Genomic DNA, 61,250 nt, shown 5'->3' on the forward strand with positions numbered 1-61,250 from the left:
ATTGCTAGGGGTGTATGAGTGCCTATCGCTAGGGGTGTATAATTGCCTATCGCTAGGGGTGTATAAGTGCCTATTGCTAGGGGTGTATGAGTGCCTATTGCTAGGGGTGTATAAGTGCCTATTGCTAGGGGTGTATGAGTGCCTATCGCTAGGGGTGTATAAGTGCCTATCGCTAGGGGTGTATGAGTGCCTATTGCTAGGGGTGTATGAGTGCCTATTGCTAGGGGTGTATGAGTGCTGCTTGGGGTGTATGAGTGCCTATTGCTAGGGGTGTATGAGTGCTGCTTGGGGTGTATGAGTGCTGCTAGGAGCGTATGAGTGCCTGCGGCTAGGGGTGTATGAGTGCTGCTAGGGGCGTATGAGTGCCTATTGCTAGGGGCGTATGAGTGCAGCTAGGGGTGTATAAGTGCCAATTGCTAGAGGTGAATGAGTGCCTATCGCTAGGGGTGAATGAGTGCCTATTGCTAGAGGTGAATGAGTGCCTATTGCTAGGGGTGAATGAGTGCCTATCGCTAGGGGTGAATGAGTGCCAATTGCTAGAGGTGAATGAGTGCCAATTGCTAGAGGTGAATGAGTGCCAATTGCTAGAGGTGAATGAGTGCCAATTGCTAGAGGTGAATGAGTGCCAATTGCTAGAGGTGAATGAGTGCCAATTGCTAGAGGTGAATGAGTGCCAATTGCTAGAGGTGAATGAGTGTCAATTGCTAGAGGTGAATGAGTGCTTATGGTCTCAGCAATCACCACCACAGCGGGAGAAAGAGATTGACTTGCTTTGCCCCTCATCTGGAGAGAGGGAGTTGTTTAACAACCCAGCAGGAATACTGTAATTGGGTGTTAGTAGTTCTTTACAGCGGCAACAGCATGGACAACTCAGTCTCACAGTATGTTCACATATACAACCAAATATAAGTATGTATATCATGTCAATTTCCTTTCCTGCATCACCTGTTCAAACATAGAGGTCTCCTGAGACTGACACCCCCCACTGGGCACAGACATCAACATCTAGTTTTGATTTACATTTGGTTGAGTTGTCAACTAACATGAATTCAATGTGAAATCAACAACAAAAATGGCACCATGTCATTTGATTTAGGTTAAAAGTTGGGTGAAAGACATTTGAAATTCCCTTACGTTGATTACTTTATGCAAATCCAATCAGTTTTCCTCGTTGATTTAAAGTCATCACATTAAATTATTTTGTTGAAATGATGTGGAAACAATGTTGATATAACTAGTTTTTGCCCAGTGGGCTACGAAATTAAGAAATATGACTGATTTCTGTCAAACTAGTCTCTGGAGCTCTGTCTAAAGGAAGTGTTTAGGGATGGGGGAAAAGAGTGACACCAATCAGGCCCCCGAGGACTGGAATTGCCCAGGCTTGGTCTAAAGGAAGTGTTTAGTTCCCACCCCTTCTGCTTAAAGCCATTTGTCAGGGACGAAGACAATATACTGGCTGCGACTGTGAGGCTGATTTAGCTGTATTATGAATGACGTACCTTCAGAAACGATTCAGACCCTTGACTTTTTCAACATTCTGTTAGGTTATAACCTTATTCTAAACGTGATTAAACTGTTTTTTCCCCTCATCAATCTACACACAATAGCCCATAATGACAAACATTTTTTACTGAAATATCACATTTACATACACTACTGTTCAAAAGTTTGGGGTCACTTAGAAATGTCCTTGTTTTTGAAAGAAAAGCACAAAATAACATCAAATTGATCATAAATACAGTGTAGACGTTGGTAATGTTGTAAATGACTATTGTAGATGGAAACGGCTGATTGTTAATGGAATACCTACATAGGTGTACAGAGGCCCATTATCAGCAACCATCACTCCTGTGTTCCAATAGCACGTTGTGTTAGCTAATTCAACTTGATCATTTTAAAAAGTCTAATTAATCATTAGAAAACCCTTTAGCAATTATGTTAGCATAGCTGGAAACTGTTGTTCTGATTAAAGAAGCAATAAAATGGGTCTTCTTTAGACTAGTTCAGTGTCTGCAGCATCAGCATTTGTGGCTTCGATTACAGGCTCAAAATGGCCAGAAACAAAGTACTTTCTTCTGAAAACTGTCAGTCTACTCTTGTTCTGAGAAATGAAGGCTATTCCATGCAAGAAATTGCCAAGAAACTGAAGATCTTGTACACCGCTGTGTACTACTCCCTTCACAGAACAGCGCAAACTGGCTCTAACCAGAATAGAAAGAGGAGTGGGAGACCCCGGTGAAAAGTAAGAGGACAAATACATTAGAGTGTCTAGTTTGAGAAACAGACGCCTCACAAGTCCTTAACTGGCAGCTTCCTTAAAAAGTACCCACAAAACACCAGTCTCAACGTCAACAGTAAAGAGGCGACTCCGGGATGCTGGCCTTCATGGCAGAGTTGCAAAGAAAAAGCCATATCTCAGACTGGCCAATAAAAAGAAAAGATTAATATGGGCAAAAGAACACAGACAGCGGACAGAGGAACTCTGCCTAGAAGGCCAGCATCCCAGAGTCGCCTCTTCACTGTTGTCGTTGATTGTATTTCTGATTAATTTGACATTATTTTAATGCTTTTCTTTCAAAAACAAGGACATTTCTAAGTGACCCCAAACCTTTGAATGGTAGTGTAAGTATTCAGACCCTTTACTCAGTACTTTGTTGAAGCACCTTTGGCAGCGATTACAGCCACGAGACGTCTTGGGTATGACGTTACAAGCTTGGCACACCTGTATTTGGGGAGTTTCTCCCATTCCTCTCTGCAGATCCTCTCAAGCTCTGTCAGGTTGCATGGGTAGCGTTGCTGCACAGCTATTTTCAGGTCTCTCCAGAGATGTTCAATCAGGTTCAAGTCCGGGCTCTGGCTGTGCCACTCAAGGACATTCAGAGACTTGTCCCGAAGCCACTCCTGCGTTGGCTTGGCTGCGTGCTTAGGGTTGTTGTCCTGTTGGAAGGTGAACCTTCGCCGCAGTCTGAGGTCCTGAGCGCTCTGGAGCAGGTTTTCATTAAGGATTTCTGTACTTTGCTCCATTCATCTTTCCCTCCATCCTGACTAGTCTCCCAGTCCCTGCCGCTGAAAAACATCCCCACAGCATGATGCTGCCAACACCATGCTTCACCATAGGGATGGTGCCAGGTTTCCTCCAGACGTGACACTTGGCATTCAGGCCAACGAGTTCAGTCTTGGTTTCATCAGACCAGAGAATCTTGCTTCTCATGGTCTGAGAGTCTTTAGGTGCCTTTTGCGAAACTCCAAGTGGGCTGTCATGTGCCTTTTACTGAGGAGTGGCTTCCGTCTGGCCACTCTACCATAAAGGCCTGATTGGTGGAGTGCTGCAGAGATGGTTGTCCTTCTAGAAGGTTCTCCCATCTCCACAGAGGAACTCTGGAGCCCTGTCAGAGTGACCATTGGGTTCTTGGTCACCTCCCTGACCAAGGCCCTTCTCCCGATTGCTCAGTTTGGCATGGCGGCTAGCTCTAGGAAGAATTTTGGTGGTTCCAAACTTCTTTCATTTAAGAATGACTGTGTTCTTGGAGACCTTCAATGCTGCAGAAATGTTTTGGTACCCTTCCCCAGATCACAATCTTGTCTCGGCGCTCTACGGACAATTCCTTCAATCTCATGGCTTGGTTTTTGCTCTGACATGCACTGTCAACTGTGGGACCTTATATAGACAGGTGTGTACCTTTCCAAATCATGTCCAATCAATTGAATTTACCACAAGTGGACTCCAATCAAGTTGTAGAAACATCAATGGAAACAGGATGCACCTGAGCATACTTTTAAGTCTCATAGCAAAGAGTCTGAATACTGTTTTACATTTTTTATAAATTATAAAAACGTTCTAAAAACCTGTTTTCACTTTGTCATTATGGGGTATTGTGTGAAGATTGCTCAGGATTTTTTGAGAATAAGGCTGTAACATAACAAAATGTGGGAAAATTAAAAGGCTCTGAATACTTTCAGAAGGCACTGTATGACCTACTGGACCTTCCGCTACAAGTAACGGTGCAAACAAAACGGTTGATGAACAAATTTAACAAAGACAACTGTTGAACAAAAAAAAAGATTAGCCTTTTCTCAGGAGCTAACGGGGAAATTTTACAACAGCTGATCATGTACTGTAGGTGGTGGTAAACTAGACTTTTAAAAGAAAAGGAATGTAAACAGACTCCTCCACACACACCCCATGGAGACCAAACTAAAATCTGGGAAAGATACAAAGAAATAGCATCAGTTAACTCTAGCATGAAACTGTTTTTATAGATGTAACTGTGTCAGATAATGTTAATTCTTTCACTTTGGCCAGGATTTTGGAATGTTCACTTTGTGGAATGAAAACAACCACCTACCAGTAATCTGGAGAAGAATCAGGAAATGTAAGAGCTAATTCATGAACGGCATTTCACCATTCAATACACCATTGCTTGGATGAGAAAACATCTGATACAACAGCCAGCCACTCAGGATTTAAGGAGTGCTGATGCCCTGGCATGGTGTGATGTGTGTAATAACACAAGATCATTTCTCAACCTCCACAGCGAGTGTCTGCTTGCACTGTAGACTATGCAGTAGGTGTTGAAATCAACACTATAAATGCACATTCCTTTCATTACATTTAAGTTCACTTCCCAATACTTTTTATGTCAATGTTCTCACCAAATAAATAATGACAGGGGAGTGGTTTTGACATAAGGCCTTGTGACGACAGTGGCTGCCAGAGCTGTTGTACGTCCAACCTTCCATGATTAGCCTACAACCGAGTTTACTACAGTACACCAGACACCATTGTTTATTAGACTAGATGAGTTTATTAGTCACACGCACAGGGTCGCAGATTTAATAGCAGGATACAGTGAAATCCTTAAACTCCGAGCTCCAACAGTGCAGGTCAAAAAGCAAAGTGATTGAAGCAATAATAAAAATACAATATGAATAATAATAATAAATCAAAATGCATTGGTCACATGCGTTGAATACAACAGGTGTAGACTTTACTGTGAATGCTTACTTACGAGTCCATTCCCAACAACGCAAAGGTAAAAACACAAATATTTACTAAATAAAAAGGAAATAACACAATAACAAAACAATTAAGATTTAATAAATAATCAAGGGGGTCAATGTAAATTGTCCGGGTGGCCATTTGATCAACTGTTCAGCAGTCTTGGGGTCGGAATCTTTTCAGATGGCTTTTGGTCCCTGACTTGGCACTCCGGCACCGCTTGCCGTGTGGTAGCAGAGAGAACGGTCTTTGACTTGGGTGGCTGGAGACTTTGACATTTTTTAGGGCCTTCCTCTGACACTGCCTGATATAGAGGTCCTAGATGGCAGGGAGTTCGGCCCCAGTGATGCGCCGTACGCACTACCCTCTGTATCACCTTGTGGTCAGATGCCAAGCAGTTGCCATACCAAGCAGTGATGCAGCCACTCTCGATGGTGCTTTTTCAGGATCTTAGGGTGCATGCCAAATCTTTTCAGTCTCCTGAGGGGGAAGAGGAGTTGTCGTGCCCTCTTCACGACTGTGTTGAGGTGTACATATTTACACCTGTAACAATGATAAATGTCCATTGGGGTGTGGGCGCAGGAGGGGAAGAGGGGGAGCAGGTAGCTGCCTAGTGGTGGCTATTCAGCAGCCTGATGATCTGGGGGTACAAGCTATTGGCCAGTCTTTGCCATGATGCTCCTATACTGTCCAAGTATGAGTGATGGAAGCGGGGAGAACAGGCCGTGGCTTGGGTGGCTATGGTCCTTGATCTTCTTGGCCTTCCTGTGACACCTGGTATTGAAGGTGTCCTGGAGGGCAGGCAGTGTGCACCCAATGGTGCTTACGGCTGAGCGTACCACCCTCTATAGAGCCTTGCAGTCAGCAGCAGTAGAGTTGTGATGCAGTCTGACAGTATGCTCTCTATTAGAGGTCGACCGATTATGATTTTTCGATACCGATACCGATTATTGGAGGGCCAAAAAAAAGCCGATACCGATTAATCTGACCATTTTTTTATTTATTTGTAATAATGACAATTAAAATAAGTGTTCATTCAGTATTGTTGTAACTTAATATAATAGATCAATAAAATCAACTCAAATAGTTGGTTTAAATAATGCAAAAACAAAGTGTTGGAGAAGAAAGTAAAAGTGCAATATGTGCCATGTAAAAAAGCTAACGTTTCATTTCCTTGCTCAGAACATGAGAACATATGAAAGCAGGTGGTTCCTTTTAACATGAGTCTTCAATATTCCCAGGTAAGAAGTTTTAGGTTGTAGTTATTATAGGAATTATAGGACTATTTCTCTCTATACGATTTGAATTTCATATACCTTTGACTATTGGATGTTCTTATAGGCACTTTAGTATTGCCAGTGTAACAGTATAGCTTCCGTCCCTCTCCTCGCTCCTACCTGGGCTCGAACCAGGAACACATCGACAACAGCCACCCTCGAAGCAGCGTTACCCATGCAGAGCAAGGGGAACAACCACTCCAAGTCTCAGAGCGAGTGACGTTTGAAACGCTATTAGCGCGCACCCGGCTAACTAGCTAGCCATTTCACATCAGTTACACCAACCTCATCTTGGGAGTTGATAGGCTTGAAGTCATAAACAGCGCAATGCATTGCGAAAGGCTGCTGGCAAAATGCACGAAAGTGCTGTTTTGAATGAATGCTTAAGAGCCTGCTGCTGCCTACCACCGCTCAGTCAGACTGCTCTATCAAATCATAGACTTAATTATAACGTAATAACACACAGAAATACGAGCCTTAGGTCATTAATATGGTCGAATCCGGAAACTATCATCTCGAAAACAAAACGTTTTTCCTGTCAGTGAAATACGGAACCGTTCCGTATTTTATCTATGGGTGACATCCCTAAGTCTAAATATTCCTGTTACATTGCCCAACCTTCAATGTTATGTCATAATTACGTAAAAAATTATTACGTTGCAAATTAGATCGCAACGAGCCAGGCGGCCCAAACTGTTGCATATACCCTGACTCTGCGTGCAATGAACGCTAGAGATGTGACATAATTTCATGTTAGCAGGCAATATTAACTAAATATGCAGGTTTAAAAATATATACTTGTTTATTGATTTTAAAGAAAGGCATTGATGTTTATGGTTAGGTACATTGGTGCAACGACAGTGCTTTTTTCACAAATGCGCCTGTTAAATCAACACCCGTTTGGCGAAATAGGCTATGATTCAATGATAAATTAACAGGCACCACATCGATTATATGCAACGCAGGACACGTTAGAGAAACTAGCAATATCATCAGCCATGTGTAATTAACTAGTGATTATGTTAAGATTGATAGTTTTTTATAAGATAAGTTTAATGCTAGCTAGCAACTTACCTTGGCTTCTTGCTGCCCTCGCGTAACAGGTAGTCAGCCTCATGGAGTGCAATGTAAGGGAGGTGGTTAGAGCGTTGGACTAGTAACCGGAAGGTTGCAAAAACAAATCCCCGAATCCCCCCTGAACAAGGCAGTTAACCCCCGTTCCTAGGCCGTCATTGAAAATAAGAATGTGTTCTTAATCTGACTTGTCTAGTTAAATAAAGGTGTAAAAAAAAATGTTTTTTTAAACAGCAAATCGGTGGCCAAAAATGCCGATTAGCCATTGTTATGAAAACTTGAAATCAGCCCTAATTAAATCGGCCATTCCGATTAATCCGTCGATCTCTACTCTCTATGGTGAAGGCCCTCAGGGACAGGACAAATTTCTTCAGCCTCCTGAGGTTGAAGAGTTGCTGTCGCGCCTTCTTCACCACGGTGCCCGTGGGGTCGGAGATGAGTATGCCGAGCAACTTTTTTTTTCTTCCACAGCAGCCCCATTGATGAGGATGGGGGGGGCCCAGAATGGTTCCTCCTGAAGTCTTTAATCAGCTCCTTTGTTTTGCTGACGGAGAGAGAGGTTGTTTATCTGACACCACACCATCCAAGTGCCTACCTGCTCTCTGTAGACCATCTCGTCATTGTTGGTAATCAGGCCTACTACTGTTGTGTCGTCAGCAAAAGGATCCATCAAAGGCATTTGGTGTGTCATCATAGTGGTCTCTGATTTATAGTCAGACTCACTCAGGTGGAACAAACTTAAACATGCACCTATTTTCAATGCTGAATTGAATGTTATTGAGAAAACAGAAAGTTGTCATGATGTATTTCTTCACAAACATCCTTTCTGAATTTAAAAAGTAATCCAAGAAGTAATTGAGTTTCTAAAATCTGTAATCTGATTACAATATTTTAGCTGTAACGTAACTGATTACAGTTTGTAATCAGATTACATGTAACAGATTACATGTAACAGATTACATGTAATCAATTACTCCCCAACCTTGAGTAAGGAGAACTTAGAGATGATATCCGTGGGAAGCGTTGGGTTACAGGTCCCAGGTGGACAGGTAATATGATTATCGCCCCAACCAAGGAATCTGGCTCTTCAAAACGCAGACCATCATAAAATCTGCATTTTAAAACATTTCACTTGAGTTTCATATTGAAAGTCAGTATTTGTTTGTTTCAATAGAGTGCGGTGATAAGGGGAGTGCAACTATACCTTTTCTTCACACAAAATAAATACATTAGTGCAACAAATGTATTTATAAAACGATGCTTGGCCATCATATTTCTTATGTTTACCATAAAAAAAATGTAGCTAGCTACATTTAATAATGTTTTGGTTGAAGATAATCTTGCATTTTAATTTGCTACAGGAGAAAAGCTACCCAGGAGGAAGGTACGGTAGAAAAGCAGCCTAGCCATCAGTCAGAACGCTGTCTGATGGGTCGTTCGCGAACCAACGGCTCTTTTTGAACAGATCTTTTTGGTGAATGTCGGGAACTGAAACGCATCGGTGAAAGAGCCGTTCATTTGGCTCGCTGATTTGCATATTGCTACTACTGCTTTTAAGATCAAAACAACGATTATCTGCAGACACATTACAAAATGATTCTCTAAGAGGGTGAAGCCGCACTGCAGAAACAATAATTAGTGGGGAGAGAGAGCATACATTCTGATTCAAGCTCAGTTTTGCAATGAATTAAAAAGAAGCAGGTGACCTAATAATTTGCCCAGGTAAAAATGGATTTCATCTGACACAATGGGAGCCTACTTTCGGGGCTTTGTATTGGAGATGGGTTCTAGGTGGTTCTGAAAATCATGGTTCTAAGTCGATTTGTAAGGATTTTGAACCAAATAAGCCAACTTTTTTTAGTGAACGGACCCAAATGAGCTGAAAAGAATCGGAATGCCGATCACTAGTGATCCAATGAGAGCAAAGATATTTTATCCGAGTGGAGAAGTGCAACTGAAGCACAAAATTAGCCCTATTACATTCATAATTTGTAGCCAAGCAGAATTTACAAAAATAATATTTTTGTTTTATCTGCATTTACAAAACGGTGATATTTTTTCTGTATTTTAGCTTTCCTTTTCTGCCTGAAAAAAAAAACCCTGCAGAATCACACATTAACACGATCCCTGCTTCAGTACCACAGAGATACAGTATTAGCCCCAACCCAGACATCAGGTTCTTCAGTACCACAGAGATACAGTATTAGTTCCAACCCAGACATCAGGTTCTTCAGTACAACAGAGATACAGTATTAGTCCCAACCCAGACATCAGGTTCTTCAGTACCACAGAGATACAGTATTAAGCCCAACCCAGACATCAGGTTCTTCAGTACCACAGAGATACAGTATTAAGCCCAACATCAGGTTCTTCAGTACCACAGAGATACAGTATTAAGCCCAACCCAGACATCAGGTTCTTCAGTACCACAGAGATACAGTATTAACCCCAACATCAGGTTCTTCAGTACCACAGAGATACAGTATTAGTCCCAACCCAGACATCAGGTTCTTCAGTACCACAGAGATACAGTATTAGTCCCAACCCAGACATCAGGTTCTTCAGTACCAGAGATACAGTATTAACCCCAACATCAGGTTCTTCAGTACCACAGAGATACAGTATTAGTCCCAACCCAGACATCAGGTTCTTCAGTACCAGAGATACAGTATTAAGCCCAACCCAGACATCAGGTTCTTCAGTACCACAGAGATACAGTATTAAGCCCAACCCAGACATCAGGTTCTTCAGTACCACAGAGATACAGTATTAAGCCCAACCCAGACATCAGGTTCTTCAGTACCACAGAGATACAGTATTGGGAATCAGTTAACACAGATTGTACTGAACAAAACCTCGACCCTGCCAACATGCACTCTCTCCGATAAAGCACAGGAGATCTGAATCAGCAATCTCTCCTCCTTTAAGCTCAATTACCACTTGATTAAAAATGTCAGACTTTACTCCAATATATTCTTTTCACAAACATGCTCCAATCTTTCATATGTAGACTGGGGCAATTTTCAGATGGATGACATTATCCGTAGTGAGTTCACATGAATTACTCTCACTTAGCAACAATAAACAGGCTCACATAGTAACAATAAACAACGTTGTTGTTGTCGTCAGTCCTCACACAGTCAAAACAAAGCCACACCTCATCTCTATAAAATGAAAACTGAAAATCTCGTGTCCACCCATCTCATAAAGTGCCCAAGTTTTTCGAGAAATCATAGCTCCATACAACAGTCACCAGTGATAAATAGGCCTAAGACGCCACCTATTGGTGAGAGTTTGTGGCTTCTCCTGGCATCTGTCTATGGAGGAAGACCAACCAGTATGAAAAGCTGGAACATCCTCATTGTCTAACTACAGAACAGATAGAAATAACGGTCTGTGATCAAATGCATTAACTTACCTGATACATAACTAAATGAAACAAAAAAACAAGGACTACTTTCACCATAAAAATCGGATTTATTTTGTCTTCTCATGTATGGTCCATCTTAAAGTGCAATGCCACTGCCAACATAAGCAGATGATTGGCTTCCACATTGTTATTGCTCTTATGATTATGTACAGCACACAGGGGGGATGATAGGTCATTGAAAACTGTCAAGCGTTAAGCTTTCTCATGCATCAGGAATAATACATAGTACCGTGTACAATTGGATGAATAAAGTGATCTTAATCCTAGCTTCAGCAAAATACTTCTTACAAGGCTGTCCAAGGGAGACAACACCAGAGAATGGCCAAGATAAATATGGTATTACTGCCATCTTTGATATAAGCACCTTAAATCAAACAAGACACGACAAGGAAAGACTATCAAACGTCAATTTGTAAGTCGCTCTGGATAAGAGCGTCTGCTAAATGACTTAAATGTAAATGTAATGTAAATGTAAACAATGTCGGCATAAAAAAAAACTGATAAAAGATATCTTTTGTATTGTCTGAATTGGTGGATCTCGGTAATAGCAATTGACACTGCGATTAAATGCAACTCATAGATTGTTAAAAAATATATATTTCAAAAAATATATGCACAAGGAAACCCATGTTAAAATATTTGCAAATTCAAAAGACAGAGTTAGCCTAAAAATTAAGAATTTAAACAGCTTTCACAAGGACAACCGAGAGTACTCAGGATGCCACAACCTAATAACAAAAGTTCCAAAAGTGTAATTATTGATCTAGTTGGAGTTAGCGGTGCTGCTGGTGTCTAGACTCTGGTCTACCTCCTGTCTGTGCAGAAGATCTGAGTTCAAGTTGCGCGTTTCAGCGATGAGACGTTTGACCCCCACCATCCACTGACTGACCTCGTTAACATGGTCCACCATCAGAGCCCGATGGACTTCATCAGCAGCGTCCCAGTTCCAGCTCTTCAACTCTGACAGGAGCATAAAGACAGGAGCAGCACAGATGTGTTTTGGCTCATTTCAACAGATTTCTTTCATTTAAATAGGTGAGCCGCATATTGACCCATGTATTTTTCCTCAGCAGAAATATGACATCTATCAAAGTGAACAGGTTCTCCTACCTTGCACCAGTCCATTCATTCTTCGTCTAACAGGAAGTGACAACTTCCCAGACCGCCACATGTCCTCAAAGAGCTTCAAGCGCTTCGCCACATCATCACACACCTGTTTCTGCAAGGGGCACATGTCAAACATTCAGCATTTTGGTTGGTAAAGCAGTGAGTGTCATTTCACCCTGTGCACAATAACAGAGCTACAAATTTCTCATAGCCAGACATCTGACAAAAATTACACCCGATTTTAGTTTTGGGTTAACCGAAATGACAGAACTACGTACACAATGCTATTTGTAAATGGTGTGTCAACTGTGGCTGGGAATTCTAGAGCTAAAGAAATCCTTCTTACTTTGACTGTGTGTCGACAAGCTGTCAGTGCCCAGTTGAGAAGAGTAACTACGTCGTTGACATCTGGCTCACTTTCTGATTGGCCACTGGCAGACTCTGTGTGCTCTACCACATGGCAAGGTGGTGGAGGTGTGGCAATCATCACCCCACCAACAGGAGGGGCTGCAACCTGACATGGCCGAGGGGGCGTGTTCATACTACATGGAGGAGGGGCCAGTGGGTTGGTAGGAGGAGTCATTGGAACTGATGAGATTGGAGAAGTTCCTGGGACCGGACCTGTGGATTAGTGATGCGGATTAGTGACGCGCGGTTTGACTCATAACCCGCAGTTGTATAAGCGGGGTGGTTTAATTCAATAAGACAAAAGTTGCGAAAGGAGAGTTGAAAATAAAGAGGGGAGGGAAGGGAGGGGAGGGGAGGGACAGAAAAGTAATGTTTGGGAAAGATTTGGTGAAGGGATAAAAGCGGATGATAGTACTGACGGCTGTTATGTGTGATGATTGTGAGGCACTATACAAATTTGACAGTCACAAGACAGGACATCAAATAGGCCTATGACATGTCAAGGAAACTGTAGCCTACTGTTTAGATGGGTTAAATGGAAAATTAAATCTGGACATTGACTAACCAGAATAACCGTCTGTTTTTTGGCCAACTCCCAAGACTCATAATACTAGTCCTGTGCGAATCGACATCCCTGTGTTTTGAGAGAAATGTCTGGGTTTTACAGGTGTTGCTCACAGTTTAAGCAAGAAAACAATAACTGATTGGAAAATTGAACGAAGTGCTGCGCATAGCCCATATATGAAGGGCCTACATGTATCAACTTTCACAGTGAATGCTTTTCTTTATGCGTTTTGTGCGAATGAATTGAACATCGCCAAATGCATCATAAAAAAAACTATGCTGCCCTTGCTGTTAATAGATGGCAAAGCATCATACAACTGAGCTAAACGTTTGGAACAAGGTCACTTTCTCATCCATAGCCTAAACACATATCAAGTGCAAGTTAGCTCACATCTGAAGGCTGGGGGGCTTTTAGGACATCTTCTACTGCAGATCGCTAAAATATCATAATGACTACAATCACACTTCCTCAAATCAAATATTATGGCGATGAACCAAAGATGGTTTGGTATGCTTTAGAAACTTGGGAACCAAGCTCGAGTTATCAGTGTAGCCTGTTATTGCCTGGACTTGTTCAAATAGCTTCACAACTAGAAAATAAACTTCCAGGCTTCCGTCAACTGTAAAAAAAAATTAAAAGTAGATTTAGAGGGCAGTTTGGGAAAAAATGTAGCCCGTCCGAATCGTCCTCTGAAATAACAGACATTCTGGGAAATAAATACATAACCAACGTTCTCTAGTAATACTAGTCCCATGCGAGTAGGGCTACAGCCGTAATGATAACTCCTGCAGAATTATGCATTTATTGCTGTAACATTATACACCAAATGTAGGCAAAATTTGGACTTGGGAACAAGAGTGGAGAAATATGATTTATTTCTGCATCTTGAGAGAATGCAATGCTCAGAGATACAAACTGTAGAGGTGCTGTCTTCATCATCAATGCATAATAATAGCTGATAGTATTTCAACCACATAAAACATGCAATATTCTGAAATCTTATCAGAAACACATTGGGTGGTTTTCAGCTTTCTTTTTCCTTACAACCAGTCAAACTGATGTCATTTGGACATTTTGCACAGAAAATCTTTGTTTGTTTGTGCTTTATTGTATTTTCTACCCAGTCCCTAAACGTCTTTGCTCCGTGAAAAATGACAGAGAACTTTACCAATGTCAACTAGATTGAAGCATTCATTCTCTTAATCTATTACATTATCTGTTGAGCAAGGGTTCATTTAGTCTTCTAGGGCAACATATGACCAAAGAGGAGCTACATGTATCTAATTATAGAAAAATTGACTAACAAATAGCAACCAAAATGTCTGAAATTATAACCAGAAACATATCTAAATCAGGCAAAACAAAATCCTGCACCCCAAGTCAAAAAATTGTTCTGCAGTCTGACTGTAGCCTATAGCACCTTTTCTATATTTGTGAGTTAGGGTTGGGATTTTCACTTTATCACATATAGTCGGGTGGTTGCGGATGGGTTGTTAGCAATTGCGGGCAGGTGAACAAACAGCGGACCCCACACCACTACTGTGGATAAACAGAACCAGTATGATTCATCATATCCTCTGACATTCTAGGGAAAGTCCAGCCATCAGAAAGACAATCACACAGCCCCTGAGTAGACACCAAAGTACCAAGATACTCAAAAGATTATTGGATTTCTAAACATGTTCAAGGTGCGAATATATACATTTCTTTCTGACAGTCTAGAGAACGTACTGGAGGATCCAGTGAGTTGAGGTGGGGGCACTCTCTTGTTGAGAGGGGTCCTCTTGGGTGCACCTTCTGCTGCGGTCTGCAAACCGTAGGAAAACTGTGGAGGGTCATTCCAGCCCCGCTCCTGGTTACCTTGAGTAATAAAGCCAGTGAGAGTTTTATTTCAAAAGACCTATCAGAATATGAGAGCAGATAGATGAAACAACCATTTACCAGTTAGCTAGTAGTATTCATTCAGTCATACACATGAACAAAACTGCTTATAATCATCACCAACATAATGTACCAGTAGTCATACTCTAACTAGATGCCATAAAGCACTGGGGAAACAACTAAGGTGAAGCTGTAGCATTAAGTATATGCAAAAGCATATTCAAAAAGTTTTTATAACTTTGCTAGCTAGCTAGCTAACTATCAAACTAGCTTGCTTCTGCTAGCTTGCCTTCAAACTAAGTTCTCACCCTAGCACAGTTGCAGTAAACTGATACCACCAACATGTATGTAATTACATATTCTCGATAAATTAACACAGTAGAAGCATTCAATTGGACAGAAAAATACCTGGTTTGATGTAAAGGTCCTCAGCCTCCATTGCTTATTTCACAAATTAAAATAAACTCTCCACTCGTTTTTCCCGGACACGTGGACAGGATGTTGAACATTGACATAACTCATATCCGGTTGGTGAGTCGAACATAATACAAAATATTTATAACTAACCCAAGGTAGTTAATCTGTGTGTTTGTTACAGTGGGAGCAAATGAAGCATTGTGAGCAGAACAAGCAATGAGGTTGGCAACGGCTATTGGTGCGTTGTATCATTTATTTGCATATTTCAGTTAGGGAACGCCTCTTATGTGAAGTGCACGTGTACACAAACTCATTCCACCTTGCACTCCTTCTAAACAACGCATTTTTTTTTTTTTACTTTGGCAAAACGTCAAGTCTATAAAACGTAGTGCACTGTGTTTGTAACATATTCTAGTTTTGGAAACAGAAACATTTATTGAGAATATTAGCATAATGTCGGCCCAACCCATAATTTGATTTCCTCACGCTACAATATTTGATGGTGGGAAAACGTTCTACAACTAGTGGTCAGCGGTTTGAATTTTGGCCAAGTTTTCAGCGATTTTTGTTGGGGGGGGGATATTTTCATTGTTGACAGAAAAGACTGCAAAAACACCAGGAAATCAGCTCCAAGATGTTTTAATTTTAGAAATCTGTTCCCAAGTATTCCCACGCATAATAGAGAGACATATGTAATTTATTTTTAGAATTTTCATTGTTGGACATTAAAGACTGTAAAAAACACAAGTGATTTTAATTTTGGAAATCTGTTCCCAAGTATTCCCACGCATAATACATTTACATTTACATTTTAGTCATTTAGCAGACGCTCTTATCCAGAGCGACTTACAGTAGTGAATGCATACATTTCATACATTATAAAAAAATGTTTTGTACTGGTCCCCCGTGGGAATCGAACCCACAACCCTGGCGTTGCAAACATAGACATTCACACACACACACACACTTAGTCACTTAAAAAAAAAATATATATATATATATATATTTTTTTTTTTAAAGCACTTTACATTTGGCAATCCTTTACTTGATTAGTCTTTATGCGGTATGTCACAAACTTGAAATGTCAGGATGCTTATAAACTGGTTATAATACTTTGTGTTCGCCACTGTTTTCAGACCATGACGGACGCATTTAGCAGAGAGTTGTTCCGTATGCTAGTTTGGAACATTGCAGAAAACTTTGCTAGGGTTTTAATCAGTCACGTCCCTGTCAGTCTCTGGTCTGGATGGCCATTTTGTTCCAATGACAACAGCACTTTGCGATGATCATGTGACTTCACAGGGATGCTGGCACTTACTGTACAAACAGACGTAAACACACACTTCATGAGAGTGGATCTCACATGATCCATATTCACCATTTCTTTCTCTTACCTTTTCTCGCTCTCCTTCACCTTTTTATCTCCATCCTTCAAATATCCCCCCTCCCCCCCAAACTATGGGGCATGGTGTATGTGAACAGAGTGATACGAGAGGGTGGGATTATAGAACTGGTAAAGGAAGCTGAGGTCAAGTCATAGAGGGATTTAAGGGAAGATGGGTGGAAGTGAGGATCTGGGGGTTACTGAATAAGAAGATAACTTTCAGTGTGGGGTTTACAGAATGTTCAAAGGAGAGTTCTAGAATGGTGGAGGTTAATAGAAAGACATACACTACCGTTCAAAAGTTTGGGGACGCTTAGAAATGTCCTTGTTTTTGAAATAAAATCAATTTTTTTTGTCCATTGAATTAACATCAAATTGATCAGAAATGCGAGAAATTGCCAAGAAACTGAAGATCTCGTACAACGCTGTGTACTACTCCCTTCACAGAACAGCGCAAACTGTCTCTAACCAGAATAGAAAGAGGAGTGGGAAGCCCCGGTGCACAACTGAGCAAGAGGACAAGTACATTAGAGTGTCTAGTTTGAGAAACAGACACCTCACAAGTCCTCAAATGGCAGCTTCATTAAATAGTACCCGCAAAACACCAGTCTCAACGTCAACAGTGAAGAGGCGACTCCTGAATGTTGGCCTTCTAGGCAGAGTTGCAAAGAAAAAGCCATATCTCAGACTGGCCAATAAAAATAAAAGATTAAGATGGGCAAAAGAACACAAACACTGGAAAGAGTAGCTCTGCCTAGAAGGCCAGCATCCCAGAGTCGCCTCTTCACTGTTGACGTTGAGACTGGTGTTTTGCGGGTACTATTTAATAAAGCTGCCAGTTGAGGGCTTGTGAGGCGTCTGTTTCTCAAACTAGACACTAATGTATTTGCCCTCTTGCTCATTTGTGCACCAGGGCCTCCCACTCCTCTTTCTATTCTGGTTAGAGACAGTTTGCTCTGTTCTATGTAGGGAGTAGTATACAGCAGTGGACGAGATCTTCAGTTTCTTGGCAATTTCTCACGTGGAATAGCCTTCATTTCTCAGAACAAGAATAGACTGACGATAGACTGACGAGTTTCAGAAGAAAGGACTTTGTTTCTGGCCATTTTGAGCCTGTAATCGAACCCACAAATAGTCTAAAGAAGGCCAGTTTTATTGCTTCTTTAAATCAGAACAATAGTTTTCAGCTGTGCTAACATAATTGCAAAAGGGTTTTCTAAAGATCAATTAGCCTTTTAAAATGATACAGTTGGATTAGCTAACGCAACGTGCCATTGGAACACAGGAGTGATGGTTGCTGATAATGGGCCTCTGTACACCTATGTAGATATTCTATTAAAAATCAGCCGTTTCCAGCTACAATAGTTATTTTTGTCTACACTGTATTTATGATCAATTTGATGTTATTTTAATGAACAAAAAATGAGATTTTCTTTTAAAAACAAGGACATTTCTAAGTGACCCCAAACTTTTGAACGGCAGTGTATGTGATCGAATACAAATAATAACAATAAATAATAAATTGATTGGATTTATATAGCTCTTTTCTACCAACTGAGGTACTCAAAGTGCTTTATATAGTAGAGAGAAATTCACCTCATTCGCCATCAATATGTAGCATCCACCTCAGTGATGCACGGCAACCCTTTTTGTGTCAGAACGCTCACCACACATCAGCCGTCAGGTGCAGAGGTGAAGAGTGATATAGAGTCCATTCGGAAAGTATTCACACCACTTGACTTTTCCCACAATTTGTTACGTTACACCCTTATTCTAAAATGGATATTTTTTTAAATGCCCTCATCAATCTACACACAATACCCCATAATGACAAAACAAAAACAGTTTTAGACATTTTTGAACATTTATTAAAAAAAAAAAAAAACATAGAATTTACTCAGTACTTTGTTGAATCACCTTTGGCAGCGATTACAGCCTCAAGAGGTCTTGGGTATGGCGCTACAAGCTTGGCATACCTGTATTTGGGGAGTTTCTCCCATTCCTCTCTGCAGATCCTCTCAAGCTCTGTCAGGATGGATGGGGCGCGCCTCTCCAGAGATGTTCAATCGGGTTCAAGTCCAAGCTCTGGCTGTGTCACTCAAGGACATTCAGAGACTTGTCTCAAAGCCACTCCTGTGTTGTCTTGGCTGTGTGCTTAGGATCGTTGTCCTGTTGGAAGGTGAACCTTCGCCCCAGTCTGAGGTCCTGAGCGCTCTGGAGCAGGTTTTCATCAAGGATCTCTCTGTACTTTGCTCCATTCATCTTTCCCTCATTTCTGACTAGTCTCCCGGTCCCTGCTGCTGAAAAACATCCCCACAGCATGATGCTGCCACCACCATGCTTCACCATAGGGATGGTGCCAGGTTTCCACCAGATGTGACACCTGGCATTCAGGCCAGAGAAATCTTGTTTCTCATGGTCTGAGAGTCCTTTAAGTGCCTTTTGGCAAACTCCAAGCAGGCTGTCATGTGGCTTTGACTGAGGAGTGGCTTCCGTCTGGCCACTCTACCATAAAGGCCTGATTGGTGGAGTGCTGCAGAAATGGTTGTCCTTCTGGAAGGTTCTCCCATCTCCACAGAGGAACTCTGGAGATCTTTCAGAGTGACCATCAGGTTCTTGGTCACATCCCTGACCAAGGCCCTTCTCGCCAATTGCTCAGTTTGGCAACTTTTTGGTACCCTTCCTCAGATCTGTGCCTCGACACAATCCTGTCTCGGAGCTCTGCGGCCAAATCCTTGGATCTCCTGGCTTGGTTTTTACTCTGACATGCACTGTCAACTGTAGGACCTTATATAGACAGGTGTGTGCCTTTCCAAATCATGTCCAATCAATTGAATTTACCACAGGTGAACTCCACTGAAGTTGTAGAAACATCTCAAGGATGATCAACGGAAACAGGATGCACCTGAGCTCAATTTCGAGTCTCATAGCAAAGGGTCTGAACACTTAAGTCAATAAGGTATTTCTGGTTTTAATTTTTTATTAATTTGCAAAAAAATCTAAAAACGGTTGATTTGTCATTATGGGCTATTGTGTGTAGAATGATGAAGAAAAACAATATTTTATCCATTTAATAATAAGGCTGTAACATAACAAAATGTGGAAAAAGTCAAGGGGTCTGAAAACCTTCTGAATGCACTGTATGCCAATTAGGAATGAGGAGGATTATTCGGTGGCCACGATGGAATGTGGCCAGGTTGGGAATTTAGTCATGACACTGGGGTGAACACCCCTACTCTTACAATGTGTCATGGGATTTTGAATGAGCACAGAGAGTTAGGACACCCGTTTTAACGTCCAAAAGACAGCACCCTATGCAGGGCAATGTCCCCAAATGTAATCAATGTTTTAGTCTAATAATACAGCTGTTTGGGCTTCTTGCAGTCAATTTGCAATCTAAAAATATACAGTACCAGTCAAAAGTTTGGACACGCCTACTCATTCAAGGGTTTTTCTTTATTATTACTATTTTCTACATTGTAGAATAATATTGAAGACATAAACTATGAAATAACACATATGGAATCATGTAAGAGGAGTTGAAGTTAAACTTTGATTAATGTCACACACAGGAAACAGAAAAGAACAGGATTTACGAGCAATTTATTATTCCAGCATAGACCACCACAATGTGGACCTAGTTAGGTACAACTGTGCGAAATAATCACCATAAAAAAAATTGCATTTACATGACATCCTATTTTCTTCTGTGCTAAAGTACTGCAAATATATAGAGAGAGACATATTTATTTACTAGTTTATTTACAAAAACAAAATCTTCTCAAGGTGCTACATTACCTCTAACCAATGCTACATGACCTGCAGTATGACATTACCTCTAACCAATGCTACATGACCTATGACATTACCTCTAACCAATGCTACATGACCTATGACATTACCTCTAACCAATGCTACATGACCTATGACATTACCTCTAACCAATGCTACATGACCTATGACATTACCTCTAACCAATGCTACATGACCTATGACATTACCTCTAACCAATGCTACATGACCTATGCCACTACCTCTAACCAATGCTACATGACCTATGACATTACCTCTAACCAATGCTACATGACCTATGCCACTACCTCTAACCAATGCTACATGACCTATGACACTACCTCTAACCAATGCCCCTAACTAATTCTCCTGGATAATAAGGATATCACTTCTCCATTCATGTTCTTATATGCCAAAGTTCTGCCTTTTAATTTTCCCAACTTTGACATGATCCTTAATAAGGAGACCTGAGTTGTTTTGTTATATAATACATATTTAGAATGAGCGAGGTGCAGTTGCATATCAGTAACATATAGCATGACCTCTCTGAAGTGCCATTCTTTTTGTGTCCAAGTGTTTCACAGCATAATGTGGGCCTACTATTGCAAATTACTTAGAAAATCAGCATGCATTAAACCAAGTGCCTTTCACCCCGCAAACTGTTGATAACCCCTAACATATTTAATTCAATGAAGTGCAAATTATTTTTTATTTTGGGGTGAATCACAACAGAGATATAATTCTGTGTTTTTTTTGGTGTTTCCTCTAGTGAAAATTCTGTTTAGTATGTCCTCCATTAGGAACAAGCTTTCAGTGGTGGTGACTGGTTGCATTTAGAGTTTAGTCATTGACCTGATTTCTAAGTGTTTTCACTTTTACTTGTGAGAGCCAATATATATATATATTTTTTAATCGCCAATAGCATGGAAAGTACCTGAGCAAAGCATTTCATTCCCAAGCATGTCCGAAAGCATGCAGTGCTTCTGTAAAGCTTTAAGGGGTTTCAAGCCAACTGCTGGATTTAAATAGCACTATCTCCCTTGTTTTAATCTAAGCCTTTTTTAACACTTTCAAAGCTTTTTGTGTTGTATGCGCTAACACAAACTTTTTTTCAGAACTAAAACTCTTTCTCTTTCTCTCTAATGGGAAGGCCACTGTAGGACTGGCACCACTTTTGGCTAAAGGGATTCTGTCTGAGTATGTTGCATCAAAATAAAGAGTTGGACCAAAGCCAGGATCTGGTTGGTCTTCATTTTCTGTTGACAAACTGGGGCCTAGGATGTTCAACGGTCTAATTCTCAACTTTGTCATGATGTCTAATTACAATAATGGAGGAATATATAGTGTGATATCTTATGTCCCATCTTTATGACGACTAATCTCACATTAGAGGACTTTTTGTTGTCAACTGTCAGAAGGACTATAAAGCTATAAGGTTGACACAGTGTGATTAATATATTTGAAGTTAAAGATCACTTTACATTTATTAGAAAGAACAGTATACGTATTTAATACAACCTATCTAACTACATTAATTGTACAAGAATCAAGTCACTGTTACATTTTGCTGATGTTCAATACCAGAAAACTATATTAAAGAGTTGTCCATTATTGCACCATATTTTTTTGCTACTGTATGTTTCACTTAGAAGCAGGGGGTTATTGTTGTGTATTTGTTTGTAGTTTGTCATAAAAGTACAAGTTTAGATCCTAGTGACTTAAACAAGGTATGGAATGTGAGAGTACAGCACCTCCATGTTACTGTACCACAAACCAGCCTAGGTGAGATATGTTGTATACTCACAAAAACACAGTAGAAGCAGAAATGCTGCCAGTTTGTTTTGTTTAAGATAATGGCCATCCCTGCCTGGTAAAATAGAAACCCAGCTAGCCTTCAAACTTCACATTCAAATGGCTGGTTACATCTGTGTTGTCCTCCCTCTAACTACTCATTCTACTATTCCCCTAAATCTGATATGCACCCCTTTACTCAACTCCCTCCCTCCCCCCTTTGCTCAACCCCTTCACTCTCTCCCTTTACTCAACTCCCTCCCTCCCTCCCTACTCCCTTTGCTCAACCCCTTCACTCTCTCCCTTTACTCAACTCAACTAAACTCCCTCCCTCCCTACCCCCTTTGCTCAACCCCTTCGCTCCCTCCCTTTACTCAACTCCCTCCCTCCCTACCCCCTTTGCTCAACCCCTTCGCTCCCTCCCTTTACTCAACTCCCTCCCTCCCTCCCCCCTTTGCTCAACCCCTTCACTCTCTCCCTTTACTCAACTCAACTCAACTCCCTCCCTCCCTCCCTAACCCCTTTGCTCAACCCCTTCGCTCCCTCCCTTTACTCAACTCCCTCCCTCCCTAACCCCTTTGCTCAACCCCTTCGTTCCCTCCCTTTACTCAACTCAACTCCCCTTCCTCCCTTCCTCCTCCCTCCCTTCCTCCCTTCCCTCCCTCCCTACCCCCTTTACTCAACTCAACTCCCCTTACTTCCTTCCTTCCCTCCCTTCCTCCCCCCTCCCTTCCTCCCTTCCCTCCCTCCCTACCCCCTTTACTCAACTCAACTCCCCTCCCTCCCTCCCTCCCTCCCTCCCTCCCTCCCTCCCTCCCTCCCTCCCTCCCTCCCTCCCTCTTCCTCCCGTCCTCCCTCCCTCCCCTCCCACCCTCTGGTTGCTATGGTGTGGAAACGGCTGACTGTTTATTTCTGAAAGTCTCAAAAAACGCCAGCATGCCCTTTTTGGTGGTGGAGGAGCCAGCCTTGGGCGGGGACAGTCCTTGGTGACGGGGAGCTGGAAAACTGAAGCCGTCCATGGAGTTGGCCCGCTTCACCTTGGAACCCACCCGCCACATTTTGGACCTGGGTGGTGGAGTCTGGGCTACCAAGCACTTCTGGTACTGGACCTGCAGGGGACACAATGGAGTCATGTTAAGCAGTGACCATAATGTCACTTTTCATGTTGGAAAGATACTGTAAATGAGTCATGACTCCATGACATTCTCTACCATTCTCTGCCAATTCCCTTTAAAATATTAATCATTCAGCAATGATAGCATGTATAAATTCAAGTATTTATCATGCCAGTTTGTCTACAGAAGCCATTTTGTCCATTAGTTCTCCATCACTGTGTTTCATCCTTCAGGGTGACCCCTAACTAAGTGACTCACCATGCACGCAGCCTGCACAGCCTCAGAGATTATCCCTGCGTCTGGCTCACACCAGAAAACATGACACTCAAACCGCTGCGTCCCGCCATCCACTATCACTGCAAAGGTGTGTGTATCATGCCCCACACCCAGAAAGGTCAGCAAACGCACTTGACATTCCCAAAATGGATCATCTCCATCCTGAAAGAGAAATCATAGAGAAGGTAGAGAAAGAAAGACAGAGCGAGAGAGAGAGAGAGAGAGACAGAGAGAAGAGAGAGAGCGAGACAAAGGTAAAAAAATAAGTGAGAGAGAGAAACAACAGGTAGCCAGAGAAATGTAGTAATTTCATTGGTTGGTTTACAGGTTTCCTGATTTCTCCTCCTCACCTCTCCTTTCCAGAGTGACAGGACAGTGTCAGAGATGTGGATGACGATGGGCTCCCAATCATCACTGTCTGAGGTGTTCATGATGCTCTCTATGGCCCGGTTCAGCACCTCCATACCTGCCAGAGGATCCCACATAGAGGACCTTAATACAGCTGCTTCAGCAACAACACAGCCACAGTTGTGGCTCCAAAAGTGAGGTAAAACCATAGATGGGCTTCTAGTGGTATTCTCTGCTCTTTTCTGTTGTGAGAGAACATGCTCAGAGTTTCAAGGACTTTTCCGTTGTACCAAACTTATTTCCTTGCCTAACTTCCAGTGATTGTTAAAATATAGGCTGATCAGCAAAGGTGTGTGATCTCAAATGAGGACAAATGGCTTGTCTTTACTACTAAGAACACCTCAGTGGACCATAATACCCCAGACATAAAGCATCTGGGACCGGCTCTATGTCGGTCAGTCAGCTGGTCCAGCTAACAGCAGGCAGGCAGGGCACCTTGATGGATGCTACCGTTTTGGAGCCTGTAGTGAATACAGCGCCTCGCCGAGGGACTGCCAACTGACACAGTGACCCTGAGCGCTAGCTAACGGGCGCTAGCAGCTAGCTTCACAATCACAACGTGACTCGGCGCATTTGCTGATAATAATGAGACGATGTCCTCTGTCTCTTAAATGATCCAGACCCAATTTCAAACATGCCTGTGAGTCCTGGCTGCTGTCTAATCCTCCATATCTGTTGATGAGACATCACAGATCTTGTGTTCCCCTGTTGAGTCTCAAGGTTGTTATAGGAAGGAGAAGATTGTCTCTCTTCTTTGAGCTAGTTTAATAAATCAATAGATGAAAAATTTGATGGTATTTTTCCAGTTTAATAATAGACTACATTAGAATACAGTACCCATTGCCCTGGAGACGGGCAGGTTTCCGATGTACTGCACCTCAAACTTCTGCACCCTCTGCCTCATTGCATCCAGGAAGTCCACTGCAGTAAAATAATTAGAATAAACAAGTCATATGATTTACCATATTATGGAGTTGATAACTTGTATAAACTGGACATTGCTCCATTGAGAAAACCCCTACAGACTGTAACTGAAGGTCTCTGTGACTACTGTACCTTGGCGTGGCATGTCCTCAGGGGAGATGGTCGCCATGGTGAGGGAGCGGGCCATAGATGGGCTTCTAGTGGTCTTCTCTGCCATGATCTGGACACACACACAGACACAGCATTCACACTGGCTCACTCTAGAATGAACCTAAACTACTACGGTGGACTAAAGGGGTGTTAAACCACTTCCTACGCTTCACTTTGTGGTTACCTTTGAGCACATTTTGTGCAAAGCCGTGGCGATGGTTTTTGCTGGGGCGTTACAGCGAAACACATGGCACTTCAGCATACAGCTGTCTTTGTCACTGGCCACGAAGGCAAAATCTCTGGAAAGGAACAGAACACAACAGCATAGATTAACACAGAGTACAGGCACTATCTATAGGTCTGGATTGTGGAGGGGATAGCTGACTCCCTGCTTCACCTGGTGATCTGGTACTGTATGTATAACAATATAATTCCATTAGTATGACTGAGAATGGAAAGGAATTGAAAGCCATATTGAATACACATCTTCTGCACTAGTCCTACATCACTGCGTTAGCACACTGAACTAAAGCTAACGGTGCACCAGCGAGTATCATCAGTTAGCTTGATCAAGCGCACAATCATCAAACGTCTAAGCAACTGAACACTGAAGACAGACAACACAGACTATTTTTAACATTGATACTATCAGTTACTCTGGCTCATATTTTAGAAGAGATGGGGGAGGGTGACCTCAGGCAGCGTCCCTCAGGAGCTGACAGGACCAGGCAGTGTCAGATATCAGAGGTCTATAAATACCAAGGATCCATATGGACAGACATTGTTCTCAGCACGTTAAGCAACATGGACAGGGAATGTATTGCTCTGTCACCAACTTCTCATATCAGAAAGGGACTAAAGAGTCTTGATCCTGTAATCATATATCAGAGCAAAAGCACCCAACTGACATTCTACTGTAAACTCTCTGACACGTAGTTAGTAAATGAAGAACTGTTCTATGTCCAATGTGCAGTTGCTAAATGGGAAATGGCTCGGTGAGTGTTGCCGAGGTGTAATTCTCTCTATTGTCTCTGTAACATCCTCAGTGGGTTTCCCCACTTAAAACGATCAGGAGCAACAGTGATGTTATGTAGGCCACAGCTCTGGCACACCTGAATGTGCTGATGCCTGGGAAAGGAACTCAAATATTGAGGGAAAACACTGGAGTCAGAGGGAATAACAGATGAGCTTCCCTTTGGCATCAGCGGTGGGTCCACAAACGGTAAGATGTTTGTGTGTGTGTGTGTGTTTGTGTGTGCGTACAATATTCTGTAGTCCATCCACAGTGGAACGGGAGTTGTTTTATGACAATAAGCCATTTCTTTTGTTGGGGTGTAATACAGTAAAGCCAGGTGTAAATGGAGATCATTTGTCACAGTGGCAGATGCGACCTTGCAGCTCGACCCTGGTTGGCACAGCAGAAAGGAAGGAGACTTGGCTAAGGCACGGGGGGAGCTGATCATTTGGACATGACCCAGCAAGCTCTTCTTGTCCATTTATCTTCACAAAGGCCCATCCAACTGTTGTAGAAGAGTCTGTTACATGAATTTACACATTGATGCATCCTCCACTCAGCTCTCAGAGGAATGCAATCATTATGGAGTTTGAGCAGAATTTACCTCAGGAAGATAGTCCATTATGATTCTCACATTATAGCTCAATCATCAGCAGTACTCATTTGGGAATAGGGCAAGACAACAGTCTGAGATAAGGCTGGGTGGGCATTTGTTGTGAGACAAGGACAGAACTGCTTGGTACATACCTGTACACTGCATAAGAAATAACGGTCGATAGAAATGGAGAAAGAAATAGACGTGTTTCTTTGAACGTGCATGAGAAACATGTCAGCAGAAGCATGTTACATTATTGATGAGGCAATAAGACACAGCATGACTACAGAAAGTACGCCGGACATACTGGAGCACTGAGCTTTTTTCTTGAGACCCTGATGCAAGCTGGCAAAGTCACACATGGCATGTCAACAGAAAATTAGTTGACCAAGAAAAGAGTGATTACCTGTCTCTGTTTTCATGAGTGGCATTTAAAAAAGAAAGAAAGTTAATTATTACAACTACCTTAACTAGGAGACAAAACGGTTGTATTGCTTCATAACTATGATCCTCATACAACATAGCCTACTGTCAGTAACAATTGGGAACTGCTGTACTGACTTATTTTCACTAGTTTCAGTCCTTCTGAATCCAGGCTGTATCACATCCGGCCGTGATTGGGAGTCCCATAGGGCGGCGCACAATTGGCCCAGTGTCGTCTGGGTTTGGCCGAGGTAGGCCGTCATTGTAAATATGAGTTTGTTCTTAACTGACTTGCTTAGTTAAATAAAGGTTAAATAAAAAATACAAAAAATAACAAATTCTAATTCTGTACCCTTGTCACGTCTCTTCCTCAGGGCTATTCTATTCTACTCAGCCTAAGTCTGAGATGTAGTACCACTGACACGGCCAACAGGTCAATGCCTGAATTTTCTCCAGCAAGAACAGAGCCAAATATAACTGCCCTCAGATGCACTCAACTCCCAGTGTACTACAATAGACCTGACATGTCTGCTACGCTGAATTACCAACCAAACCCAAGGCTGTATAGCCCATATAAAAACACTCATTTATAAATGATTTACTTTCTTCACTCAATGGAATATTTCCATGTCATCAAGTATATACAATGACAACAACTTTAAACAGTCTTCCCTGACCATCAACCCAAGAGCATTGTGCTTAGTTGGTTCACCATATTATACCGTATTTAAACATGTAACTTCAGGTATCAACACTGACCATAACAAAAAGAGAAGGAGAGAGGACTGGGGAGTATTTCCCAATACGTTTCCCAGGTTGGCCCACCTGCCGTTGTTGCAGCCCACGCCCCACACGCGGATGTCAATGATAGGCTGGCAGTGGAGAAGGCTGCGGTCCACTGGGTCCATCAGGCTGAGGGTATCCTTCTTCAGAACCATCATCATGTCCTGGCCCTGGGAGAGGACAGGGAGAGAGGACAGAGAGGACAGGGAGAGATGAGAGAGAAGACAGGGAGAACAGAGAGGACAGAGAGGTCAAGGAGGACAGGGAGGAAAGAGAAGACAGGGAGGACAGAGAGGACAGAGAGGAAAGGGAGGACAGAGAGGACAGGGAGAGAAGACAGAGAAGACTCTCTCAACCCCGCCTCACGTCGCCTTTCTCACCTCTCCCCAGGCGCCCAGTGTGTCATCGCGGCCCTCTGCCTTGCTGCTGGACAGCTGCTGGATGCAGTTATTGACAGCCAGACTGCTCTTCCCCGGGATCAGCTCCTCCTCTGGAATCTCCACCCAGCCCAGGGAGCGCACAGCAAAACACTGACCAACACAACCACACCACACCAACACAACCACATCACACCATGCCAACACAACCACACCATGCCAGCACAACCACACCACACCATGTCCATGCCAACACAACCACATAACACCATGCCATCACAACCACACCACACCATGCCAACACAACCACATCACACCATGCCATCACAACCACACCACACCATGCCAACACAACCACATCACACCATGCCAACACAACCACACCATGCCAGCACAACCACACCACCATGTCCATGCCAACACAACCACATAACACCATGCCAACACAACCACACCACACCATGCCAACACAACCACATCACACCATGCCAACACAACCACACCATGCCAGCACAACCACACCACACCATGCCAACACAACCACACCAACACAACCACACCACACCATGCCAACACAACCACACCATGTCCATGCCAACACAACCACACCACACCATGCCAACACAACCACACCACACCAACACAACCACACCACACCATGCCAACACAACCACACCACACCAACACAACCACACCATGCCAACACAACCACACCATGTCCATGCCAACACAACCACACCATGCCAACACAACCACACCACACCATTCCAACACAACCACACCATGCCGACACAACCACACCACACCAACACACCACGCCAATACAACCACACCACACCATGCCAACACAACCACACCATGCCGACACAACCACACCACACCATGCCAACACAACCACACCATGCCAACACAACCACACCATGCCGACACAACCACACCATGCCGACACAACCACACCACACCAACACACCACGCCAATACAACCACACCACACCATGCCAACACAACCACACCACACCATGCCAACACAACCACACCATGCCAACACAACCACACCATGTCCATGCCCACACAACCACACCATGTCCATGCCAACACAACCACACCACACCATGCCAGCACAACCACACCATGCCAACACAACCACACCATGCCGACACAACCACACCATGCCGACACAACCACACCACACCAACACACCACGCCAATACAACCACACCACACCATGCCAACACAACCACACCACACCATGCCAACACAACCACACCATGTCCATGCCCACACAACCACACCATGTCCATGCCAACACAACCACAACACACCATGCCAACACAACCACACCACACCATGCCAGCACAAGCACACCACACCAACAGAACCACACCATGCCAACACAACCACACCATATGAACAGAACCACACCATACCATGCCAACAGACCCAGGAGGGAGAGGAGTGGAGGGTAGAGGTGGGGAGGAGGCAGAGATAAGGGAATAAGCAGAGACTATTCAAACTAGATAATAATGTACAGTGTGTCCAGTATCTACAGTATATCAACATGATTCAGACTAGATAATAATGTACAGTGTGTCCAGTATCTACAGTATATCAACATGATTCAGACTAGATAATAATGTACAGTGTGTCCAGTATCTACAGTATATCAACATGATTCAGACTAGATAATAATGTACAGTGTGTCCAGTATCTACAGTATATCAACATGATTCAGACTAGATAATAATGTACAGTGTGTCCAGTATCTACAGTATATCAACATGATGCCTCTATATAATGTATATACTGTATCTACAGTATATCAACATGATGCCTCTATATAATGTATTTACTGTATCTACAGTATATCAACATGATGCCTCTATATAATGTATTTACTGTATCTACAGTATATCAACATGATGCCTCCATATAATGTATTTACTGTATCTACAGTATATCAACATGATGCCTCCATATAATGTATTTACTGTATCTACAGTATATCAACATGATGCCTCCATATAATGTATATACTGCATCTACAGTATATCAACATGATGCCTCCATATAATGTATTTACTGCATCTACAGTATATCAACATGATGCCTCCATATAATGTATTTACTGTATCTACAGTATATCAACATGATGCCTCCATATAATGTATATACTGCATCTACAGTCCATCAATACTGCTCCTGCCTGACTCTCAAAGAGATGACTCTCAAATCTTTTTAGCGGACATGGTATATGAATTCCTCTAAGAGCTGCCTAGCCTGAACAACAACAAAAATATATTGATCAACGCTAACATTATAAATGTGATCCCTTTTAACCCTTGAATAATAAATTATAGAAAATAGTGTTAAGAGTTAAAAATCTGCTAAAATCGATTAGTATTCTCTGGAGGAGCACAGAAGTGTTTACCCCCCCGAAAATAGTCTTAGGTATGGATGTTATTTGTCAGAACATGCTGTTTTGGTGAGTGCATAAGAAGAGGGATTTGGACCATAGAAATGTAATCTATAGAACAGGCTTGTCTCAAATGTGAAGGCCCGTTCTAAGGATTCTACTGTATTTCTATGGTTTGGACAACATCAAAGCCCACTCTACCTTGGAGTCAGGATCCATGTTGGTGCAGAAATAATCGTCCTGCCAGGAGACCCTGTGGGAGATTAGCAGAACAGTCAAATGACATGAAGGATTACCACCACCACAGCACAAATTACGCTGTTGCCTTTTCTGCATCCCTCCCTGCTGCCCTGTAAGATGCTGTTTGGTATGGCGTATTATACGATGTTATAATCTAGTTCTTTGTTCATCTGTTTGTTTGTGTTTGAAAGTAAAGCCCTTCCTTTCTGTTTGATGCTGCCTGCCTGTCTGCTCTTGATGGGGAAACAGCTGTTGAGTGGGTCATGGATGATCAAAAATAAACAGAGCTGTTCTGATGCCCTCACGCTGGCTGACTCAGAGGTGGAGTTGTTAGACATTTACCTCCCTGATACAGCTGACAGGAGACAATCCCAAGAGGCTGCTATTCCTGCAACCAGGGGCCACAAGACTCTCCCTCTCTTTCCATTAAACTCTTTGGTGAAGCAGAGCAGGATAAGATAGTGTCCATTATTAGACCTATGCATTTCTTGATGCTACGCTCAGTGAACTGAGTTTCACCATTCTCCACAATCTCTGTCCATACAGAACATTAAGCTCCCCTGTGTCAAATGCATCCTGATTCAACACAACCACTGCAGAAGGGACTGTGTTTATTGGTTGGCTCATTAACCTCTACATGTCACACAGGAAACAGGGCCCCTCAAGGGGCTGCTAAAATAAAATAACTCCAGATAATTCAATTGTTAACTGCTTTTACCCTTAATGGTAAAGGCAAGGTAGCTATACATAATATTAAAGAACCTATGAACAACCATCAAGGTGATCTAAGATGCATTTGACCTAACAGGTTTGACCTTGCTGTGTAGACGGGTTGGTTGTTTAGCAACAAAAACGAGGCGTGCGCAACTATAAGACAAAACAGACGGAGTTAGCTTAGAATGTTGACAACGTGTAAACTAGATTTAGTCTACAATGTTTATTGAAAACATAAATACATTTGCACAATGAGCACTTGTTGTCTCTCAAGTACACCGTTACAGCTAACGTTAGCTAGCAAATTTTAGCCATATTAGCATAGACATGACATCAGTCAAAACACCTCAAATCATGGTATCAATAAAAATATACAAGCTGAAACGAGCCACCTACGATTCCCCACAAGGCTGCTCCTTTCATTGTCGCTAGCGATATGACCATTCAGAATCATAACAAAGCACGGCTTCCGGCCACATCGATGCGCATGCAGCATTTGTGATCTTGTCAGCCAACCCGTCTACGCTAAAGAAACCTAAGAACACAGACGTGCCACAGATGGTTAAGACTCATCCTCAGGAACTACATCAAACAGTATTTTCCCTAATCGCTTGTATGTATTCAGATCATGGTACAATGGCTGAACTGTAATAATGATATGATGTAGTGTGGTGCTGAACTAGGGCCTAAATCTCCTGACTTTATCAGCCTGGGGACAAATATGGCAGGCCTCTAATCAGAACACAGAGAATGGAATAGTGGGGGAAGTATTCCAGGAGGCATAGCGATATGTGATCTGCCACATTTCCAGGCCAGTGAAGCCATCATGAGCCATGGAGCTATCGAACAGATTAAGAGAGAGAGAGAGAGAGAATACATCCAACACACTAACCCTCTCGTTTGATTACATCATCAACACATTCACCTTGTAGAATAACCTTCATCACACAACTGAAATGTAGTCAACCCAGTCACCTTGTAGAATAACCTTCATCACACAACTGAAATGTACTCATTACTCCACTGTGGATAGCATAACCCAGTAACAAGGCTACAGGGCTTGCGCAGGTGAATGAGTGTTGGTTTGGGTCTGCAGAGGATTTTGAAAGACTACCTGTCATTTATGGAGGCCAATGGGCTCTCTGTCAGCCTTGCCCTTGATTCACGTCTGCCCCCAGCCTCCAGGCTCTGGAAAAGAGGACAAGAGACATTACTGGAGGTGTGATCCTTCCTCTCTGATGGCACCACATTCAGAATAAAGGACACAAAGTCAAACGGTGAGACTGAACTTTATTTAGAAGTTCAAGCCCTAACCTTGATGTCCGTGGCAGTGATGCCATTGATGGAGTTCTGGTCCTCCTCAGTGCTGTAGGATGGGTGCTGCCATTGGGTGGCGCCAGTGGCCACGTGCCAGTAATAGGTGCCGGTGCTGTCCCGGATGGTGCGCCACCCTGACGGTAGGTCAGAGTCCAAATCAAGGCTTGGGTCGTTCCAGATGTTGTCTGAAGAACACAGAACAGTAAGTCATCTTAACGAAGAAATACTCATGACCAATATTACAGTGCATTTTGGTGTCAAAATGTAACAGTAGTGTCAGGTCAATATTTCATTATGTTCATTATGGTCGGCTGGCTCTAGCATAAATAACATAGCTCTTTGAGGTCCATCGTACACAGGGGGCTGCATCCCATCGGCATCTAGCATTAGCCTCACCCAATCTAAAGCCTATGTAAGCCCCATGGCTGGCCTTGCTCTCACGGCCCTGCTACACGTGACCGGCAGAGGAGAGCACAGAAGGGTGTGTGAGATCCTCTGGCCACATGATAAATCTACCAATTACCAGAGTAGAATTCAGAACAGTCCCTCTGCATCACACAGGGCTGGCTGGCAAAACTAGTGTCTGAGGCTCGGCTCCTTTGTTTTCCCCTAACACTGAATATGCGATGGGACAGATTTGTGTTTGGAAGGGCAAATTAATTTGTAAATCAGGAGATCAATTATTTAAAATGTACAGAGAGGAGTAGAGACATAAAGACTAAATTAAAAGACGTGATGGGAGAGAAAAAGATATGTTCAGCAGTCGATGAGTGATTTCTTTGGAAACTTCAATATAGTTTGGACTAATTCTGCCATTAACTCAATGTGCTTAGCTCGAAGGAGAGCTGGGTGAATGGAGTGGTGAACAACAAAAAAAAAGAGAGAGAACGCGAGAAGTGGGTCAGAAGTGACATGAGGTCTGCATCCTAAAGGAACACTATTCCATATGTAGTACACTACTTTTGACCAGGAACTACATAGGGAATAGGGTGTCATTTGGGACAGGGTTGCCTGGGCACGGGTGTTTCTCTCTCAGCAGCATGCCACAGTTTTCTCGCTGTTATCACAGAACGAGAGAGAAAGAGGGGCTAAACCAAATAGGTGCTAAATCAAATAGAAGCTAAATCAAATAGAGGCTAAATCAAATAGGTGCTTAATCAAATAGGTGCTAAATCAAATAGAAGCTAAATCAAATAGAGGCTAAATCAAATAGGTGCTAAATCAAAGAGAGGCTAAATCAAATAGGTGCTAAATCAAAGAGAGGCTAAATCAAAGAGAGGCTAAATCAATCATGCAAAAACCATTTATGCCAGTTTTTCTTCAAGTCTGGTCTGTCATTTATTGCTAATTTTACATGATTTCATGCCTTGTACATCTCATCCCCATTCATCTCACTGTTTAACCCTGGTCACCCTTGTGTCTGAATGAAAAACAACACCACCCATCCCTTGGATAGACAGCAAGAGAAGATTAGACCCAGGAACAGATCAGCTGAACCCTGTTTCAGGGAGAGAAAATCAATGAGACAACAGTGTTAGAGAAAGATGGGAGGCAGAACTCTCCAGGCTTTATAAGGGGGTTTATAGGCAGGCAGGTAGGCAGGCGGGCCTCCTGGGCATGGGGCTAAGGACCGGACCAGCCTCTGGGTGACACCACTATTCAGCACATTTCACCGGCTGATTGATGGGTCAGTCAGTGCAGCATCTCCGGGAGATGTTGAAGCTGTGTGCATAATTATATTTCATCGCAGCCCTGAGAACATGGCCACTAGAGGAGACAATTTGGCACAGAATTCTCCCACCTTAGCCTGCCTTCTCCCACAGAGTTCTCCCACCTTAGCCTGCCTTCTCCCACAGAGTTCTCCCACCTTAGCCTGCCTTCTCCCACATAGTTCTCCCATCTGAGCCTGCCTTCTCCCACAGAGTTCTCCCATCTGAGCCTGCCTTCTCCCACAGAATTCTCCCACCTTAGCCTGCCTTCTCCCACAGAGTTCTCCCATCTGAGCCTGCCTTCTCCCACAGAGTTCTCCTAATGTAGCCTGCCTTCTCCCACATAGTTCTCCCATCTGAGCCTGCCTTCTCCCACAGAGTTCTCCAATTTTAGCCTGCCTTCTCCCACAGAGTTCTCCTAATGTAGCCTGCCTTCTCCCACATAGTTCTCCCATCTAAGCCTGCCTTCTCCCACAGAGTTCTCCCATCTTAGTCTGCCTTCTCCCACAGAGTTCTCCCATCTTAGTCTCCCTTCTCCCACAGAATTCTCCCATCTTAGCCTGCCTTCTCCGACAGAGTTTTATTAATGTAGTCTGCCTTCTCCCAGAGTTCTCCCATCTTAGCCTGCCTTCTCCCACAGAGTTCTCCTAATGTAGCCTGCCTTCTCCCACAGAATTCTCCCATCTTAGTCAGTCTTCTCCCACAGAGTTCTCCCATCTTAGCCTGCCTTCTCCCATGTTATTACCAATGAGTCATACAGGGAGGGATTCTAAGAACTAGCATCAGTGAGACATAGTAGTGCATGACAGTTCTAAAGGAATGGATATTTTCTGCTTTAAAATATAATTGTACATTACAATCCAGTAGGTTTACTATGTACCAAGTATACTTGTCACCAACCATTACTGTATATCACAATGGCTGAGGCTATATATAGCCTTTCCTCCCAATTCTGCTCCTTGAGATCAGAACAATGGCTCTGTGTGATGTAGCCTAGTCCTAATCCTGAGTCTGTGTGATGTAGAGCCTAGTCCCAATCCTGAGTCTGTGTGATGTAGCCTAGTCCTAATCCTGAGTCTGTGTGATGTAGCCTAGTCCTAATCCTGAGTCTGTGTGATGTAGCCTAGTCCTAATCCTGAGTCTGTGTAATGTAGCCTAGTCCTAATCCTGAGTCTGTGTGATGTCGCCTAGTCCTAATCCTGAGTCTGTGTGATGTAGAGTTTAGTCCTAATCCTGAGTCTGTGTGATGTAGCCTAGTCCTAATCCTGAGTCTGTGTGATGTAGAGCCTAGTCCTAATCCTGAGTCTGTGTGATGTAGAGCCTAGTCCTAATCCTGAGTCTGTGTGATGTAGAACCTAGTCCTAATCCTGAGTCTGTGTGATCTAGAACCTAGTCCTAATCCTGAGTCTGTGTGATGTAGAACCGGGTCCTAATCCTGAGTCTGTGTGATGTAGAACCTAGTCCTAATCCTGAGTCTGTGTGATGTAGCCTAGTCCTAATCCTGAATCTGTGTGATGTAGCCTAGTCCTAATCCTGAGTCTGTGTGATGTAGCCTAGTCCTAATCCTGAGTCTGTGTGGTGTAGCCTAGTCCTAATCCTGAGTCTGTGTGATGTAGCTTAGTCCTAATCCTGAGTCTGTGTGATGTAGCTTAGTCCTCATCCTGAGTCTGTGTGATGTAGCCTAGTCCTAATCCTGAGTCTGTATGATGTAGCCTAGTCCTAATCCTGAGTCTGTGTGATATAGAGCCTAGTCCTAATCCTGAGTCTGTATGATGTAGCCTAGTCCTAATCATGAGTGTGTGATGTAGCCTAGTCCTAATCCTGAGTCTGTGTGATGTAGAGCCTAGTCCTAATCCTGAGTCTGTGTGATGTAGCCTAGCCCTAATCCTGAGTCTGTATGATGTAGCCTAGTCCTAATCATGACTGTGTGATGTAGCCTAGTCCTAATCCTGAGTCTGTGTGATGTAGCCTAGTCCTAATCCCTGATGCACAGGTGGGAGACAGGTTCTTACTGCTACGCTGGGTTCTTACAGCTACGCTGGGTGCTACGCTGAGTGCTACGCTGAGTTCTTACTGCTACGCTGAGTTCTTACTGCTACGCTGAGTTCTTACTGCTACGCTGGGTTCTTACTGCTACGCTGAGTTCTTACTGCTACGCTGAGTTCTTACTGCTACGCTGAGTTCTTACTGCTACGCTGGGTTCTTACTGCTACGCTGGGTTCTTACTGCTACGCTGGGTTCTTACTGCTACGCTGGGTTCTTACTGCTACGCTGGGTTCTTACTGCTAAAATGAGCACTTACTGCTACGCTGGGTTCTTACTGCTACGCTGGGTTCTTACTGCTACGCTGGGTTCTTACTGCTAAAATGAGCACTTACTGCTACGCTGGGTTCTTACTGCTACGCTGGGTTCTTACTGCTACGCTGGGTTCTTACTGCTACGCTGGGTTCTTACTGCTACGCTGCTTACTGCTAAACTGATCTCTTACTGCTACGCTGGGTTCTTACTGCTACGCTGGGTTCTTACTGCTACGCTGGGTTCTTACTGCTAAAATGAGCACTTACTGCTACGCTGGGTTCTTACTGCTACGCTGGGTTCTTACTGCTACGCTGGGTTCTTACTGCTACGCTGGGTTCTTACTGCTACGCTGGGTTCTTACTGCTACGCTGGATTCTTACTGCTACGCTGAGTTCCTACTGATACACTGCTTACTGCTAAACTGATCTCTTACTGCTACGCTGAGTTCCTACTGATACACTGCTTACTGCTAAACTGATCTCTTACTGCTGCGCTGAGTTCCTACTGATACGCTGCTTACTGCTACGCTGGATTCTTACTGCTACGCTGAATTTGTAACTTATGCCAAGGTATTTGGTATTATATAACCTGACACCAGGGCTGATGATGGATAATCCTCATATTACAATACCTCAATCCAAAACAGTGAATCACCATCAACTGTCCTCATTCACCAAGATAGTGGCACCAATCCTCTCCTAGATAGCATCATCATACCTCTCTGACTGACTTCTGTACAGAGTGAGTGTCCAGCTTTTCTGTTCTTTATGGGAGACTATGAGAGACTGTTCCAATGGCTCCATCTCTATGGGAGACTATGAGAGACTGTTCCACTGGCTCCATCTCTATGGGAGACTATGAGAGACTGTTCCACTGGCTCCATCTCTATGGGAGACTATGAGAGACTGTTCCAATGGCTCCATCTCTATGGGAGACTATGAGAGACTCTATCCCAATGGCTCCATCTCTATGGGAGACTATGAGAGACTGTTCCACTGGCTCCATCTCTATGGGAGACTATGAGAGACTGTTCCACTGGCTCCATCTCTATGGGAGACTATGAGAGACTGTTCCACTGGCTCCATCTCTATGGGAGACTATGAGAGACTGTTCCAATGGCTCCATCTCTATGGGAGACTATGAGAGACTGTTCCACTGGCTCCATCTCTATGGGAGACTATGAGAGACTGTTCCACTGGCTCCATCTCTATGGGAGACTATGAGAGACTGTTCCACTGGCTCCATCTCTATGGGAGACTATGAGAGACTGTTCCACTGGCTCCATCTCTATGGGAGACTATGAGAGACTGTTCCACTGGCTCCATCTCTATGGGAGACTATGAGAGACTGTTCCACTGGCTCCATCTCTATGGGAGACTATGAGAGACTCTATCCCAATGACTCCATCTCTATGGGAGACTATGAGAGACTGTTCCACTGGCTCCATCTCTATGGGAGACTATGAGAGACTGTTCCAATGGCTCCATCTCTATGGGAGACTATGAGAGACTGTTCCACTGGCTCCATCTCTATGGGAGACTATGAGAGACTCTATTCCAATGAATCCATCTCTATGGGAGACTATGAGACTGTTCCACTGGCTCCATCTCTATGGGAGACTATGAGAGACTGTTCCAATGGCTCCATCTCTATGGGAGATTATGAGAGACTCTATTCCAATGAATCCATCTCTATGGGAGACTCTGTTCCAAAGGCTAAGAAACAGCTTCTATCTCCAGGCCATCAGACTGTTAAACAGTCACCACCAGCCGGCTTCCACCCAGTACCCTGTTCTCAACCAGTCTCCACTGTAAAATTATTTCCAATAACAGATTCAATGTGCTGTGCATTTAATTCCCATGGTAAGTGAGTAGTATTTATTAAATCTTTTTTCGATGTTGACACAGTACACAAAATTGCCCTTGTTTACTGTTTGCATGGATCTGTAATGGCTTTCCTTACTCAGAGGACTTTCTATTGAATAGTGGAGTCCATGAAGTCCATGAAGTATTGGTGTATTCTCTCAACACTAATGATACAGGAGAGTAATACTTGGCCATTTCAGTTGGCCATTTCAAATGGTGATCTCTAAAGTAATGCCCTTATCATGCTATTTTCACCTAGTTTATAATCTTCTCTATATATCATGGCTTTTGTTCTACCGAAATATTGAATTAAGCCTCCATTACGTCCTCCCATTGTAGAACTGAGGCCTCTGTCCTGAAAGGTGATAGGGTGGTTAATGTTCCAATCACACAGAAGGAAAGCTACACTTGCATTTCTTCCTCTAGTGTTGGGAGTAGAGAGCAGAATGCACACTGGGGAAAGTGTGAACTTTCGGGAGACGAAGGGAGGGAGAGAGAGAGAGAGAGAGAGAGAGAGAGAGAGAGAGAGAGAGAGAGAGAGAGAGGGAGACAGAGACGGAGACAGAGAGGGACAGAGACAGAGAGATGATGTTAGTGAATTATTGATGAATCCCAGAGAGTGAGTCTGCAATGCGTGATCAGTTCCTATAGCAACTACTTCTCTAAATCAGCTAATCAAATAAGCTAAACGGGGTAGAGAGATTTCACGTGATATTGTTGTGTGAGCTGTACATGTACATTAGATTGATGCATGAGGATGAATGTGACTGATATTCCCGGTACCGGCAGAAACTAGCTAGTCCTCTATGCGCCGTCAACCATAGCTTAGTCAGCATTGCCTTTCCTACTGTGCAGTAATGGATGCCAGCCTGCACTTGAGAAGTGTTCCCAGGTATCTTGCTTCATCAATTTTGGCAGGCTTTATTTACTGGTGGACCTCGTTGAAATACCTCAGGTCTCCTTTGAGACTAGTGGATGTAAGGATGCAGTGACTTCATGGAGGAGTACAGTATGGTCCTCACCCCCTTGGCATTGTCACTGATGACACCAGTCACCAAAATAAATCCTGGCCTATCTAATCTAGATGCAGATACACACTGGAGTCACTCAACACACGTTTGGACTGAGCCTGTTACCAAATAACTCCCAAATGGCCAATGAAGACTGAGCTCCCCACAAGGCTGTAAACAGCTGTAATTAAGCAGTGATTGCAGACGGGTAGCTCTCATCTTCCTCTCTGCCCTGAACTACCCCTTACACAACCGAATGGGGAATGATGGACTGGGACAGCTTAACAAATGGAACATTGAGGGGTAATGGGATTTACAAACGAGAGCAGTGGAGGCTAGTGAGGGGAGGACGGCTCATAATAATGGATGAAATGGAGTCAATGGAGTGGTATCAAACACATGAAAACCACATCTCTGATGTGTTTGATACCACTCCATTGACTCCATTTCATCCATTATTATGAGCCGTCCTCCCCTCAGCAGCCTCCACTGAGAGCGATGCTTAAAATTAGATCAAAATAACAGAATATGTTTATACTGTAACAATGTAAGAAAACACCCTGCTGTAGACTAGAGACAAGAAATTGCATTATGCAAAGAAAGAATTAAGGGGAGACTATAAATAACAGCAATATGATCAACTGCAGAGAGAGAGAGAGAGAGAGAGAGAGAGAGAGGTACATCTGGAGGAGAGAGAGAGAGTGAGAGGTACATCTGGAGGAGAGAAAGAAAGTGAGAGGTACATCTGGAGGAGAGCGAGAGAGTGAGAGGTACATCTGGAGGAGAGAGAGAGAGAGAGGTACATCTGGAGGAGAGCGAGAGAGAGAGGTAACATCTGGAGGAGAGAAAGAGAGTGAGAGGTACATCTGGAGGAGAGAAAGAGAGTGAGAGGTACATCTGGAGGAGAGCGAGAGAGAGAGGTACATCTGGAGGAGAGAAAGAGAGTGAGAGCTACATCTGGAGGAGAGCGAGAGAGTGAGAGGTACATCTGGAGGAGAGCGAGAGAGTGAGAGGTACATCTGGAGGAGAGAGAGAGAGAGAGGTAACATCTGGAGGAGAGAGAGAGAGTGAGAGGTACATCTGGAGGAGAGAGAGAGAGTGAGAGGTACATCTGGAGGAGAGAGAGAGAGAGAGGTACATCTGGAGGAGAGAGAGAGTGAGAGGTACATCTGGAGGAGAGAGAGAGAGAGAGAGAGAGAGAGAGAGAGAGAGAGGTACATCTGGAGGAGAGAGAGAGTGAGAGGTACATCTGGAGGAGAGAGAGAGTGAGAGGTACATCTGGAGGAGAGAGAGAGAGAGGTACATCTGGAGGAGAAATCGAGAGAGGTACATCTGGAGGAGAGAGAGAGAGAGAGAGAGAGAGAGAGAGAGAGAGAGAGAGAGGTACATCTGGAGGAGAGAGAGAGAGAGAGGTACATCTGGAGGAGAGAGAGAGAGAGAGAGAGAGGTACATCTGGAGAGAGAGAGAGAGAGAGAGAGAGAGAGCAGCGAGAGAGAGAGAGAGAGAAAGAGGTACATCTGGAGGAGAGAGAGAGATAGAGAGTAATCCCAGCTGTGCTTCTGTGCAAGGTCAGAGCTAGGCTCTATCTGCCAGAGGGATTATGGGCCAGACTGAATCACAACATCAATCTGAGATTCAGCACTGAATCAGGGACCAACCCAACCCATACGTGGCATGACAATGAAAGTCACATGAAGTTGGTTAAAGCACAAACTGTACAGATATGGGACCAGTTTTATGTTCCACAGGGTTCTATCATTACTCTATTCCACACCCGAACCCCTTCCAACACACAGTCACACACACACCCAAACTCTCCATCATATAAAGGGTTTTTCCTTAACTCGGCAATATACCAAGTTTTTACATTGGATTTACCAGTTAAATAATCCATCACCAAAACCCTTGCTTACACAGAACAATAGCAGGACGATGTGTATACTACACTAACATTAGGCTACTATTGCAGAGACTATTTTCTAACAAACTGTACTAGTATTGACACAGCGTGATCCTGTTTATCGTGCCCAGCATAAGTATGATGCCTTCTCGCTCTCTCCCCACTCTCCCTCTCTCCCTCCTCCTCTTTCAAAGAGAGTTATTTTGGGAGCAATGACATACTCAGTTAAGACAGATGCTTTATTTGAGGAACCGGTGGTGTTTTTTCTTATGAATGAGGGAAAAGTTAATAACAAAAAAGGTTTAACAACAGAGGGACAAGCCTTCTATAGCCTACTAAGAGGATATTAACAATGCTGTTGCTCACCAATATGTTTTGGATTTGACATTTAATTCATCATTACTACAATAACATACCGTAGAATAAATCATTAAATGTAATATCAATGTTTTAGTCATCAAACTGATTATTGACTCTCCATTGACTCCACTCTCCTTTGTGCTTACAACAAAACACTGTGCTAACTGGCTACTGTCCGATCCAATACTCCCAATAATATACTAGCTGACAGCCGCTCCTTACACCAGGAGGGCAACAGTTACCAAGACAACACAAAGTCACATGGCAACCCACACAGTCACCCAGGTGAACAACACAGCCTGTCCTCTATAAATAGCATCTCTGCGCTGGTATTTGTTTACTGTGTGTGGGGAGGGTGAGGGACACTAAGTCGGACAGAAAATGAGACTAAACTCACCTAAACAATCTTCCAAACACATTTCAAAATCATGGCATGATATATTTTAATACCACAAAATCCAAGAATTACATGAAGATCAGCGGCAAACATACGGATGCACAGAATTTTAAGCAGCCATCCTGTGAATCCATGTAGGTAGGCCCTCAAGGACCACGTTGCAGACTGGACTCACTAGACAGACGTTTGGTATTGCAAGGGAAAACTGTGAATTGTCGAGAGAGAGAGAGAGAAAGAAAGAGAGAGGGACTTATGATCCAATGCTTTGAGCAAGACCAGCTAGTAACACTGTGATATATGAAACTTCTCAGAAGCAACATACATCCCTGATACATGATGCATCGCTGCTAGTGAAATGCCCACCATCATCATTATTATCTTTAATACAAAGCTAAATACAAAACATTCATAGATCCACATGTTCTTTGTCTAACAGAGGCACTATAGTTCACTACCTGACCTCTCAACAAACCCACAATCATCTAACTCAGTCTTCATAAACATTGTATTTCCATGATCACTCTTCATAGTTAAACTGTACATGTATCGCCAAGAATCACTCTTCAGTGTTTGTGGGACAGAATGCCTGGCTGGCTTTAATCAGCTCACACCTACAGACCAACACTAACTCACTCCTCCTCTTCTCCTCCACTTCCTCGGAGGAACGAGGGATAAGAGAAAAAAGTCGGGAGGAGCCCAGGACGGTGTGTGTGTGTGTGTGTGTGTGTGTGTGTGAGTGTGTGTGTGTGTGGGTGTAGCCTACTCACCGTCATAATTGACTATGATGATGGCGAGCATGTAATCCTTCCCCAGCATGGTGAGAGTTGTTCCTTCCGTCCTGGCCCCCGGGTTAGCGGCAACACATTCCAAGCAGCCAGGGACACACTCGCATGCCAAGAGGATTAAAATCTTCACTCCACTCTCTATCTCCGTCTGTGTCACTCTCTCCTCTCTCTTCCTCTCTGTGCAAGCCCTGGCCAGCACTCTGAGTAAAAGCTATGAAAATATAATCCCTTCTCCCTCTCTGTCTTGAAGTTCTCCCTCTCTGTCTTGAAGAGGTTTCTCCCTCTTTGTCTTGAAGAGGTTTATCTCTGTCTTGAAGATCTCCCTCTCTGTATTGATAAACTCTCTCTTTCTCTCTGTATTGATGATCTCTCAATGTCTTGATGATCTCTCTCTGTCTTGAAAATATCCCTCTCTGTTTTGATGATATCTCTCTCTTTCTTTATGATCTCTCTCTGCATTGATCTCTCTCCATCGATGATCTCTCTCTGTAATGATGAACTCTCTCTCTGTCTTGATGATCTTTCTCTCTGTCTTGATGATCTCTCTCTCTCTCTCTCTCTCTCTCTCTCTCTCTAGCCTGCCTCTCTATCTCTTTATCTGTGCTGGAGGGATGCTGTTTGTTATACTGCTGCCGCCTATCGTTTCTCTCTCTCTCTCTCTCTCTCTCTCTCTCTCTCTTTCTGTATTGTGCTCAGTGGTGCCTGCAGCTTCTGCCATTCCCCCTCCTCTTTCCCCCCCACCCCTTACCTCTCTCACACACACTCTAGCTTTTTCTCTCTCTCTCCCTCCCTCTCTGATTCTCCCCTGGCTCTGCTCTCTCTCTCTCTCTCTCTCTCTCTCTGTGCCTTAAGGACGGCTGGCAAGGAGGCAGAGAAAAGGTACTTTAGGGACAAGGGTTAAGTGCACACCAGCAAACAGACACAATATCCTACTTTTCGAGAATATAGAATAAATACATTACTACAGGAATATGGAGGCCAATAAAAGGGCAATAATACAGAAACCAAAACAAACACACTTTCTCAAACAGTTAATGCGATTGGTGTAGCCTATATCAAGTGTCTGTGTAGCGAAGGAGCTGTAATAGGATTTAATTCAATTTGAGATGGGATACACACACCTCTCTGTGTAAATGGGATGTCTCAGGAAGATTAGTCACATAAATCTATCCCACACAAAGAACCCGCATCTGTCATGGTCTACTGTTTAAAAAAAAATATTTGGGAGGGCAACATTAAGAGCACTTTTTTATAGGAATGCCAGCAACATTTACATTTTACAGAATACAGGAATAGCTACTGTAAATCTTCATTTTCCTAATGGGTGCCTCTCTATGTTAAGGTGTTCTACAAGCAGCATCCCTTAAAGGGAATTACTGCAGCTTTTCTAAAACCGTCTCATTTCCCGAGATGCAATGTTTTAGTGTAATTAAACTGATGGCCATCAATCTGATCCTTATCCCAGTCTCCACAAATCAACTGAGCAAAAATTGTAGGTTGGCTCGGCAGGGCAATGTATGGCAGAGAGATTGTATGTCATTCTATGGGTAGTACAATTTGATGAATGGATGAATTATCAACAACAACAAAAATACTCCCTAGCTGCATATAGCCAACTAAATTGTACTGAGCATGCTTATACGGAAAGTGAAAAAAATTTGACTACCATTGGCTACACATGGTCTACAGTTCCATCCTACATTATTTCTATGGTCCACCTTAATCAGCATCCATGTCTTGAAGGCTCACACTGCCCGTCATCGTCCAGTCTGCTTGCGTCATCCTTTTCTCACCTCCACTTGGGTTGCCGTGGCAACCACCTCCCAGCTCGCGTGTAGCATGCACCCCTTGATGGCACATGAAGAGAGAGCGCGTGCTGCGCGATCGTTCTATGCAGACGATACAAAGTTTGCCTGACGACAAAACTGAATTCTTCCTCTGCTCTATGTTCTCTCAGAGACACTTTTGAGGAGATGGGAAACTCCATTGTGAACGTTGCCCATGCGTCGTCAATGGGTAGCGCGGTGCATTCTGGACGATTCTGAGACAGGGAGCGCACTCCTTCAGTTAGAGTCTATTGGGCGCTAGCTCAAAAACCCAACATTAGCATGAATAGAGCACCACAGTATGAGTCATAATACCCATAAAACCTAGCGGTCAAACAGGAAAATGGTTCCAATAATTTTCCCACCATTCATTTTCCCCATAGGGGATTTTAGAAACACTTAAAATAAGGGCTGTATTTCATGTAAACTTACCCTGGCGTGACATTTTGATAACCTTCTAAATCTCTTTAGGACAAGGTAACTTTTATCCTTAAATTTGCCTCTATTGGCCCCCAGCAAATGAATTGCTAATTAGCTGCTAATGTGGCTATCATAAATAACTACAAATGATCTGGACAAGACTGCCAAATTGAGGCAAAGGTAATAATCACTTGATTAAGTGGGCGGCAGGTAGCCTAGTGGTTAGAGTGTTGGGCCAGTTGCTGGATCGAATCCCGAAGCTGACAAGGTAAAAATCTGTTGTTCTGCCCCTAAACAAGGCAGTAGGCTGTTGTTGTAAATATGAATGTGTTCTTCACAGGCTTGCCTAGTTAAAAAAACAATCTAACGTTAGATAAATTAACACAATACCGGTTAACAAAGGCATCAGCTTGTGGTGACATGCAGGAGCTTATGAGACTTGTAGTTTTGCATGTCTACTTATCATTTTCGAATCAGACAAATATATTGATAAAAGTCACCTTGTCCAAGAGAGATTTGCATGATTATCAAAACGTAATTGCACAAACTAATTACACGAAACACAGACCTTATTTTAAGTGTTTCTAAAATCCCCTATGGGAAAAATGAATGGAGGAAAAAATATTGGAACCATTTCCCTGTTTGACTGCTAGGTTTTATGGGGGGCTCTATTTCGTGATGTGAGATAATTAACTTGTTCTCTGTAATATCGTATAGCTTTGGAATCGTGTCATTACGTATATCTTTGGAATTGTGCCATTACACATTTCAAGGGAAAAAGGCAGGTTTCTGGACTCATGTGCTGCGTTCAAAACAACTGGGAACTCGGGAAATCTCATACTTCCGATTTCAATCCATTCAAGACAACTGGGAACTTATTTTAAAAACAACTACGACTGAGAAATCTTTTTGAATGTTCATCCAACTCGGAATTCCAAGTCGGAAACTCTTATCATTCTAGAGCTCTGACTTTCCAACCTGAAGATCATCAGCGTCATGATTTGACCTTGTTTTTTTTTTTGAGTTTCCATTTGTCTTGAAAGCACCAATACCCTGACTTTTGGCGCTTTCAAGACAACTGGGAACTCTGAAAAATACGAAGTTGGGTCGAAAAGTCTGAGCTCTAGAAAGAGGCCTGAGTTCCCGGGTTGGAATTCTGAGTTGGATGACTGTTCAAAATATATTTCCAAGTTGGAGCTCGGTTTTTTCCCAGTTCCTAGTTGTCTTGAATGCACTGAAGTCAGAAGTCGGAGATTTCTGAGTTCCCAGTTGTTTTGAACGCGGCATTTGAGAACGGATTGAGTGACGATTAGCGTGACGCAGCATGACAACGTGAACGCGACTGGTCAACGGTCTGATGGGTGGGGCGTTACACGTTCGTCAATTCATTGCCTATAGGATTACTATCTCCTCCTTTCTTTAATATCTCTGGTTTGCGACATACTTCATTGTTTGAGAAGAAACTTACGTCCGTGAACGTGGCTTAGCGTTAGGCCAGAGCAAGGAGTTGGGTAGGCAAATACAAATTTGCCCTAGTTTCAAAAAAGTCTGTTTCGAATCAGTTGATTTTCACTAATAATAAAACAAGCTGACTTTACGCCTGGTGTAACCGATGTGAAATGGCTAGTTAGTTAGCGGTGGTGCGCGCTAATAGCGTTTCAATCGGTGACGTCACTCGCTCTGAGACTTGAAGTAGGGTTTCCCCTTGCGTTGCAAGGGCCGCGGCTTTTGTGGCGCGATGGGGTGTCAGTTGTTGATGCGTGCAAGGGTCCCTGGTTCGAGCCCAGGTTGGGGTGAAGAGAGGGACGGAACCTACACTGTTACACTGGCATGTCATGAAGCTAGCAAGATATAAAATATTGACACATTGTAAAGATAATGAAACACCGATGTAGCAAGTAAACAGAGTAAAAACAGTCGGCACTGATTTGAGTTACCGTCTTCCAGAATACGGCATTCTGAGAGGATGTTTTAGTGCCTCTATGGCAATTCAGAAAGCTTATTGAATACCTTGATGAATGTGTTTGTTTTTATGCCCTTGTTTTCTTTCTGCTTGCATTTTGTAACTTCTGTAATTCATGGCTCATTTGTAAAATATACCTTGGACTCTATGACTGATAAAAATAAAGGTTAAATTAAAATAAATAACAATGTCTTCGAGCAGGAAAGAAAATCGAACCCAGTCATAAGTCAGTGGTATAGACTGACGGAGCATTGATTTGAAGACATGGCGAACGACAAGGTTAGTGCCATAAATTGGGAAGTTAAAATCTGAGCTTTTATTCGCAGTTGTAGCACTTGTTTATTAACGTTATTTACCTTCAGGTCTGTTCAATGTAGATAAAGCTAGCAAAACCACGGTCACGTTATGTTTTTGCGGAAGAGCTGTCACGCTAGCCTACTAGCTAGCTAATGTTAGCAAACTAAACATTACATTCGTATCAGCAACCTGATTTACTGGTCCATTAGGCGTCTGCTGCCGTTACGATGCTGGGTATGATGTCTGTAAGAACTAAGAATAGAAACACGATACTCATAAGACACATTTATGGCCTTTAGAATTCCCATGAGCTGTCAAAGTTGTGCCGTGTACACTAGTCTAGAGTAATCAATAGTCGATCAAGAAAGTAAAACAGTAACGTAAACCACATTAACAAGCATTAGTATCGCCGAATAATGGATTTCGTTTACAATATAGGTAATGTGACAGTAACAATTAGAAGATTTGGATGGAGTATTTTTGGGCGGTTCTGCTGCACTAGGTGAGACAAACTAGAATAGTCCCAGTAAGCAAAATGACGTTGAAACGACGCTGGGTTTATAAGCGCCGATGTCGACTCTGCCGCTCGACCATGCTTTTGGGGGCACAGTCGATAGCGCGCTGGACTTCGGGCTAGAAGGTCGAGGGTTCGAGACCTGCTCCCTGCCTGTTTCATTACAATAGGTATTTTCCAGACGTCGAAGTTAGGTTGAATGTAAGGCGAAAATACGTATTTTCTGGAAGTTGAAATAGGTATTTTACAGATGTTGAAAATACATATTTTTCCAGACGTGAATTCAGGTTCAATTTCAGTTTGAATGAAAGTTGAAAATACCTAATTCATAGACGTCTATGTTTGGACCAAATTCAGACCAGACCAAATCTGAACCAAACATGGACGTCCATCGCAAGAGGCTACTGAGGGGAGGGACGGCTCCTAATAATGGCTGTAATGGTGCAAATGGAATGGCATCAAACACCAGGAAACCATGTATTTGAAATAACTCCCGATTCTGCTCTAGCCATTACCACGAGCCCGTCCTCCCAAATGAAGGTGCTACCAACCTTCTGTGAAGTCTATGTTTGGGCCAAATTAAGATTGGTCCAGACCGAACAAAATTTTTACCAAACATAAACGTCAAGGCCCGTCTGGAATGCACCAAAGAAAGACGCTGGCGTTGGTCCGTGCTTACTGGGGTGTAGTCTACAATGGAATTTTATGAATGCCCACCTATGTGGTAGGCTTACGGTTTGTAAAACAGGCAGTTGCATTGGCTTTATTAGTCCTGATTTCTGTTACTAATCAATTTCGCTATTTCAATTCGGCATATCAGCAACCCAGTTAACTTTATCAGGAGTTAAGCAGAGCCTATTTGCAAAAATAATCAATGTGTTTACACAGCGGAAATTCAGATTCTCAAGTTCAGTTTATCAAAAATATACGGATGCGAACTTTAAACCACTGATCATGACAATTTAGCCCACGGGGTGAATCTCCTGGAGAGCAGTTGTGAGTATCCTGATTGTCCATTTTACTTTGACCTGGCCCATTTTTAGGATATGTTGTTTAACATGGCAGTGCATTTGTTTATTTGATTGGACGCCATTTAGGTTAGGCTATTTGATCGGAGAAACCTGCATGATGTGAAAAGTCTGTCGCATTACATTGTCATACATTTTATCTCCATCATGTATGCTACAGAAAAGACCGCATTATTTCTACCATAGGCTGTATATGCGACATGATTTATGTAAAAAAAAATTGACGGAACGTTGGACAGCCGCAGCGATGCGCATCTCCAACCGTGGCCTGGAAATAGACAAGCAAAATATTTTGCGCCTTTGACAAAGTGGGCACGTTTTATCACAGGGTAGTGTCAGCGCCCACCTAAAAAGCCCATATGCCACTGGTTGACAGAAATTGTTGTAATTGTTTCTCGGCAGAAATATGAGAGGTTTTATGTTGTTGCAGGTGAGTGTTGGTCAGTTTAGCACAGAAAATGCCGCCCTGGTTAATCGCATAATCCTGCCTAATGGGCGAGCGGGCTGGCCCTACTTTCTTGTTTTGAGGCTCACATTTTGGTCCTAATAATTACTGCATTCTGTTTTATTCTCTTAATATTGTCATTGTAGATTTTTTTTCTTTCAGTTATCAGTAGCCACCCAGGATATGACCAACCACGCCTATTTATAGAAGATGCAATATATTAACTGAAATCCTGTTTGATATGTATCGTAATTGACCTTTGACATGTATTACAACAGGACCCCTTGAGACCACTGAAGGACCTGGCAGAGCTCAAGGACCAGCTAGAGGACATTCAGCGGCGTGTGGAGAAGGAAGTACAGGCTGGGATCCCACAGGTCAGATGTCTGACACACACACAGGCCTCTGGCTGCTTTGACGCAAACATGACCTCATACAACCCCTCACTTTTCTGTAGGTGTTATAGAGCAGGTCTGTATATGTGCAGATAAGAGTACATGTTTTCCATACATCTTGTCAAACTGTCAGATGGGCTTAGAAGAAAATCATACCTGTTTCAAACATGAGGGTGACTTTTTGTTGTTCCAGGGTGGCAGTGTGCTGGCCTCTCCTTTCCTTAAGGGCTTCTTGGCAGGATATATTGTGTCTAGGCTGCGATCCTCTGCGGTTTTGGGCGTGATCCTTGGGACTTGCACAGGTATCTTTGCAGCTCAAAATTTTGGCGTGCCCAACATTGAGCAAACCCTGAAAGACTTTTTCAACACTCTAAAAGGACCCGGCAAATAGCAGCCCTGGTTCTGGGGGAGAAGATGGATCACTGAACCAATAAACCTGCCCCCTAAAAAAGATCCATTGAACTACTCCACTCCACAGCCTTCAGTTTTAGATCGCACAATGGTACTGAATTCAGAAAAATTATGTTTGTGTGGAGAAATTTAGAAAAAAACAATATGGTTGCTTGAATTATGCATCACGTCTTTACAATCATCTCTTGCAATGTGTGCAATACTCCTCAGGGGCTTATATATATTTTAATATTAACTGGAAAGATAATGTTCTTATTTTATGCAATGGGGATTTTACTGATGGAAGTGGGTGCTTTATAGGGGGAGATTTTCTTTGCCTCAGGACAGCTTTCTATTTGGTCTTGCTTGTAGATTAACCATCCAACCTTGTTATACCCAAATGATATTTACAACATACTGTAGTACCCATATGTTAAACATGACCATGAGAATATTATGTTAATATCTTAATATCTACAAATCTGTCCCTAGCAAGTTCTCTGCCTATGTTTTGACTTGTAGGTCAATGTAAACCCATATTGACCTGCTCCTAGTAGACCAGTCTTTTTTTGTCTGGTTGATAGTTCTTTACACTGAGTACATCACAATGCAGTCTATATAATGGTGCACAGTGACCTCTACAGGGGAACTATCGACCTACAGTTTGCATCCATATTGGTCAGGTGGTCCTGGCAGGAGTTCCTGTGATTTAGCAAAGTAAATCCATATACCAACTGATATAACCCTGGACATCTGGCTCAAGCATTGCAATTCTATTAATGTTCAGTACTGCCTTCTCAGCCAGAACAAACTACATGGGAGAAGTTTCTGATTTACCACAATACTTGTTTACTAGGCCCAATCTTGAGCCATGCACTATTAGGTTAATGATATTGTCCTCAGTGGGTTGTAGTCTCCTAGCTCAGGTGGGGGTTTCAAACCTAGCTTCTAGGACCCCCAGCCATTCCATGTATTTTAAATATTCCACAGCTAGCACGCCTGGTTCAACTAATCATCAAGCCATTGAATAGGTGAATCAGAATCAGGTGTGCTATTTCAGAGTAACAACTAAACTTTAAAAATGCCAGAGGAGAGATTTGAAAACCACTGCCATTGTTACCAGACTGACAGATGTTGGCGAGCCTAATAGAATGAGATGCTCACAGTTATTAATGTTCTCAGCACTAACATGCAATCTATATGGGTTTAATCTCACAGTGAAATGAGAAATCACCAATAGCAGATCATTTATAATTGGTTTTCCATACATGAGGTATGCTATGTCAGTGATGTTTGTTCTTGTTGTGACAAAATGTAGCTGTGCATTTTCTTTTGCTTTGGTTTGTACACTTGAAATGGTATGAAACTTCAATTATATGGCAGCCCTTTAAATAAAGTGTTTCATTTCAGTGGCATTTATTTTGACTTTATTTTATTAGCTAGAATGACAGTTACACCTTGGTTGGCCTAATCTGTTTTATGGTTAGCAGTGAGCAGCAGTTAGTACCCCTGGCCTTATTATATCAAAATCCTAGATTAATTAAATAGACCCATAAAGAAAATACAACAAAGAGAACTTGTTAGTTTCCAAATCCACGTGCTGGATTATCTAGAATGTCCACAGAATCAGGGCATTCTGAAAGGAAGTGCTTAAATGTAGATATGATGTCTAGTGGGACAATTTTACTGGTCCTCACAGCTCACGGGTTTTTACTCATCTGTAAATAAAGAAATGTACATTACCAACAGAATAGCCAGATAGTTCCTTACAGCATACAAATGTAGTCAGACGATACTTGAAGGTCAACGACTAATTGCTTCCTATTTTATTGGAAAATTACATGCCTCAAGGGTACTTACCACTCAGCATCACATCAGGTATGGCCATCACATGATTGAGTGCTGCAAAAGGTAGTAAAAATGGATGTGAATTAGGGCTGTCAAACTATTATAAGAGTTAATCGCTGGATTTGCTGTGATTAATCGCAAATTCATAATTTGCTTACATTTTTTTTAATACAAAAAGCATTACAAGAATATTGACATCTTGATTTTGTTCTAAATAATGGTAAACAAAATCTAACCTCAATGTAACTTGTTTTGACATCGCACTGTTTTTAGCTGAATAGATTATGTATTTTGGATGTTTTCAGTGTATTTTCAATGCTTTCAGACTGCGAATTATTGCATAAAATAAATAGTGCCCTAAAATTACAAAAAGTTAATTTGAGTTAACGGATTAACTCTGACAGCCCTAGTATGAATACTTCATAATCTAAGAGCATTAATCACAATGGATTAATTCACACAAAAAAATCGTTAATATCTATCTTCTCTGAAGAAAGGGAAACAGACTAGTCAGGTCCAAGGAAAATTCCTGATTCATAAGGGAACTTCAGGTTGGAATTGTTTGGTTTCATTTAAGTATTTCTGACTGGCTGACTTGATCAGCATCATCAGTTGTTCGTGGAAGATTTTCTTGAACACAAAGGGGAACTAAAATATCTTGTCTCTGATGCAACTAAACCTGAAAATAATGCACTTGTTCAAGAAATCAAATGGTTAGTTGGAACTTCTAGGGTCAGTTTTTTTTAGACACAGATTAAGATAACACCTGGACTTAAAAAAACTATTCCTATGGATGATTCTCGATTGAGCATGCTTTTTAAGGATAAGGCTTAATCTTTGTCCGGGAAACTAGTCCTTAAAGTAGAAAAGAGTGAAGTGGGTCTAGTGTTTATGGGACCCAACATCTGAGTAGAATTTTTTTTTTAAACGAATATCCATCTATATTCAACTTCAAAATGAATAATCAACTTCAAACAGGATCTTACCGGATGTGGTGCCGCACCTAGCAGGCCCACTGGTTACGGTGCCAGAGAGCTGCTTCCCACTGGCATCCACACACCAGCAAAGGGGTGTGGTGTCCAAGCACTGCTGGAGCAGGTAGTTGCCCTGCTCATCACACTGGGGTCGGAAGGATGGAATACTCGCTGGCTTCAACCCTGTTGACTCCAGCTGACACTGGGTGGCAGAACCTGGTGTGGATGAAAGATACCTACATGTTATGTGATGAGAGAGGAAGTGAGATAAAGAGGGGGCGGGGGAGCTTTGAAAGGGGGGTTTACTGGCATGACAGTTGAAATGTCAATGAATAACATTTCATACCTTCCTTTGGCCCTTGGGTAGATGTCCCCTGAAAAAGGAAGCCGAAAGACAGAACTGAGAATAAAGACATATTCAAGAGACTGCTAAGCATCCTAATCATGGTTTAACATGTCATTTCTATAGCTGAAGACTGACCTCATCAGCAGACTCATCGATCAGCAATGGCATGGTGTTCATGGGCACATGCAGCTTCATGGGGACAGCAGCTGTAGACAGAAAGAGAGAAACTTTCTTATAAATTTACTAAGTTTAGCCTACATAAGATACAGTATCATTTTGAGTGGTAGTTCACTCATTTCCCGTTCAAAAGGCTCCAAATAAAGGGTGTAGCTCTGATAGCCATTAGCTAACACTAGAACTCTACAGGACCAGGTCCTGAGGGGAGCATATCGTCTCACCAGCGTGCCCTTGACTCAGCTCCTTCTTCAGGGAGTGGCTCTCTTCCTGCAGGTCTTTAATGTCGTTCTTCTGGCCCAGGACAAAGTAGGCCGTCAGAGCCTGACCAGCAATGAGCAGGCAGGCCAACAGGGTGAAACCAGCTATCTTGAAAGCCCTCTTGTTGGACCCTCTGTGAGGAGACAGAATATAGAAATTGAGAACATGATGGATACTTTATTGCTTTGTTATAAGTCTGATGGATGGGACTTTTCGTATAATTCCGCTATTACAGTAATCAATATACATGTGTATGTGGCAACAACAACAAATATTTGAATCAATTACTAGACCATACTAAATCATGCCTTCTTTATGACGTCAATTATTTTCACAACAAAATTATGACGTCAGGGGTTGCTGGGCAGACACCCTTTTTAAGTTTTAAGGAATTTATCTAGATTCTAGATCACATTAAAACAAAGATAAAATCTATCAGCGTATATATACACAATTTATGTAATCACAGATTAAAACTAATACTGCTCAACAATTTGTATATCTAGATAGGCGTTTGGCCAGCTTTGTACTGATGATCATGCTTTTTAGTTTGGCAAAAAAAAAAGTACATTTTTGTCAGTTTGATCATTGCTTCCTTTCCCCTGGGAATATATATATATATATATATATATATATATATTTTTTTACATAAAACGACTTATTTGAAATTACCCTGTAAATGTTAGAAAATGATAATAAAGACATTGACAAGAGAAAAGGTATGTAATATTCCTTACTCTGCTGTAGTTCCTACATGAATTGCGGTTTGCTCGCTGGAAGCTCCGATGAGGGGCTGTCTCTGTGACTCAGACATCCTGTAGCAGTCTCTCTGTTACAACCTTTTAAAGGGGGTTTCAATCTGAAATGGCTCACCCAAAACAAACACAATTTATAACCTGTCCGAGGAGAAGCGAAATTGAGATTGGTCAAATTCAAGGAAAGTCCCTGACACATAAAATAAACTCAGGTTGGACAGTTTGGTTTCATTAAATGATTTCTGATTGGCTGACTTGATCAGCGTCAGCAGTTGTTGATGGCATATTTTATTTAACACACAGAGGAACTACAATATCTTAAGCGTCTGCAGCAGTTCAACCAGAGAGGAAGAGGCGAAGCGAAGCATAACTGGGCCCAAATTCTGTCTTCTCTAGCAGGTGGCATTTTTTTTATTTATTCGCTCACCAAGCGAGTCGTTTTTGCTGGAGGTCAATAGGAGTTTCGAATTTGATTAACAAAAAAAGTAATTGCTTATTAGCTACGTATGTCTTATTTGATCAAATATGCATTTTCGTAATGTTCAGGTTGTCACGAGTGTACTGATATAAGCAGGACACGTGACATCCCAGCCACGTTGAGAAAAACACTTTATATCGGAGTTGTGCCTGTCCACACGCGTATTTTCCCTCTCATTAACTATAATTCATTGTTAGAGCTGCCACTTAAGTATCTGTTCAATATAATGGATAACCTGTTACTAAACTGTAAACAATATACTTGTTAAAGAGATCAAATGGTTAGTTGGAACTTCTAGGACAGGATTCCCAGAGAGATTAATGCTGGCCTAAAAAACTATTTAAATTAAGATTCTCCATTGGACATGATTTTTAAGGATTAGGCTTAATCTGTGTCCGGGAAACCAGCCCCTAGAGAAAAGAGAAGTAGGTTTTGTGTTTATGGGACCCAACATTTGAGTATAATACAATCCCTCAATGTGTACTGTTTAGGTATGGATTTACTATTCTTGTCTGGTTTAGAGGTATATTTGTTGTGCACATATTGCTGTATTTAATGTGTCTATTGTTTTTACTATGTACTGCAAAATGAATTGCACCTCAGGGATAATAAAATCTTCTCTAATAAGGGGAATTTGTCAGAGAAAATCTGATGGGCATTTACCTGGCTGACAATGGTATTCCCCTAGTAGTGTCACGTTTAGAAATCTCCCAAAGATAATTTACTTTAAAACATGCAAAACATGAACCACACTTAATTATTTGGAACCAATGATTTGTACATTTGTCACGGGTGTCCTAGGGTTTAGACCGAAACGCAGCGGGAAAATGTATACTCATCTTTTATTAACGGACAAAGAAGGAAAACCAAAACAAACACGACGACAAAGAACAGGCCGGTAAGGCACAAAGCTATACACAGCAACAATCTCCCACAAAATCCCATGACAAAACACATACCTATTTATAGGACCTTCAATCAGAGGCAACGATAGACAGCTGCCTTCAACTGAAGACCCCAACACCAATTAACTAAACATAGAAATACAAACAACTATACTGAACATAGAACTAAACTAACATAGAACAATAACCAAAACCCTGGACTAATAAATCAAATACCCCTCTACCTAAATACATAGCCCGAACCACATAAAACAAACACCCCCTGCCACGTCCTGACCAAACTACAATAACAAATAACCCCTTTTACTGGTCAGGACGTGACAACATTGGACGAAAGGTCAAAAAGGTGGCCAATGAAGGGTAATAGCCCAAATGAGTTTACACTACAAAGCAGTTACAAAGGTCGCGTTCCCCTGCTCAGATGATGCATGCATCAACTAATGATTGCGTGCCACATCGACTGACAGATTGCTATAAGATGTTGTTAGCCGGTATGTAAAATACCAAATCCAGGCGTTGTAAGATCTGGCATGCATCAGCAACGCCTAGGCAGAGGAACGTGAAAAAGATCTGTGATTGGTCAAAAGACACATTTGTTGAAAAAAGTCAGAATTGGGCTGCCTGTGTAAACTCAGGGGTGGCAGGTAGCCTAGCGCAGAGTTTGCCAAACTCTGTCCTGGGGCCCCCACTGGGTGCACGTTTTGTTTTTCACGACAACAGTAGTAGGCCTAATTACCAACAATGATGAGACCGCCTAAAGGGAGGAGGTGGGGGCCCTGACAGAGTGGTGCCAGGAAAATAACCTCTCCCTCAAAGTCAACAAAACAAAGGAGCTGATTGCGGACCTCAGGACACAGCAGAGTGAGCACGCACCCATCCACATCGACGGGACCGCAGTGGAGAAGGTGCAAAGCTTCAAGTTCTTTGGCGTACACATCACTGACAATTTGAAATGGTCCACCCACACAGACAGTGTGGTAAAGAAGGTGCAACAGTGCCTCTTCAACCTCAGGAGGCTGAAGAAATTTGGCTTGTCCCCTAAGACCCTCACAAACTTTTACAGATGCACAATTGAGTGCATCCTGTCAGACTGTATCACCGCCGGGTACGTCAACTGCACCACCCACAACCTCAGGGATCTCCAGAGGGTGGTCCGGTCTGCCCAACGCATCACCGGGGGCACACTGCCTGCCCTCCAGGACACCTAAGGCACCCGATGTCACAGGAAGGCCAAAAAGATCATCAAGGACATCAACCACCCGGGCCATGGCCTGTTCACTATCTAGTCACCAGCTACCATCTAGAAGGCAAGGGCAGTACAGGCACATCAAAGCTGGGACCGAGAGACTGAAAATCAGCTTCTAGCTCAAGGCTATCAGACTGCCATCACTAGCCATCACTAGCCGGCTACCACCCGGTTACTCAACCCTGCACCTTAGAGGCTGCTGCGTTATATACACAGACATGAAATCACTGGTCACTTTAATAATGTTTCTGTTTTACTCATTTCATATGTATATACTGTATTTTAGTCAATGCCATGCCGACATGGCTCGTCCTAATATTTATACATTTCTTAATTCCATCCTTTTACTTTTAGATGTGGTGTATTGTTGTGAATTGTTAGATACTACTGAGCTAGTAACACAAGCATTTCGCTACACCTCCAGTAACATCTGCTAAATATGTGTATGGGGGGGTGGCGCACCCCAGGACAGTGTTTAAGAGCATTGGGGGTTAAGGGGTTGGGTTAAATGCGGAAGACATTTTGGTTGAATGCATTCAGTTGTACAAAAATGACTAGGTATAGACATCCAGGTTCTCCCAGACTGATTACGTGCATGTAGTACAAGCAGAAATGTTTGTTACTACAAAATGTTGACTACTTTATCAGCCTATAATATTCCATTTTGTTCTCATTCAAATAATTATCTATAAAATCATTTGTTAGTTTAATTTAAAAGGGTTGGATTGTAGTATTGAAGGCCATTTTGAGTGGTCCAACAAAAATCGACTTCCGGCAGTGTGGATGAACAGGAATAAAGCAAAGCATTGGCAAAACAACGCAGTAGCTCAGCGAGACTGATGGAAAATAATGGACCAGTCCAGACGTTTTTTTTATTTCACCATCAAATCATTTCTGGGTAAAAATGAAGTACCTTACTGTCCCCCCCCCCCCCAACAATTGACTTGCTAGGACTGTCTGGGAGTGGTTCGAATGGAGAGGGGAAAACTGAAAACTAGCCTTTAGTGGCAGAGAGGTTTGGAACTCATTGCTCTATTAACAAATGTATCGCCTAGTGATGTCCCCAGTCAGGCCAAAACCCCATCACACCAAAACAGGCTGAAATGTAAAAAAAAGAAAAGCTCATACACTAAAAGAGTATTACCATAATTTCCACAATATTATTCCAACCTATGTGGAAATAAAAATACACTATCGGTCAAAAGTTTTAGAACACCTACTCATTCAAGTTTTTCTTTATTTTTGTACTATTTTATACATTGTAGAATAATAGTGAAGACATCAAAACTATGCAATAACACATATGTAATCATGTAGTACCCAAAAACGTGTTAAACAAATCAAAATATTTTATTGTGTGCTTTCTTAAAACTTAATTTGTGGAATTTCTTTCCTTCTTAATGCGTTTGAGTCAATCAGTTGTGTTGTGACAAGGTAGGGGGGACATGAAGATCAGTCAATATAGAACATTTCAAGAACTTTGAATGTTTCTTTAAGTGCAGTCACAAAAACCATCAAGCGCTATGATGAAACCGGCTCTCACGAGGACCGCCACAGGAATGGAAGTCCCTGAGTTACCTCTGCTGCAGAGGATATGTTAATTATAGTTACCAGCCTCAGAAATTGCAGCCCATCCTCCTGGGTGGCGCAGTGGTCTAAGGCACTGCATCGCAGTGCTAGCTGTGCCACCAGAGATTCTGGGTTCGAGCCCAGGCTCTGTCGCAGCCGGCCATGACCAGGAGGCCCATGGGGCGGCGCACAATTGGCCCAGCGTCATCCGGGTTGGGGAGGGTTTGGCCGGCAGGGATATCCTTGTCTCATCGCGCACTAGCGACTCCTGTGTCGGGCCGGGCGCAGTGCACGCTGACCAGGTCGCCAGGTGTACGGTGTTTCCTCCGACACATTGGTGCGGCTGGCTTCTGGGTTGGATGTGCATTGTGTCAACAAGCAGTGCGGCTTGGTTGGGTTGTGTTTCGGAGGACGCATGGCTCTCGACCTTTGCCTCTCCCGAGTCCGTACGGGAGTTGCAGTGATGAGACAAGACTGTAACTACTACCAATTGGATACCACGAAATTGGGGATAAAAAAGGAGGTAAAATAATAATAAAAATAAAAAAGAAATTGCAGCCTAAATTCAACAGAGTTCAAGTAACAGACACATCTCAACATCAACTGTTCAGAGGAGACTATGTCAATCAGGCCTTCATGGTTGAATTGCTGCAAAGAAACCACTACAAAAGGACACCAATAAGAAGAGACTTGCTTGGGCCAAGAAACATGAGCAATGGACCGGTGGAAATGTGTCCTTTGGTCTGGAGTCCAAATTTGAGATTTTGGTTCGAACCGCTGTGTGAGACGCAGTGTGGGTGAACGTATGATCTCCACATTTGTACTTCCCACCGTAAAGCATGTAGGAGGAGGTGTGATTGAGTGGGGGTGCTTTGCTGGTGACACTGTCAGGGATTTATTTAGAATTCAAGGCACACTTAACCAGCATGGCTGCCACAGCATTCTGCAGCGATATGCCATCCCATCTGGTTTGGGCTTAGAGGGACTATCATTTGTTTTTCTATTGGACAATGACCCAACACACCTACATCTGTGTAAGGGCTATTTGAACAAGAAGGAGAGTGATGGAGTGCTGCATCAGATGACCTGGCCTTCACAATCCCCCGACCTCAACCAAATTGACATGGTTTGGGATGAGTCAACCACAGAGTGAAGGAAAAGCAGCCAACAAGTGCTCAGCATATGCGGGATCTCTTTCAAGACTGTTGGGAAAGCATTCCAGGTGAAGCTGGTTGAGAGAAGGCCAAGAGTGTGCAAAACTGACATCAAGGCAAAGGGTGGCTGTTTAAAGAATCTCAAATATAAATCTACTACATTACTACATGATTCCATATGTGTTGTTTCATAGTATTGATGTCTTCACTATTATTCTACAATGTAGAAAATTGTAAAAAATAAAGAAAAACCTTTGAATGAGTAGGTGTTCTAAAACTTTTGAACAGTTGTTAAAATACTTTGTGAATTTCACCAGGTTCATATATTAATATACAGTCGTGGCCAAAAGTTTTGAGAATGACACAAACATTAATTTTCACAAAGTCTGCTGCCTCAGTTTGTATGATGGCAATTTGCATATACTCCAGAATGTTATGAAGAGTGATCAGATGAATTGCAATTAATTGCAAAGTCCATCTTCGCCATGCAAATTAACTGAATCCCCCAAAAACATTCCACTGCATTTCAGCCCTGCCACAAAAGGACCAGCTGACATCATGTCAGTGATTCTCTTGTTAACACAGGTGTGTGTTGACGAGGACAAGGCTGGAGATCACTCTGTCATGCTGATTGAGTTTGAATAACAGACTAGAAGCTTCAAAAGGAGGGTGGTGCATGGGATCATTGTTCTTCCTCTGTCAACTATGGTTACCTGCAAGGAAACACATGCCGTCATCATTGCTTTGCACAAAAAGGGCTTCACAGGCAAGGATATTGCTGACAGTAAGATTGCACCCAAATCAACCATTTATCGGATCATCAGGAACTTCAAGGAGAGCGGTTGAATTGTTGTGAGGAAGGCTTCAGTGCGCCCAAGAAAGTCCAGCAAATGCCAGGACCGTCTCCTAAAGTTGATTCAGCTGCAGGATCGGGGCACCACCAGTTCAGGAATGGCAGCAGGCAGGTGTGAGTTCATCTGCACGCAGTGAGGCGAAGACTTTTGGAGGATGGCCTGGTGTCAAGAAGGGCAGCAAAGAAGCCACTTCTCTCCAGGAAAAACA

The 61,250-nt window shown here is 42.8% G+C and overlaps 4 protein-coding genes and 1 long non-coding RNA gene across 7 annotated transcripts; 1 reads left to right on the top strand and 4 right to left on the bottom strand.

Moving 5' to 3' along the window:
- Positions 1–10,807: 10,807 nt before the first annotated feature.
- LOC106563733 (steroid receptor RNA activator 1) lies at positions 10,808–15,396 on the bottom strand. Its single transcript, XM_014129561.2, has 5 exons — positions 15,150–15,396; positions 14,592–14,720; positions 12,234–12,508; positions 11,891–11,999; positions 10,808–11,740 (listed from the first exon to the last, which is right to left on the bottom strand). Exons 1-5 carry the CDS (start codon positions 15,178–15,180, stop codon positions 11,544–11,546), a joined length of 741 nt encoding a protein of 246 aa, XP_013985036.1. The 5' UTR covers positions 15,181–15,396; the 3' UTR covers positions 10,808–11,543.
- A 4,730-nt stretch (positions 15,397–20,126) lies between these two features.
- Positions 20,127–22,391, bottom strand: LOC106563732 (uncharacterized). The gene is made up of 2 exons (XR_001319308.2): positions 20,664–22,391; positions 20,127–20,597 (listed from the first exon to the last, which is right to left on the bottom strand). It is a non-coding gene; the product is annotated as an uncharacterized lncRNA (long non-coding RNA).
- Positions 22,392–22,993: 602 nt separating this feature from the next.
- On the bottom strand, positions 22,994–45,329 carry LOC106563729 (amyloid-beta A4 precursor protein-binding family B member 3). 2 transcript variants are annotated; one of them, XM_014129555.2, is made up of 13 exons: positions 43,183–45,329; positions 32,873–33,060; positions 32,673–32,746; positions 30,806–30,857; positions 28,195–28,344; positions 27,857–27,984; positions 27,015–27,020; positions 25,183–25,297; positions 24,981–25,068; positions 24,762–24,845; positions 23,867–23,982; positions 23,499–23,678; positions 22,994–23,234 (listed from the first exon to the last, which is right to left on the bottom strand). In XM_014129555.2, the coding sequence occupies exons 1-13, from the start codon at positions 43,229–43,231 to the stop codon at positions 23,007–23,009; spliced, it is 1,458 nt and encodes a 485-aa protein (XP_013985030.1). In that variant the 5' UTR covers positions 43,232–45,329; the 3' UTR covers positions 22,994–23,006. The 2 variants fall into 2 exon arrangements, with proteins under 2 accessions (XP_013985030.1, XP_045546102.1); XM_045690146.1 differs by lacking the exon at positions 27,015–27,020 and having other exon boundaries at positions 43,183–45,328.
- A 1,515-nt stretch (positions 45,330–46,844) lies between these two features.
- On the top strand, positions 46,845–51,893 carry LOC106563731 (SLC35A4 upstream open reading frame protein). Of its 2 annotated transcripts, XM_014129558.2 has the most exons (4): positions 46,845–46,957; positions 47,611–47,688; positions 49,972–50,070; positions 50,282–51,893. In XM_014129558.2, exons 2-4 carry the CDS (start codon positions 47,674–47,676, stop codon positions 50,477–50,479), a joined length of 312 nt encoding a protein of 103 aa, XP_013985033.2. In that variant the 5' UTR covers positions 46,845–46,957; positions 47,611–47,673; the 3' UTR covers positions 50,480–51,893. The 2 variants fall into 2 exon arrangements, with proteins under 2 accessions (XP_013985033.2, XP_013985034.2); XM_014129559.2 differs by lacking the exon at positions 46,845–46,957 and having other exon boundaries at positions 47,203–47,688.
- Positions 51,889–55,125, bottom strand: LOC106563730 (uncharacterized). Its single transcript, XM_014129556.2, has 7 exons — positions 54,819–55,125; positions 54,045–54,214; positions 53,782–53,852; positions 53,647–53,674; positions 53,313–53,516; positions 52,339–52,380; positions 51,889–52,196 (listed from the first exon to the last, which is right to left on the bottom strand). The coding sequence occupies exons 1-7, from the start codon at positions 54,893–54,895 to the stop codon at positions 52,189–52,191; spliced, it is 600 nt and encodes a 199-aa protein (XP_013985031.2). The 5' UTR covers positions 54,896–55,125; the 3' UTR covers positions 51,889–52,188.
- Between the last annotated feature and the right edge of the window lie 6,125 nt (positions 55,126–61,250).

This window comes from Salmo salar, chromosome ssa11 (genome assembly GCF_905237065.1).
Source record: "Salmo salar chromosome ssa11, Ssal_v3.1, whole genome shotgun sequence".
Classification (NCBI taxonomy): Eukaryota; Metazoa; Chordata; class Actinopteri; order Salmoniformes; family Salmonidae; genus Salmo; species Salmo salar.

Bases quoted from the DNA above. Each gene is read 5' to 3' on its own strand.
- LOC106563731 (XM_014129558.2), top strand. The intron at 50,071-50,281 runs GTCAGATGTCTG...TTGTTGTTCCAG, and splicing joins TACAGGCTGGGATCCCACAG to GGTGGCAGTGTGCTGGCCTC.
- LOC106563733 (XM_014129561.2), bottom strand. From the start codon at position 15,180: ATGGAGGCTGAGGACCTTTACATCAAACCAG. The intron at 14,721-15,149 runs GTATTTTTCTGT...TTATTACTCAAG, and splicing joins GGACCTTTACATCAAACCAG to GTAACCAGGAGCGGGGCTGG. The intron at 11,741-11,890 runs GTAGGAGAACCT...TGCTCCTGTCAG, and splicing joins AATGAATGGACTGGTGCAAG to AGTTGAAGAGCTGGAACTGG.
- LOC106563730 (XM_014129556.2), bottom strand. From the start codon at position 54,895: ATGTCTGAGTCACAGAGACAGCCCCTCATCGGAGCTTCCAGCGAGCAA. The intron at 53,853-54,044 runs GTGAGACGATAT...TTCTGTCTACAG, and splicing joins GCTGAGTCAAGGGCACGCTG to CTGCTGTCCCCATGAAGCTG. The intron at 52,381-53,312 runs GTAAGATCCTGT...TACCTTTTGCAG, and splicing joins TAGGTGCGGCACCACATCCG to CACTCAATCATGTGATGGCC.
- LOC106563729 (XM_014129555.2), bottom strand. From the start codon at position 43,231: ATGCTGGGGAAGGATTACATGCTCGCCATCATCATAGTCAATTATGAC. The intron at 33,061-43,182 runs GTGAGTAGGCTA...TGTGTTCTTCAG, and splicing joins CATCATAGTCAATTATGACG to ACAACATCTGGAACGACCCA. The intron at 30,858-32,672 runs GTAGTCTTTCAA...AATCTCCCACAG, and splicing joins TTGGCCTCCATAAATGACAG to GGTCTCCTGGCAGGACGATT.